Consider the following 72,089-nt stretch of genomic DNA (forward strand, 5'->3'; position numbering starts at 1 on the left):
TTGAGCTCGATTGGAGCATACAAATATTTTAACGCGCGCGTACGCGCGCGTTTTAAGAGAAAATATGAATTTTGAGAATATGAGTAGAATGCGCATAACTTGAAATATATGTGACGTAAATTTCATTGAAAAATTCCATTCCATTGATGAGATATGTTTGAGAATGTGTTTTCATATAATGACGTCATAGTGACGTCACGGTCGACTGATCACTATGATTTTATTAGACCCGTCGTCTTTGGGACATGATACATATATGGTATAAGTTTGAAATTGATAGGAAGAACACTTTCTGAGCTAATCGATACACAAATTTTGTCCAGAAATAAAGAAAGAAGAAGAAGAAGAAGAAGAACACCCAACAAAGAATCCGTACAGATACAGAAGGTGATCCGAGAGGATACTCGGATCACCTAATAATGGCTTACTGGTGCCACTTCCACGGGGTTACTGTAATCGGCAGACAAGAAAAAAAAAAGATATATATATATATATATATATATATATATATATATACATACATATATATGTAAATGAAAGGGGGTGTTACATTTTTGGTTGATACTTATTTAGTGCCATCGCCTGACAAGCAGCAAAACTCACACACACACACACGCACGCACAAAAGAAACAAAAAACACAACTGTCTCAATGCCCTTATCTGCTCCCCCCAAAAGTGGGGAGCCCAAGCATGAACACTCTTCACTATAGCCTATCTTCTGAAAAAAAAAAAAACAACAACAACAACGATGGGGTGTATGGGGGACCCGCCCACACCCCCGCTCCCTTGGTATAAGTCCTCGTTTATAGTTTTTATCAGGCATTTGAGTCTTGCATCCTGTCGGAAGAAAGCAAAGGAGGAGCAATGAAAACCAAAACAAAACAGTCGTTTACAAACAAACCCCTCTTTTTCGCAAATAGTTCTGGGCATCATTGCATAACGGTATGCGTCATGCATGCACTTGTACCTGGACGTAGGGCCTATTGTTTTTTATGTGATACGCTGTGACCTATCTTGTTTGTCAAAATCTTTCTATTAGGCGATGCGCCTGTCGGCGTATCATGCCCCTACCATGTTTGTACGAATTCTTTCTTTCTTTTATTCTTTGTTTTTCTTCTTTCTTTCTGCTTTACTGTGCTATCTCAAAAGTCCTTGTCCTTGTCCTTGGCCAGTCAATGTCCGTGGATATGTGGGTACTGTCGTGACTGTGTAGGCCTATACTAACATTTAGGCCCTATAGGACGTAGGACCTATTGTTGTTGTCGTTATGTACTTAAGTTGCTTTCTGTTTGTTTACTTGTTTGTTTGTTTTTGTCCTTACCACATTTTCCCGATGGTTTAATTAAAACTCTCTCGAGTCTTTCCATGCCGCTTCTAAAGTGAATGCGCTGCTGAGCGTGTTTAGTCCCCCTTGTCCAGTCCCTGCATGAAGTCTATCGAAGAGAAAGGTTTATTTCATAGGGCCTATAGTGTAACCTAATACGGAGTGAAGTAAAGTACCAGGATAATTCAGCACATTCACGTAACTGGGAATTTGTTAAACTGTGGTGCAGCGTAGGAACTTTGTAATCATCGCACCCCACAAAAAACCTACCTGCCCCCCCCCCCCCCAAAAAAAAACAATCCAACAACAACAAGAAGAAGAAACAAACAAAAAAGAACTTCCTCATCATACTTTGAGAGGTGCACAGAATGACGGTATCAATGAAATACGGTTCTATAGACATTGACATGCACACGCGTGAATAAGGCCTACTGGATGAATTAGGCCTAAACCATTAATCCCTCCATGAAATGAGCTAGCAATATGGTTGCTGCAAATTCTTCCAGTCTGGGAGGAAAGCTATACTCAATGCCTGTGAAAATGTGCTTCAATTCTTCTTTTACCTCGTATGGCTTTGTGCCATCAAGGAGCTCCTTGGTGCCATTATACACTTGCGGTAACAGCCAGGGAAGTCAACAAGGCCATCACCGCTCCACAAATCCGTGCACATGATGGATACGTTTAAATAAGTGACAACTCTCAAAAGGACATGGAGGCCATTTGAATAGATCTCAATGCCTAGCTGTGAAGGGAATGTTTTCAAGACCGAAGCATTTGTTGAGATCGTGCTGGAGCCCATCAAGAAGCCAGCCTTTTAAAAGCGAAAATAGATCAACCCTATTTCATAGAGCAAGGACGGGTGATAGTACCCGCAATCAGTCCATGAGAGACAGATGACTACTTATAGGCCAATACTAACGTGTACGGTACAGATCTACTCGTAGACACTAACTAGGGGTCCTTTTCATGAAGGTCCTGTTATTATGAGAAACGTTTTGCTCATTGATTAAAGACACACTTATGAGAGACTTCATGAAATGGATTTCACTTCTCTTTGAAAGTCTCGTGACTAAAGCTATTATGAGCGACTTTGGCCATCCTTGGACTGAAAGGCCCTGAATGTGATGACTTCAAGATGGACCCTTGACTGAAGATGGGGATCCCATCTAGGCTATAACCAGTGTAGTAGCTTTACATAGTACTATTACGTGAAAATTAGATTTTAAATCATTATCATTGTCACCGGCTCATTTATTGTTGCGTATCAAGGGATAACGTGTAAGCCTTGTCTGTCGTATCTGTGAAAGTATACGGATTACGTATAGGGTAAAATGGAGTAAGTGCAACACTGGGGCAAGTGGAACACTTGAAGGATTGTTGCTACGTTCATTGTTTAGGAGAAGGAATTAGTGGAGTAAAAGTTTTATACGAACAAACAATTATGTAGAAACCAAATGGATGCCTTTGCTGTGATGAATTATTAGAATTATCAGAGCTAAAATAGTCAAAAACCCTGATCATCCCACAGCCTCACTCCAAGATTTTGCGTCGTAACTATTTTATGAGCAATCAGTGGATAAGGTTGAAGGTAAACCACTAGCATACACTACAGCTAATGGAGATTGAATGAATTCACTTCCTTTGAAGCTCGTGTTCTCACAATATTTGAACAAACCCACTGCAGACGTAGACCCTGAAGCTTATGAGAGAAAGACAAGTAGGCCGGGTTACCTACATGGATGGCAATGCTAGCACTTCTGAATTATTGGCAATTCAGTTGAATATTGATGATAATTATCAGGACTTATGCCTAGTAAACTCGAACTACCGTACATTTTCCGTCCTAGTGATTCTCTCTTTGCTCATTTTCTATGCCATGCATTTTATAATTTTAAAACATCCTATTGATTGTTACGTGCCATTGATCAGTTTACAAAGGGGAGTGTTATAGGATGCCTACAGAAACGCCATAAAAGAACGCCGCGTGTCTGCCTGGATCAATATTTGAACTGAAATGAACACACTTTTTTTTTTCTAGCAAGTGCTTCCAGATTTATAGCTTTGCTTCATCGGTTTAGAAAAATCTCACCGACCTTAAAGGACAAGTCCACCTTCATATTTGTCATGTGGTTTGAGTGAATGCAACAATATTAGGAGAACACATCAGTGAAAGTTTGGGGGAAATCTGACAATCCTTTCAAAAGTTATGAATTTTTAAAGTATTTGTGCAGTCACTGCTGGATGAGAAGACTACTACAGTGTATGACGTCACATGCGTACAACGATATAAGGAAAAGAAAAAGAAAATTTCACAAAACTTTACTTTTTGAATAAAGTGCACATTTCTTCGACTTGTTACTGACGTATGTTAAAGGGAACGCAAACCCAAAGAGAGCAATGTGGATTGAGTGAAAGCAGCAACTTTAGTAAAAGGCAAAAGTTATGAATTTGTAAAGTTTTGGTGTTGGAACCGCTGGATAAGGAAACTACTAGAGGTTATGACTTATGAGTGGACAACAATACGAAGAAATTATAAAGAAAATTCAACAAAAATTCACTTTTCTGGCATTATCAAAGAGCACTTGACTAACCGCTTTCAGAAAGCAGGGGGAATAATTGCTACCCTTAACATAATTATGTCAGTATCAAGTTAATGGAATTCGTAATTTTCATGAAAAATGAATTTTTGTGGAATTTTCTTTATAGTTTCTTTATATTGCTGTCCACTTATACGTCATAACCTCTAGTAGTCTCCTCATCCAGCGGTTCCAACACCAAAACTTTAAAGATTCATAACTTTTGCGTCGATTGTCCGATTTTCTTCAAACTTTCGCTGATGTGTTCTACTAATGTTGCTGCTTTCACTCAATCCACATTGCTCTTTGGGTTTGCCTTCCCTTTAAGGGTATACTCCCCCTGTCTTCTGAAAGAGAGAAGTCGAGTATTCTTTTGTTATGAGAGAAAAGTGCATATATGTTGAATTTTCTTTATACTTTCTTTATATAGTTGTACTCATATGACATCACAAGCTATAGTAGTCTTCTCATCCAGCCGTGACTGAGCGGAAACTTCAAAAATTCATAACTTTTGAACGGATTGTCCGATTTTGCTGAAACTCTCACTGATGTGTTCTACTATTGCTATATTCTCTCAACCCACATGTCTATAAATGAAGGTGAACTTGTCCTTTAATAGGCCTATAATGTACCAGTTTATATAGAGAAATTGTCGTCAAGGGGCAAGCAAACACACAAAACACAAACTTTAATCAAACAGCATTAATTGTTTTGAAGAATAGATAGTATTCGCATCCTGTCAACTTATTTGTTTTAAATCTAAATGAATATAAATGATGGGGAAGAGATGGAAGAAAGAATTCCAAAAGGCGAACACAATGTATATATGATATTTTGAGTGATATTCCGTTTCGTTTTAAAGCGTTATTGGGAAGGTTCGTTATTCCGAACGTTTAACATTGTTTACCATTGCGAGCAGTGATTTTAAGAATGTTTGAGCTTTCGGATTTGATGAGTATGTGTAGGTCCGTTGCATCACAAAACAACCTACAATATCAAAAATGCAATCAAACTTAACATATAAGGATAAATCACCAGTTATCTCAGAGTTGTAGACGATTTAGTCTAGAAACAGTTTTTATCATAACTATTGTTCACATTTTGTTCAAATAATGTTGGTTCAACTTGTTACATTGGTTGTTTCTATCCTAAACTCATGTCTTAGTGCTTCAAACTAGCTCTAAGACATTAGTTTAGGATAGAAACAACCAATGAAACAATTTGAACAAAAATGATATGAACAAAATGTGAACAATAGTTATGATGAAAAATGTATATAAGCTGTTTTTTTTTTTCATCTGCAAATAGTAACTAATGCCTTTAATACGAATGTGAAAAAGAGAATTACAGATGAATAGATAAAGGAGAGTACAACCGAAACTTCGGAATTATATTTCATTTTTGGATTAACAAACTTACGGAATATCCCCTTCGGGAATCAGAATAACGAACCTTCGGATTAGCATGATTAGCGAACTTTCGGAATAACAAACTAACCGTATAATCCCATATTCCCCATTCTTTTATTCAATTTTTCTGATTTTTTTGTTCCGTTTCCATAACTTCCAGCATACTTGCTGCTTTATGTTTTGGGGTCTCATTAATTTTCATAGACATTTTTTCTTGCTTGAAACCATTCTAGCCATTTTTGGCATACTTCAATAAAATTAGATTTGCCCCAATACCTTTTGATGTAATGATAATATAGGCCTACACACACACACACACACACACAAACACACACACACATATATATATATAATATACATGTATATATATATATATATGTGATAGGGTCTCCTATTTTTGTTTCTGTCTGATTACTGCAATCACTATAGGCCTAGATGGCTGTAAACGTACGTGGGCCAACTATGTAATCCCATATTAGAAGGTATACAAATTGTATATGGCTTGTGCGGTTATATAGTATCTTATGCTTTATTCATTTTATAATATCACCATCGGTCACTGTTTGGTTGTATCTACAGGGCCCCCATGAATAACAGTACATGCTTTCTCTCTGACAGGGATACCCTGGTTAAGAAATACATAAATAGATAAATAAAACATCGACAAGTTCACAGAAAGAAATACATTCATCAAACAAGAATTATTGGTAGCGATTTTTAATCTGTTTGTTTGCTGTGCGTTAATTTCTCTAATTTCTTTGTTATGCTGTTATATAAACACTCTTTCAAGTTTATATTTCTCATCAAATATTTGGCAAAAACTTAATGTATTATATACCTTATCGAAGGTAATTTAATTGGCTATTAACTTGGTAGGTCAATAAAAAAAGGAAACTTTACACATGAGTGAACACCTTTGTTTTTCTCCTCCAAGGCACAAAAGTAAAAATTGTAAAAATGAACAAGTTGTCATTTATGCGTAAGTTCTCATCCATATAACAATAAGAACGTTAGACAAATTTAACACTATTAGATACATTAATTACGTTGCAAAAATAAAACTTTGATCTCCATAATTATCTTTATTTCCCAAAATATCAATAAAGGCCAAAAATAAGAGAAGGAATGAAGAATCTCGGGTCAAATCCAAATTGAAATGAAATAAGAGAAAATCAATATTTATAGAAATAGTAGAATTTCAATGTGTTTTCAAATTAGGAAAATCATAAATGATATTTGGTTCTTAAATCTTTCTCATGAATCGTTAAATTACTAAATTAAAGGAGTGAAATAAAGAAATGCTGTATATCCAGTCATCTTTATGCCATTACTATAAAATTCTTATTTCCCTCTATAGTTTTCCACTTTGTTTTTGTTTGAGGTCATAAAGAGATAAAGAGAACAAAATCTTATTTTTGCTATTGCATTCATGTCTCTCATTGTGTTAACCACTTTTTTTTTGTATGTCATTGTTATCTTGAAGGGGATTGCCAAATGAAATACAACATGTCAAATTTTGCAATTTCTACTTTTGTGTCTTGGAGGGCAAAAATGAATGTGTTCACTCATGCGTAAAGTTTCCCTTTGTATTAACCTACTAGCCAATCAAATCACCTTTAGTATGGTATATAATACGTCGATTTTCATCAAAATCTTCTAAGAAAAATATGAACTAAAAAAGTGTTTACTTTCGTATTTTTTTTGGGGGGGGGGGTGGTTAGTGTATTTCGGTATTACTATACACGTTACTATATCTTTTATAGGGTATCGTTATGATTTCGTTACGTATTTTCTTTTCTTTCCGTTTTAAGTAATGTTACCATTACAATGTTTTTCACAGAATACAGTTTTGCCCCAATAGATATTGATATACATTATAACAATTCTTTTATAAAGGGTCTCCTCATGTTTTCTTTCCGATAACTGTGACCAATATTATAAATGTTTTATTACAAATTGAATTACATAGTTTGTGCAGTCAATGTTCTGCGTTTATGCAGATGTCATTGTCTATATAGTGGATTGTTTGACAGTTTGATTGTGTGTAGGTAACAGGGCCCCGAGGAAGAACAATATACAGTGCTCATATACCGAGCGGTTTTTAGCGAAATTCTCCGTTCCGTGTATACAGCGAAATCGAAATTCCTGCAGTATCTATGATCATTCAGTATTCATAATCTACGTAACTGTCTCTAATTATACACTATACTATTCGGCTATAATACTGATTGATAATGATAATAATGATGATGATAATGATAATAACACAAATAATAATAATAATAATGATAATAATAATAATAATGATAATACCACCAATTCAAAAAGCGCAAAACCAATTAACATACATAATTATTTTTCGCTGTAAAAGCTTCTAATACGCTAGACATCATACGCAGTTAAATGAAAAAATTGTGTCTTTATAGTTTTGATTTAAAGAGAGCTGCTCCATGCAGTTGTGGATTTCATGACTTCTAATGGTACATGTATAGGAAGGCGTTATAGATTTGGAGCAGCACATTCAAAATGCTCGGTCTCCTAATGTTATTTTTATTCTGCATGATGGGATTTGTATTTAAAAATAAGTGCTTGTAGAACTGCGCAGATTGAGAGTGCGTGTGTTTATGAAATTGCACTACCATAGTAGTTCAGTAATGTAACTAGGGACTTGACCAGTGAGTGCCTTGTGCACAATTAGTCACTCTTAACGAAGTTCCGATATAAGGAAGGCAAATCGGGTGCACGTCACGAGACCGACACCCACGAGTCATACAGCCCACAAGTCATACAGTTCACAAGTCATACAGCCCACGAGTCATACAGCTCACAAGTCATACAGCCCATCAGTTCGACACTAAGCCAACAAGGCCCACGAGACCGACACATTACGCGCCGTATTGTATATCTGTCGAACTCGTGGGCTGTTTTAACCTCGTGTTGAACTCATGGGCTTTATTTGCCAAGTGTCGAATTCATGGGCTGTATGACTCGTGAGCTGTATGACTCATGGACCTATTTTCAATGTCGAACTCGTGGGCTGTATGACTCGTGGGTGTCGGTCTAGTGGGATGACCCCAGCAAATCGACGGTCCCAGGGACGTTGTCACTATTATATAACTGGAGTGCTCTGGATATACATGTATGTACTTTCCCAATGATCGGGCTATTGTGATAATATTGTGATACCCTGATGAAATAAGTTGAATGTAGGGCCTTTGTGAATATAAATATAACGTTAGAGAGACACACAAAACAAAAACTTACAAAGCGATGGAGACTTCTATAAAGATATGAAATTTAATCGCTGAAACACCAGTCATAAAAAGTGTTTAGATATCTTAGAATACAGTTAGCATCATCTTATATGCCCAACACGAGCGGAAGATATATTCACACAGTACATCATAAAGCAAAGGAAAATCCACATTCACCTTGATTGTTCGTCAGTCGTGACAGCAGAGTCGGGTGGGAAATATACCCGAGATCTTGGTTCGTAAGATTCATGCTTTACCGTAATAAAAACAGAAAAGGAGTAATACCGAACTGAAGTTATTACATTCTGACAGAATGAAGATGAATGTCAATAAGCATTACTTTTTTTCACACAGATTTGGCAAGGTGAACAGCGTACGAAGACAACTCATCGACCGTGGATTGACTGACAGACGTTTAATACATGAATAATGCTGTATACATGCTATCGTGGGGAATTACTGAAATCAAACATTTCACGTAAGCAAAAGGTCTCCAGTTAGAGTCCACTTTTCGTCCAGGAAAAAAAAAACTGTGTACCTTTAACCCCAAAACCAAAGTAGCGATTAAATGATACTGACTGATATACCATAAGTCACCATAATCTATGCTAAGAAGCTCAATTATATTAAGAAGCTATGTGCAGGATCAAAGCATGGCCTGATCAAGCATGCATGATCTACTGGCCTCAGTCACCTTATAGTTTATGTGACACAAAGGATTTAATCTTTTAGTGTGCTTAGAGTTTCGATAATATGCACTCGTGAAACTCTATAGCATTGTACAGACTGTGCAAAGCCAGGTATACAGTAAAGGTTGTTCACACCAATTCCCATCACGATTTTGAAATACCCCTGTAATCGTGATAATATAGACTTTATCAGCACAGCACTACCAAGTTCCAGTGGACAATCGATTAATGGGGAATAAAACCAAAATATGCACATGGCTTGAGTGAAGGCAACAATCCAACGTATCAGTAGAACGCATCGGTGAAGCCTGAGAAAAATTGGACAATCCGTTAAAGATTTATGAATTCTTAGAATTTCGGTGCCACCGTCGTTGCATGGATGTGAAGCATACAGCAATTCGTGACGTCACTCATAAAAAAGAAAGTGTAAAGAGAATTCCACAAAGTTTCATTTTTTAATGAAAATCACTCATTCCCTCTACTTGTTAATGACATCTTATGTTGAAGGTTATATTATCCCCACTCCCTTCTGAAAAAGGTAAGTCAAGAGCTCTTCCATTATGCAAAAAAAAAAAGTAGAAATATGTTAATTTTTCTTTATGTTTTCTTCATATCACTGTCCATACGTTATGAAGAGCTGTCGTCTTCTTGTCCAGCGATGGCTGTACCGAAGTTTTAAAAATTCATAACTTTTGAACGGATTGTTCGATTTTCCGCAAACTTAGCTAATGTCTGATGCATTTCCTCAATTCATGATACATTACATATTTGGGATTCATTCTTAGATTCTTTGTTTTCCAAATTAGAGCCAGTGTGCGGACCTTTCAAAATTTGTCTGAGGCTATACGCCTGTGCTTCTCCTCATTATGACATCACAAGCGACGAAGATGACGTCACACACGCAAAGGGAATAGTACCCCCGTAGCAAAATTAATTACTAAATGTAATTGTCATAAGAAATTGTTCATACTGCTCGAATCTATGACTTACACAAACATATCTGTGTTTCCATTTTCACTCAAGATCCCTCCTCAAAAAAAAAAAAAAAAATCTCTATCCATCTTTAACATCAGGTTACTGGATATAGGATACAATTATATCCAGTCTGTTCCTTGCTCCGCTTCAATTACCAGAAAATTTCGATTCAAGGGTTTGGTCCCGAAATACACTGATTATAAATAAGATCTCCTCAGGTGAAATTTTGTTCGATGTTGATAAAATATGCAGCAAAGTGTCTTCATATCCAGTCTTGAGTTGCATTGGTCCGTCATCAGTGGACACCGTTATATACAAGATGACGTCAAGTACATTACGATGTGTAGATCAGGAGGGCATTTCATGAAGCGTTTTGTGAGATATTTCGTCTGACAAACTGTAAAAAGCTACTGAAATCCTTGCATCTGATTGGCTGAGAGCAAATTTGGCCGACAAAGTTGTCGGGCAAAATGCTTCATGAAATGCCCCCAGGTATCCATGTAATGGAAGTCACGTTCTTGTCTGATGAAAAGTCGATGAATAACGTCCTTCAAGGCACATTCATGAAATGCTCTATGGTGATTATACTGCCAATCCCTCATACCTCTCCCCGTGGTCTAGTGGTTCACTCTATTAGGTTAATAATTATTTATCATCCGCGTCCACCAAAATCTACAACACGATAATACAAAATAGACAAAAAAATAAAAGACAATATACAAATTAAAGGACACATGTACTCAAGTACTCAAATCTACCCGATTAAACACTGACTATTCCATTCATTTTTACCAAGACGAGAATAAGACAAAAATCCTTGAATAGAAATAAGTTAGCATGCAAACGCACATGCATGATTACAGGACCCGAAATATTACTGTACAGCAAAATGCTGCATAAAGAACATTAAACCAGAACACTGAACCAACCGATACCAAGAAAGGTAAACGCATATACACGAAAATTACGTGCAATGATCTATGGACATATGGACAACTTGCCAAGTCAGTATACGAGGTTTATGTGATGCACAGTCATATATGAAAATGAATGATCAAAATGACTGGAAAATCGATTAAAACAATTGTCATATCAATAATCATGCACTGCTTTCGAAGAATGACAACATGTCAACTAGCTTTGTTTTCACCATTAAGACAGTACACTTCACGGTCAGTCAGTTTCCTGTCCTCAATGAAATGCAGTGATTACACGTTTCGTTTTCATCGGAGTATATACCGTATAACACTTTCAGAAAATAGAAAATCAGGGAGCTCCAGATTTGAGGGATTCAAAACAGCAGTTATACTTATATGTCATGGGCAGCGCAATGTTATACTGATTATTACGCCTTATGAAGATAATCATCATTATGTAACCTATAGGAAAGACGACCAATACCGACAGGGCAATATAAAATACGTGACTATAATTATCATTCAATGTTCCGTTCCCTGTTACATCAAGACTAATCATGGTGATTGACAGTCGTAGCTATATAACTGGAAGACAATAATCTGGAACCAGAACATCGAACTTGTAATGACGAGAACGTTATCTCAGGAGCACAGCAGAAATCAAAAGTTGACCAAATTCTCTAGTAATGCGTAAATGCTCTGGTGTATATGGTAATGATTTCAATCACGAAATATCCGGGATTTCTTTGTGCTATTTTTCTTTCCCATGAGAATAGGCTTATGGAATAATATCTTCTTTGAAAACGATATTTTCTAACGTGTCGATGAAAGAAAATTCTGAAGACGAACAGCCTTTACCACAACTGAATCCACAAACCATGTTATTATCATGATTATAGAGAGCTTGCTCGTGGTTGAAACTGCAGCTGTATGTACAGACCCGTTCGGTTTGGGTGCTGTTTTTTATGTTTAAATATTTTTATGTCAAAAAAGAACCTTCAGAATGAGTAACTATGATAAATAATACATACAGTCAGCCTTCAAACAAGCTAATAAATAAACTAAACGCTCTTTTACGTAGTATTTATGTGTGCCAGTTTGTGGCAACGTAACGGCACTTGAGACTTGAAATTGTAATTTTGTATTTTCACTTCATCGACGCCAGAATGCATTTTTCTTGAATGAAATTCCAACACTTCGACTTGCAAATTTAATATCTCTGCATCAGCAAAACGTATCCGCGTGTGCTATTTTCGTTTCCTTTTACTGGGCACAGTGTATGCAGAATTGAAAAACTTGCAGAGACGATTTTTTTTTAATGAAGGACGACAAGAGTAAAATGATATCTGCTTTCAACGCTCATCTAGCTTTAAGATGTCCCTGTGTGTTAACATTAGGGAGATACTTTTCTTCTTAAAGACGTTCTTTATACGACGCTCACGTCGTAGCCTGAAATTAACATTCGCATTGTCATCGTAAATACGTTTTCAAGAAGCATTGATGCAATCAATCTGGAGACTTCAGGAACACTTTTATCCTTGCTTGTTCTTGTGAATTTCAGTTGGTTACCACCCAGGTGTGAATACGAGCCGATCACTATCGCGTCGTAACTCGTAGTACGAGCGAGTGGGCGACGAGGAGTTAGGACACGCTCGGCGTTTCTCTGCTCTTGAGCCTGAGGTCCTTGGCAATCTCGTGTGCGGCGCGCTTTGCGGATTTCACCGAGCCTTCCATGAAGCCGTACCACGCGGAGGCCATCTCCGTCCCGCAGTAGTGAATTCTGTCCACAGGAAATTCATGCAGAACAACAGTCAAAAGTAACATGATACTCGTGACAGATGCTTTAAAGGCATATTTATTTACCATTTGCAGATGAAACAAAAACCCAGCATTAGTGCTTCAAAATGGTTCTAAAATGTGAGGGATAGAAACAACCAAAGTAAAAATTTGAACCAGTATAATCGATGTTAAGTATGTTCAATATACAAAATGTGAACAATACTTATAATATAAATGTTTCCAGACAAAACTGTCTACAGTAATAGTTTAATGAAAAACATAGATATCTCCTTATATTTTAGGCTTTATTGCATAAAATCTATATGGAAGGATGTTTCTTCATACAACTGACCTACAAATATGCATCAAAATGTGATATCTTGAACATTTTTTATCATTGCTCCCAAAGGTAAATAGGACCTTTAATATGCTCATGACAGTATAAATACACACTCCAAATGCTATTCAGTGCATGTGGAGCACGAGGGATATGGGCAGAAAAAGTGAATGTTAGTCTCCCTTGTAGTTGATTGACTCACCCCAATTTATCATGGGGGTTGCCTCAATAGTCGTGATTTATCACGAGGGTCGCAACGGGGCGCACTTAAACTTCAACCCTAACTAGGCATTTTGACAGACAAGACAATTTCCCATCATAAAGATGTAGGCAGTCAGACAGTGGGAGAAAATGTGGCACCCCTGTACTGCCTCTGATCTGAAGTTCCTTAATGATAATATGTTTAAAGGGGATGGCTAGTAACTGATCAGAGGGAATCAGTGGGAATGCTGGGGGATGATTGTTCCAGTCCTTGTGGGATTCATTTAAGAGTACATTAATATCTATTGTTATGTGAAAATTATTTGCTTCAGAACGGTCTCATATTCAAGTAATGTGCAGTTTAATTCCCCGTCACTGTACAGGCATGCTAACCTGGAATCATTAAACTGCACATTACTTGAATATGAGACCATTCTGAAGCAAACAATTTTTCACACAACAATAGATATGTAGGCCTACTCTTAAATGAATCCCACAAGGATTGGAACAATCATCCCCCAGCATTCCCACTGATTCCCTCAGATCAGTTACTAGCCATCCCCTTTAAGCATATTATCGTTAAGGAACTTCAGATCAGAGGCAGTACAGGGGTGCCACATTTTCACCCAGCGTCTGACTGATCTGTCGGATCTGTCTGACAGATCAGTTACTTGGTTGCATCGTCACCTAATATGCGCTAGCTGCATCCTGCAGTAATTAGGGGAGGGATGGAAGGGGTGTCTTGTGCGATGACGTTTTGAGCAGCCACCAGTTTTTGTTCCACACAGACTAAAGCTCCTTACCTACTTGTGTACATTGGCCAAGAGATTCGCTTTTTGTGACTACTACTTCAGCTATAGTAACAAACTTAAAAACTCTCAGTCTAACATCATGACCCAGATGTCAAACTGTGATCTGCAAGTTTTCAAACAGGAACACACAGTCACATGGTCATTTTTTCTCTTCTTTTTTTTTTTGGGGGGGGGGGTGCCTCATAATAAGACAACTGATAGCTCTATGAGCACCCTTCAACTGTGCAATGTCTATTTTCGATGACAACTATACCTCGTGAGTTTATGTCGAGACATTGATAAAAGATCTATAAAATAGATAGAGAAGGTCAGTTTCTCCGACAGGCGACTACCCAACTGCAATTGTGAACAGGTTCATTCTCTATACAGGAAAATTGTCTAAGAATTGCCTTCGGGTGGTTTCCAAGGGCAATTATTGTAAATCTATATATTCTGTCCTCTAAACGATATTACCTTCCGAATGGTTTCTTCAACGCCTTGCTGTGGTAGATCAGAGCACCCGGCGCCATGACGCTGAACGGGTAACCGCTTGTGTACCTCTCAACTCCCCAGTCCTGTAGAACACACAATGAAACGAAACGGACACGAGCCATAATGGACAATGTGCGACGCACAATGCGGGTATGTAGAGGCCTCATTACAGTGCATGTTGATATTTCAATGATCGACAACCTTGTCATGCTCTAAAGATGTTTTCTGTTATCATTCAGGTGCTCTAAAAATCTCACACATGGAGACTTCTGCCCAACATAGCTCACGACAAGTAGCAACCTTTTTGACATTGAGCTGTCAAAAATGAAATGAAATAAAATATAACAAAGTCCAACATGAATCATCTCCATGGTTTGCGTAAGAATTAAGCATCAGCATCTTTTGACTGTATACGCTGACTTTCATATCTAAACCATCGAAAGTAAATAATATCACTAAGTCAATCGTAATCAAATGAATAAGTTTCATTACCAACATAAAATTATGTGAATTTGATGTGGGTTATTCATTTGGCATACTGTATACGATACGTTCGACTTTGATACTGACCACTTTCTTTGCCCATCAATTCTGGTGTAATTGTTTACATCCCATGCAAATTACCATCAATTTAGTTTGTGCAAGGTACATACTTGACTTATACGACCTCATTGCAAATGAAATTGGGAGAGAAATTACAACTTACTATATACATGTATGTATATATCTTCTTCTTTCTTTTTTTTTTTGATCCGAAATGTTGACATTAGGCAGTGGGAATGGGGATCAAATAAGCTGTGCTCACCATTTCACCGTAGTCGATGTTGCTGAGCGCATCCTTTCCAAACACATCAGCCAACTTCTTTAGAATTCTTCTTTCTCTTTCTGCCGGCTGGAATAGAATTAAGAAAAAATAAATCAAAATTTATAGCAAAATTATGCTATAAATTACGAACAAATCAGAAGCTTGAGTTTAGATGCAAATCACACCAAATAACGCATCATGAGTCACGAATTTACTGAAATATTGTTTTGATAAAGTTAAGTGGTCTCACATCACAAGGAAAATTTGGTCTGGTAACCAGAGTAGAAGAATTTTCATCTGTTTTTTTTTTTTCAATCATTATTATGATATTATAGCCGGCTAAGGGAAAATAGTTTTGACGTTGTTAGAACCACGCTCCTTATTAGTCTTGATTAAGTTTTCCAAAGACATAGGTCTCCCGTTTCTCTATCTCTCCATCTCTCTCTCTCTACGAATATCTGGCACCATATCTCCTTATCCCTCTCATCTTATACTTTCATTATCATCCTCTTTTTCTATTCATTAAAGGGTTCCTGCAGTCCGATGTATGCTGACCTCTATTGATGGTTTTTGGTTTTGTACATAATCAAATCACTGAATACTTCCTGAAAGTATGCATCATTTTTTTTAATATGTTTCTCAATATTTTTTCTGTGCACCCTGTAAAGCCCCATTGCACCCCTGAAAACATTCATCCAGATCATCTTTATTTGTATTCCCGCTGTGATGTCATCCTCCTGTAACACTTGAGCCGAACAACAGGTACAGTTATGTGCCTTACCATTCACTGCTATTACTACCCGCACTTCCTTACTACAATAGCATCACGTGTTCTCTTATATGCAAATGCTCTGACGAATTCCTAACGTAGCAATGACGTAGTCGAGAATGTGACTCTAATTCAATACACGTATACTCATGAAAACTTAATCGAATCAAAGAAAAAAAAAGAGCGAATAGGAATGGTGATACTCTTACCGTTAGGAGTCTGAGTTCCTCCGAGAATATCACACCCATGAGAGCAGGGTTTTCCGCCGCTTTTGCCTGGGGATTCCTGTTCGGTGCGCAGGTATCGAAGACGAACTCGTAGGCGATGAGGTCTTCCTCGTCGTCGTCGAAAGCCTTCTCCTCGTCGACCAGCTTCAGCACTAGACCACTTTTGCCGTTCTTCCGCCAAAATGCCTGCCGGAAAACGAAGAACGATTACAAATACCAATTTTAGCTAGAATCTTTAATTCATATTACTTAGACTGTTTGTACCTGTCTGTCAAAATTGTATAATTTATGTTATATATTATGAATAGTTTCATTTATTTGTACCTGAATGTTTATAAGTGAATAAAATTTCTTTGTGGAAAAAAATACAAAGACTCTCGTGAATTGTATTGAGTTTACAGGCGGCTGACGAATTATGTGTCAGCTTGTTGTTGGTATATCTTTGCACAAAATATAAATCCAAAGATTTATGAGATCAAGCATAATATCCTTTCATAAGAGTATTCGATATCTAATCGATGTAAGCTGTTAGATAAGGTAATCATAGTTGAGCATACGTCTTCGCAAATACTGCCGAACAGAAGTGCAGAGTTTGTATCTCATTTACAAAAGCACGCAAATCTATTAACTGGTTGTATGTATCGAAATTGATGTCGAAATGAATGATTATGCTTTAGACGAAGTATGAAATGAAAATCTATGTTGTTGTTGTTTTTTTAACCCTTACAGCTTTGTTTACTGTTAGCCACAATCAATGAAATTTGTTATGTTTGTTCCTCTCATGCACAGAAAAAAAATATATATATATACTGTCAATGAATGTTGGTCACGTGATCCTGGTACCTCCAATCATGTATCATTTCAGTGGTCCTTTAATTGTGTGAGGTTGTCTGACCGTTTCACCTGAGTGGGTTTGCCTTTCGTATACTCCTCCTGGGTTTTTTTATAAACAAGGGGGGGGGGGTCTTTTCCACCGCCCTGGTTTTAAAACCAATAATCACAGTTTCAAGTGTATTCAATCTAAATGATAATGACCATAATTATGGCTACCAGTCATTTGTCATCATTCGCCAAAACGGGGAGGGGGGGGGGGGCGGGAGGGAGTCGGTAATTCATACCTTCTCGTATGTGACGACATACTTGATGCAGAAGCCAGCCGGCATGAGGCTGGCGAGTGCCTGTCTCTTCAGCGGAGGGTCTGGCTTGTGCATGATGCGGACTGTGAGAATTGCCCAAGATAAAAATGAAAGCAAAATAACCCAGGTTACCGATAATGACAGCGCACAACAACGATCTTGCTATAACTGATGGCAAAAAAAGACATATGACCCTACATCCATCATCATGACAGTGATAATGATATCACTATCATTGTTATTATTATCATGATGATGACAATGATGATTATTACTTTTATGATTATTATCATTGTTATTATTATTATTATTATTATCATTATTATCTTCATCATCATCATCATTTTACCATTATCATTAGTCCAACGGTGAGTTGGTTTGTGGTAGACCACGTAGATTCTTTTCTTGATTCGGTGCAGTCCCGAAAATGGGCCAGATACTTAAGAGACGTTTTGAACAATATTGTATGTTGATTTTCGTTATGCCTACGAAAAAATGATATTACAACTATACGTCGCATCGCAAACCTACGAACGTACATTATATGAAACAGTGTCGCCACTTGAATGCCTATGTTGCAGTAAACCCTGTATGAGAAAGAAAGCGACAAATAGCTATCCCCTACCTGAATGCGCCACGGAAGTCGCCACGAGTACCCGTCTGGCCCGATACTGACATCCGCTGTCGGTGCTGACGACCACGAGTTGCTTGTCGGTCTGGTCGATAAGCAGCACGGGGTCGTCCAGGCGAAGATTTGCCCGGTCGATGCCCGTGGCCAGCCTCTCGCACAACTGCTGTGCTCCACCCTGGATGAGAATTTCATACAGAACTCTAAATCAGCTTGTGAGGAGATATATTCCCACTCTATATCATTTTTTCTTGTCTCTTGCTTGCGGGTTGACTCCGTCTCCGTTGACGGCCTTTTCCTCGTTCGCTTACTACAGCATGAAGCCCTTTATACACTGAATCTATATCTTGACTCACTCTTAACATATCAAGAGTTTTAAGGAAACGATATTAAATAGCTGAATAGAGTGGCCTATTTTTTCTCATTTCTCATTACTCAGTACCTAACAATCAGTGAACAGTAAGGGTGCAAAATCAAACAGCCGAAGTCCTTATCATCAGTTGTTATTTCGTTTCAGTGGTATACAGATCCATGTATGGAAAGACTATTGAAAGATAGCCAGCGGATAAGTATGTTTCTTGGCAATTCCTCAGTTCGGAGTATCTAAAGAATACCTAAAGAAAATACGCGGAATGACCGGAACTATGCTGTCTTTCGTCCAATTTTTCACACATCGACCGTATTTCTTGTTTGTATTCCTTCTCCTCCTCTTCTTCTTCTTCTTCTTCTCCTTCTTCTTCTTCTTCTTCTTTTTTTCAACGGGGTTAGATGGAAAACAGATACATTAATTACTCTCTTGCAGCTCAACTTATGTCTTGGAAATTATTTGGTTGTTTAATTCGTAGGTCACGTTTTACATGAGGTTAAATGACAATAGTCCCAAAAGTGAGATAAAAACACAGCATTAGGGGGATATGAGGGTACTTTATTCTTTTTTTAGTATGTTTGTTTGGTCTTTTATATATCTTATGTTGTTATCACTGCTGCTGATGATGATGACTGATGATATTGATGATGAAATTTCCTTTCATTGCGCTCCAAGAATATCACAAATCCTCAGTGCTATTACTACAGTTAAGGAACCTCGTTGTTTACTTATGTCCCAAGCTTTATCGTAATATAATCTCGTTTTCGGGTCAGACGACTCAAGAACGGTAGCCGTCTTCACTACGGATTGATACCTTGATTTTCAGTTGCCTTGACGACGGGAACTCGTCATCCTCCCCAAACATGACCTTCCATCCTCCGACACTGTTGAGAACGTGACAGAAGAAGAGCAGGGACATCTCACGGGGAGTGACCCCGAAGGTCATGACCACCAGTGCGTCGAACACCTGTCGAGCAGCTTCCGGACAGAGAACCAGAGGGAGAGACAGAGTAAAACATTCACGTTATTCACCCTTGACTATCGCATGGAACTTTGAAAAGTCATCGTCTCTCATAATTTTCTTTTTGTTCCCCATGCGTAGCAATTTTGTGGAAATTTCAAGTCGGATTTCATTTAAGGAATTTTATCAGACAGTTTTGACAGCGCCGGAAACGAAACGCCTAAAGATGTGTTTGGCATTAAAGCGATAAGGTGAATGTATTTTATTAACTTTTATCTTCACTGACGCTCATCTTTACGATATCATCTTTGTGCTGGAGGGATGGCGTGCTGGTGGTTGTACCGTGGAACCAACAGTTCAATCGCCAAATGGTAATTTGGAAAGCAAATGAGGCCAGGCGTCAGCCGACGTCATCTCGGTCGCCGTACGCGCCCAATTCATACGTGAATTTGCTCCAGCATTCTTAACGGTAGTAGACATTACCATGCACATTTTCTCAGCAATCTGCTGGTTGTATACATCAAAATCTATTGAGATCTGCAAAACGCTGTGATGCATTTGCAGATCTGATGAGGACGCGATAAGATTAACATAATCCATCGGAACAATAGATATATTCAGTGCAAAGCTGCACACAGATAGGAAAGACTTCATCTATCAAATGTTGGGTTCCTGTTTTGCTCCTCCTCTTTTTGGTACTTGTTAGAGTGAAAGAAGTCCCTTCTATTATCTTGTTCAATCAAACGCCGGGAGTTTTAGAATGGGAGGATTTAGGAGACAAGGGAATGCGGATTGGGCGCGGCGGGACTTTGATACTGCATGCAGCACAGTATAGTGGAGGTCAACAGAGTATCGTAAAGCCAAAAGGAGGATTGAGCTTCATAAAACCACTGAAAGCATGGTCCACATATCAAGTCACCATGTATACTTCTTATTAAACATGCCTCCCATTTAAATGAGGGAGCAACTGAGCCAAACAGAACTCAGACAAACGCGTTGCGATTATACGGTCCTAGCAAATATTTCTTTCATGTGCAAAGTAGTTGCAGTGGTGCGAAAATAATGATTAAAGAACCTGAGGCGAAAAACAGCGTATGATTTCCAGTCTTCACGTGTGGGAGGAAAACCGCGAATTTAAGGAGAAAACGATTTAGATTCTTCCAAAGGTGAACGACGACTCTGTCCGAATGTTCAGCTTGAATTCATGAACATGAAAGGGCATGTCCGTTCTACCTTGACCCGATATAAGACAAGAGGGAAAATTATTGTTATCTATTATTGTTATCTATGATCTCCACATCGGGTAGTGTCGGGGCACGTGAAATACAGCAGGAAACCGATGTATAATGACAAAAAGTTTGAAACAATTCAACAGGACACATACCCCAACCGGACACTACCCTCTAACTGAATCCACCAGGTTTACACTGTGGCACTATATACACGATTAACATCCTCGAAGGGAGTTTGTTTGTTATGTACTAATTGTTCATGAATGGGATTTTTTTTTCATCAGGAGTGGTATTTGAATTGGTACTTGACTGAAAGGTAAAAGTCCAGGACTTATTGTCCAGAGAGTCCTTGATCCGGAACAAAACATTTTGCCACTCACCATCCGTCCAAATGTGCTCCTGCTTGAACTGTTCCAGTGTGATGGCGTCCCATTTGAGGGACTCACTCAAATCAGTAGGGTCCTTCTTCGACATATCCTCCCGCATGCTTTCGATCTGAGGAGACGATAATAAAGTGTTAGCGGGGCATTCCAGACAATTTATATCACTTCACATACGTAATGTAGTTCACAAATCGATACTGCCATGTAAAGATTAGTGGAATTCATTCCACTAATCTTTTAATTTATTGATGTCCCTGAGCAGATAAATCTATACTCTGAAAAACTCAAAACATAATACACTGAAAAAGCAAGACAATGATGATGACATAGGAGGTTATTCTAATAGCAATGTAATTTCATTTCATAATGTAGGCTAATTACACTGTAAGCATTAACATGCACAAACTGTGTAGAGGTGGACGGAATATAATTTGTTACTAGATACTGGAGGAAAAATATCAAAAAGAGAAGAAAAAAGACGTACACTGGCCTTTAGGCGTATATATTGCCCGCTGTCATTCCAAAGCGACAAACAGGAACAGGACTCCCTTTCATGAAAGCTGTAATACCTCCATTCTACAGAGATTTTCTCTCATCGGTCATTCGTCGGAAACAAAGTTTGTTGCTTCCGGCCACCCACGGAAGTGTATCGGATCAAAATCTGATGAATCCGACTTGGTCGGACAAATATCAGGGGAGTGTCAGACATGTCGCGCGTGATCCTCGTCGGACGAACTTGTCTCATCGGATCACTCCTCGACATGTCTGGCACTGACATAACAGTCGACCAACACAAGTCGGACCCATCGGACTGCGATTCGATACACGTCGGTGGGTGGCCAGAATGAGTGAACGATGAGAGAGAATCTCTGTGGAATAGGGGTATTAGCCCTGACAAGTTGTCAATCTTTGACAATCACCGTAGTAACAGTCAGTGACCAGAGCTTCTCAGCCAAACAAAACCAAGGATTTTACTGAAATTGTCAGACAGACAACTTGTCAGGGCTGACAACTTTGTTGTTTCCTCTTTTTAGCATTTCTTCTAGTGTACACAGTCGGTCTTTGATAATCAATACGACACTTCAAATTTTAGCACAATCAATATGTACTGTGTCTAATGCGTGATATCTGCATACATGCACCTGTTACAAAATTGTGTCATTACATTAACGTCAAATGACAAATGCATTCGTGTTTTGCAAATAGGTCTACTTGTACATATTTGACTCTGGTTATCAGGCCAAGAGATGTCACCTAGCATCAAAACACACAGTGACATACCTAAACCTGGTATCGGGTGACTGCATACTCGTTTCATTTATCTCTCTCTTTCTACTCTCTATATTATACGTTTATTTGTCTCTGTCTCTGTCTGTCTATCTGTCTGTCTGTCTACCATTCACTGTTATTACTACCTGCTCTTATTGACTACAGCATCATACGTTCTGGTTTATGCAAATATTTCTGACAATTTTTTGGACATTATAGCAATGAATGGTAAGGCACATAACTTGTGGCTATTGTTCAGTTCAAGTGTTACGGCAGGATGATGTCACGACTGGAATATAAATAAAGATGATCTGGAGGATTTTTCTTTCGAGGCGGACCCTAGGGTGCTGAAATTATATATACATATATATATATATATATATATATATATATATATATATATATATATATATATATATATATATATATATATATATATAAAGAAAGACTCTCAAGTACCCCATGGATCCAACGATTACAAAATTGTTTATTACAAAATTTTCGGTCTGCCTCAGACCTTCGTCAGTGTAAAGACAATCAAAATGTGCTCCAAATGTGCAAATGTCGTCCAAATGTGCTCCTGCTTGAACTGTTCCAGTGTGATGGCGTCCCATTTGAGGGACGTCTTTACACTGACAAAGGTCTGAGGCAGACCGAAAATTTTGTAATAAAAAATTTTGTAATCGTTGGATCCATGGCGTACTTGAGACTCTTTCTTCTAATAATTACAACATTCGAAGTCCAACACGTGGAAAATTCCAAGATGAACATTTTATATTGGATTTGTATGCATACTTTTATGAAGTACTAAGTGATTGGTTATGTGCATACCTCAATAGAGGTCAACATACATTTGGATTGCAGGGACCTTTTTAGCACCCACTGAGACCCTTTGAAATTCCCTACAGAAAGTAATGATTTATTCAAGCTCTCTTTTAATGTGCTCATGTTGACCTTTAGCGAACAGGAGAGCATTTGAAGACGTGCGGAACCATATACAACTCCATGGGAGAACCGATGAAATAGGACAACTTCATCAAATCATGAAGCTACACATGACCAAATCGATAAAGTAACAAAATCTAATGTGGGCTGGTGCAAAAGGAGTGGAAAAGAGACTGGGACGCGTGGTTTTTAGTTCAGTGAGTACGGACTCGAACCAGACATTTCCATTGAGTCTGCAAGCTTTTGAATGATATTTTTTCAGTGTTTCTCCTAATCCTATGTCTACTAACAGGGGCGTAGGCATGTGAATGCGTGTTAAAATTACTTACACAATATTGGGAACTCGCAGATTCGTCAAGTGGATTGCTAATGGAATCATCAAAATTTCATAATTCAAGGGATAAGTTCTGGCAAAGCAGAAAAAGCCCGGCAAAGAAACAGGGAGCATATCATTTAGTGCTCTTACATGTACATGATGTGTCTATTTTTCATGGACCTTGCAGGTTGAGTCACGTGACATAGGTATTTCTAGTTTCTTGTATATTTAGCGACCTTCTTGAACATTTGTATATAATGGTGGCCAGCTCGTTTATTGTATACACGTTGCCACACTACAACGGCTCTGCATAAAAGTGGTTTTTATCGTATTGTGGGGATTTCACGACATACTTACTCTGTTGCTGTAGACACTCCTTTCGCGCTATTGTGGCAAACTTTTTATGGAAGGAACGCGTTAATGCGGGTGTATACAATAGAGTAAAAACCTGATACCTGGGTCGCTGAGCACAGATATCTATACAGGCGTGTTGGATTTGTCATCTCTGGCTGCTTGTATTTACTCAATGAACAAACACCATGTACAAATGCCAATGCGGTCGCTGCTATTTACAAAAGGGAGGTTGGAAGTTATTACGGTGTACACGCATTAATTTGTCCCAATATTGACAAGAATTCTGGTGCATGCATATGAGAAACAACAGTATCAATGGCAATGGTAGGGTTGGCAAGGGTCTAGCGATAACTCCAAATGTGACACTTCAAAGTAGTGTGAACAATGCTGTCCTCACATTAAACTAACTGAATTGATATACGAGTTCAAGTAGACTGTTTCTACACCTGTATGTCTGTACTTTTTGGAATATAATATGTAGAGAAGGATTACAGGTGCACTACTAGCAATTCCTCTTTTCAATGGCCAGAAGGTAGAAACGGGGGTAGTTTTAGATTATTCAACTCTGAGAACAAGCCACCATGACCTAAGTGTTTCAATCCTCCCCCTCATTTTTTTATCATCTTATCAGCTCGACGTAATATAATATGACATGCACAATATCACATTTTTTTATGATAGAGCAATAATAATGATAACAGTGATAACGGTATTTATTATCACGTTGTTGTTATCATTATTAACAATGATAATGATAATGATGATAATAATAATAATAATAATAATAATGATAACAAAAATAACGATTATCAATACTATCTTTATCATAATTGTTATTATCATTATCATCATAAATGTTGTTGTTCTTATTGTTCTTGTTGTTCTTGTTGTTGTCATCGTCGTCATCATATCCTGTTAAGATCAAAGGCACCGATATATAAGATGGCCTCACCCGTGACTCGAAGGAGCTGATGTCCAGTCGTCGGAATGGGTTGATGGGATAGATGTTTCCGGAGTACTCCTCCCTGCTGCCGTCAGGGTATATCAAGATGTTCTTGCCCTCCTTGTGCTCTGGGTACGTCTCCAGCTCCAGTTCGTCCAGCAGCTCCAGGATTGTCCTCTGTTCTCTAGGAGGATAAGCGTTTTCAATTCTAATTAAAATCTATTTCACAATTTTCATATAACAATATTACATAAAAAATAATAGCACAAGTTTTGAAGGAAAGATAAAACAGGCTCTCCAGACTAGCCATCCATGATTTCCTAACTCTGGTGTGAGAGAATAGCTACGGACTCTGATAAGTGGAAATTTTATACAGTATGTCCCCCCCCCCCCCCCCCCGAAAAAAAAATGAGATTTTCAGTATGATGAAAGTTATGGTTTCATACCCTGAAATTGTATTTGGTTTGATTCACTATTTTTGAAGTTACCATTGCGGAGGGTCCCGTTGTAATTTTTTTTTTTTTTTTTTTGGGGGGGGGGGGGGGGGGAGGGGGTGGACAAACGGTATAAATGCCATCGCGAAAACGAGACAATTCCTAGCCACGTGAAAGAAAAAAAGAGAGAGACATTTTGTTGGCTCTCGTTTTCACCCCTTCTTGATCCTAACAGGAGATGATAAAGAGATTTCAGATCACGACTTCTCGTCTTCTCGTCTTCTCAGACCGAGTCGAAATGACGAGGAATTATCTTGTCTTCTCGATAGTATCCCTTAGGCCTATTTTTGCTTCCATATCCATAGCCAGCCTGAGGTTCGACTATACATCGGCATCCCGTACCCCTTACTATTGTCAATTATGTCTAGAAGATTGAAGCTGTTACCGCTGTCACTTTCCTAATTTGAGAGCAAACGCTACTACAAAGAAGTATGAGATATATCTGATTCCATGACATTCGCTCCCATGAAATATCTGCATGCATAGCCAATCATAACTTCTACCCACAAACATAGTAACCCAGATGCCCTGAACTTCATCCTCATCATCGATATTACGAGTCTGTTCTGATTGGCTATTTGTTCCTTTGTTTGTTGTTCTTTTTGAGTATGCAAAGGAAGTAAAATATAAAAAAGACGTCTCATTATGCTCCCAAAAAAAATGGGTACATAGATTTTTTTTTCTATTTCACGTTCGAGTCAACACCATGCAAGGATGATTTTGTGCTCTTTGCTTATTCACAGCGTAGCTGATCTTTTAAAAGAGATCCGCTATAATTATGTCAACTATACTTTATATCTTATTCAGAACAGGTAACGACTAGATTGATTTGCCCTCCAGCAACATGACATTTTGACACAGAAACTTTTACGCCCTGCATTGCGCTGACATTGAATGGAAATGAAATGCCTGCAGCAAGTTTATTTAGTTATATCTCTGCCAATTTTGGCATACTTTCCCAGTTAAACGGAGTTACAGTACGTACAAGTACCAGGTATTCTCTTTCTCACTGGTATGAAGACACCCCCCCCCCCCCCCCACCACCACCACCACCGCCACCACCGCCACCACCACCACCACCCCCGTCTGTAAGTGTGGGGTTTTTTGGTACGGCTATGCCTACGTAGTTGCCACAGTTGTGAAAGGGTATGACGATTGGACGTGTGTTTCCAATTCAATTCCTCACGTGAACAAATTGAGTCGACTTAATTACTTTTGGGGAAAAATTGCAACGAAATTTCAACGAACGTCTTGACTGGATCATACTGCTAACCAAGATTATAGCGAAGCATTGATAGGCTATAGGATACATGACTGTCACATTTTAATATGTGCCCCCACGTTGAAACTATAGGCAGGATAGGAGCCTGCCATTCACCTAACATGCCCTACTTTGTGCTTGGATGAGTCTCATTAAGCCCTCTATAATCACCCATGATCGATGTCGATTCCTGTTTGTATAAGGCTCATTTTAACGATTCGGATTTCATTTAAAGAATGGTGAAGTCTGCATACATATGTCATTAGGCTATACAAATCGGTGAGCTGTGAGGCAGTACAAAGACAGTTTAACGAAGTTCCAGTCAGTCAGAGGTTCGTTCATCCCTCTAGAAACATGGCCTTATCATTTTGCTCCACGATCGGTTTGTATTTACAGAATGTGTGTTTGTTAGACAAATTTGTCGAAGTCTTTTCGCTCACTTACGTGCTGACCCACTGATCACCGAGGTCAAACCGCCGAGTTCCAGTAGCTGTGTTCATCATGGGAGACAGCGTGCGTCCGCCAACGTGGGCTATATCAAACATAGTAGTGATAAAACACGAAAAAGCAAATACGTCAATTAAGGGTTCTATAAACCGTCGTCTCGGTATGTTTCAATGACTCACAAAGGATGTTAATTTGTGTGTATGTATGTTAACAATGGTCAAATGGACGGATGAATTTTAGCTGTGTATGACAGGGTGATCGAAAGAGAGAAGCGTCTGCATGCTTCATCCAATGAGCGAAATTCGAACAAGACCTAACATCAACAGCCTTTTCAGATTTGAATTCACCTCTTACTGGTGAAACTTGGCCAAACGGTCGTCGTGAGAATGGTATTGAGTATTGAATCTATCGGAGCTAATAAGCATCAGTGAAGTACCTTCTGATGGTTCTGGATGGTATATACTCGCAAATTAATTTTATGGTCTTCAGGGAGGAGAGAATGGCGGTCATGGTAATAATTGTAGGACTACTCATTATGGGGAGATGTTCGTCATTCCGAAGGTTCTTTAATCCAAATATTAAATAAGGCAAGCTATTCCGAAGGTTTGTTATTCCGCAAGATAAAACAATCCCCATACCGAGGTGCTCCCTAAATCTAATGAAATAGGGTTCGTTAATCAGATAATTTGTGGCGTTATTCCGAAAAATAAAAAGAAGGTGCAAACTTTAATGTACCTTCTGAATTACGAACTTTTACCCCATTTCCTGATTATTAAACGAAAATTGTGGAGAACGAACCTTATTTCATTTTCGGAATAACAAACTTTTCATCATATTCGGATCATAAACAACCCTTGGGAATAACGAACAGTAAAAATGGTAACCTAGTCATCATATTAGGAGACAGATACGACGGGAGAACGTACAGTTTGCCTCGAGCACCACCAGCTTTAGATTTGGGTGCTTCTTCTTCAGCGTGTATGCCGCCGTCAGACCCGATAAGCCCGCCCCTACGACCACCACATCGAGCGGTGGTTCGGGCTCTGGGTAGCCGTTGCCGAGGTGATCGGACAGCGAGGTCGGTGGAGCGGACATCTGTGCCCCGGCGTCGACCGGGGAGATAAAGTCCTCATCGTGCATTCCGTTGGCGATGGGCCGGTCAAAGTACTGGTCAAATGAGTCTGTGCTGCCTCGAGACTTTGCTTCGTCATCGTCGCCCGTGATCACCTCCTGTTTGCATTGTGAAATGAACCATCCAGAAATTAGCATGGGAAATACAGTATGTAAAAAAAAATACAATCGGATTTTTGCATCAATAACTTCCAATACGATTAAACTGTCTGAAAGTTATTTCAGAGTCTTAAAATATGATATCTTAACTTTATTTTGCAGAAAACCCCATTCAATTCCGTTAAGTGGTCACAGAGAAATGTGGATCGTTGTAAAGCAGGTAATGGGTCTGATTCTTTCAACTTCCACTTGGATGCTCTTAGACCTGCATATTAATGTGTGAACACAACGGACAGATGCATGGATTCAATGCAATAATCGCATATTTCATTCAAATCATTAATCAGTGACTTCATTAATCAATTTGTTAGTTTATTGATTTATTTATATTATCATATCTCCATTATATCTATTTATTCATTCATTCACTTATTGATTCAATAGCGAATTATTACAAAAGTCATACTTTGATTTACATGGAGGGATTCTTCCAGTAAAGAAGCAATCAATATCATTTTTAAACCGCTCGAGTGTGGTGCTGTGTTACCCTTGAAAGACTATCGGTAATTAATATCTGCAGAAGCCTTCGAAGAGAATAATACTGTCTAGCTTTACAGGTAGACATTTCAAAAGAAAAACGAAACGCTAACGAACCTAACTTTTTACTACTTCCCGAGAGCCATTTTCCTCGAGTTGTCGATGAATGCACAATTGTGATGTTTTAGATGATAAAGTATAAACAATGAATGTTTACGTACAATTACTACTTTCATAGAGTTTCGACGCTTGTTGTGTAATGTATACTTTGAATGTTGTTTTTTTTAGACGTTCTTGTTTTTGTATCTATCATAAAAAAAAACTGCAATGTGTAACTGAATTCTTTGAAAATCAGGATTCTGAGGTTGTGTTTGCACACATGCAATCAAACACACAATCATCAGTGTTTGCACTGTATTTCCTTATATTTGCCTATATACCAAAGCACAGTGTTTCTTCCCTTTTGAGCTATCTACAAGGAAGTAATAAGTGTCGTTTTATTTGGAACATTGCACTTTGATATTAAAGTGACGTGCGTTAGCCACGTAACCCGAATACAGTTTCATTCTATCGCGCCATTCACATCAAATCATTACGGTTCCTCATATTACGAATGGCAACACCATTACATACATCTACCGTATCATAATAGACCACGGACAGTTTCACGAGTACTTTGGGACTATTGTTGACAGCAATTACAATACATGAATTGACAACAGTACTATTGTCGTTTCGCGATGAAGAATAATGAGTTACTAATAGCATGATTCCTTCCTATGAAAAATCAAGTCACCTTCACGGATTGTTCGAAGGGTAATCAACAAATTGAGCCAACATCATTGAAAATCAAGATCCTGGATGTCTTTCATCGTACATCCTGTCAAAAAACCACTTTAAAATTTTGCAGGTTACCTTTTGTTGACCCGCCATTGTTTAGTCCATGACAAACGCGTACCATCAATTCAAGAGAAGTACAAGTGAATATCATTAAATAATCTATTCAACTTTCGTTTGTAATTGACTCGGGGGAAATGAAATGCCTAGGAGCTTGAAGTTCATGAAGCGGGGTTCCCACTATCGTGCGATCCATTGCGAACGCCACGATTGGACATTCGTAACTGATCGTGGAAAATTTGTTGAACTCGTCTGAAATTTCACGTTTGGATACGAGGTTATGCGAGTCAATACGTGTTGGTACGCTTGGATGCGATATGGTCACGATTGGTCTATTTCAAGCGATACGATCTGTCACGATCTGGTCTGCCGTTCAAATACGATCCGACAGGATTGTCCTGATTGAGTTCATGATTGGTACCGATCTAACATGACCATTACGATCAGGATCCCCGATCTGGTACGTGCAGCAACGTACTGATACGTTCCAATACGAATACCGCGAACCAATACGGGCTGCTGAGATAAGATACGATATCTTTTACGATCGGGATTAGAAGCGACCCCCATTTAAAGCGGGGTTCCCACTATCACGATTGGCGCCACGATTGAAATCGTGGTCTTAATCGTGCAGCAAGCGTGATGGTCTTATCAGATTGTATCAGATCTTAAGGTCAATCGTGGCAATCGCGTTAATCGTAGGAAAATTTTGGACGGTTCAAAAATTTTCTACGATTATCACGATTAGTTTTTGATCGTGATCATCTCATCAGATCGTCTAGGATCGTATCCAAACGCAGTAAATCTCTTCTAATCGTGCTTCTTAATCGTGTTGATCGGGAACGACTTTTTCACTTTACTTCCGCTTATCATTTTTATTATTTTTTGCCCATTTGCCCTTATGTTACTCATAAATTGATTTATTTTGTATTCTGATAGGTGGTCGCCTGCATCTTTAGATTATTTTTTCCAAACGGTAAATTCTATGACGGTGTGGGGTTTAATTGTCGTAATTTTTAAGGTACATTATCAAAATAATTTTTCAAATGATTTCATAAAATGAAAGTTGTATTACAGATTTTTAGATGTTTTCATACATTATGTTAATGATGTTTTCATTAATGAGTTGCTATTACCATTATACAGACACACAAAACAGGATATGGGATAACTTTTGTAACCAAAACAAAAAATGAGCAAAAATAAAATGGCAATTGTATGTCTGCACGTATTGACTAAAGTCAGTACAAAGATGAGAATAGTTTAATGAATCGTGCTTGAATGGGTACATATCAAAGGCAAATGGTTTATTTTTAAAAGTATATTACAGAGTTGTTTTTTTTTTTGGGGGTGCAGTATCCTGCTGTTTGTGTATTGTGCATAGTAATTAAGAGTTCTTGTTTCATCAGCCATCGTTTGACCCCTTTACATCTATTTTGACACTTTTCAATGTCTTTTTTGTATGTTTGGTAGCACATAATTTTAGAGGGAAATGGTTATATTTAACTCTCATTATTACTGCAAATGTAAAAGTGACCATTGTCGTGGATGCGAGATCACTCGTATGATTATGACAATGAAGATCACTCTTATTATTTTTCACAGTTAGTTATTCAATAAGTGTAGCAATATACCCCTGCGAAATAATCTTGCGTAAAACCTCCTTTTTTGTTAAAAAGTGACATCATTTTGATTAGGGAATCACTTTTCTGTTATGTGTGTGTATCAGTTATGTTAAACATTGTTAAGTAAAACACTAAATCAAGCCGAATAAACCAAACTTTTAATAACCCATGAGATAACGACATTTTGAAATAAAAAGGCATATGATACATATACTTTGCGAATATGAAATTGAACACATAAGCAATACTATCCATTCGGCCAACTTTCTTATATCGAGCGTATATAACACACAATACTATGTTACATAACATTCAAAATGATCCCATCTTTCTTAGCTTCCATTTCATCATGTAATTATTTTCTTCATGTATTGGAGAAAGGTCATTTTGTCTTGCTGTTTGTTTTTTTTTTTCTGGGGAAGAGGGGCAATCATCTGATTTTATGTATTTGGGTTCGTTATTTCATTCTTTTTTTTTTGTGAGGGGGGAGGGTGAGCATGTCGATTTAATAATCTATTAATTTCTTTACGCTTAATGTTAGACGAGGGAATATCTGAGGTTATGGCTGGCCTGGGTGCTGTTTCTTTCTGATAACATAATCGTTATTAGCAATACTGCAAAGGTCACGTTGTCATCATCGTCAACCTGTCAAGCCTTGCCATCATCAATGGTTGTGGATAAAGTTAATAGGCCTAATCACTCTGCATAATTTAAGGGAAACAATAAATCTATCGTCAGCTGGACTATAATATTCCCATTCGGGTCCAATCGCGCCTTAAATGGGGGTCGCTTCTGATCCCGATCGTAAAAGATATCGTATCTTATCTCAGCAGCCCGTATTGGTTCGCGGTATTCGTATGGGAACGTATCAGTACGTTGCTGCACGTACCAGATCGAGGATCCTGATCGTAATGGTCATGTTAGATCGGTACCAATCGTGAACTCAATCAGGACAATCCTGTCGGATCGTATTTGAACGGCAGACCAGATCGTGACAGATCGTATCGCTTGAAATAGACCAATCGTGACCATATCGCATCCAAGCGTACCAACACGTATTGACTCGCATAACCTCGTATCCAAACGTGATATTTCATACGAGTTCAACAAATTTTCCACGATCAGTTACGAATGTCCAATCGTGGCGTTCGCAATGGATCGCACGATAGTGGGAACCCCGCTTAAGAAGCGATTGGACCCGAATGGGAATATTATAGTCCGGCTGACGATAGATTTAATTGTTTCCCTTAAATTATGCAGAGTGATTAGGCCTATTAATCTTATCCACAACCATTGGTGATGGCAAGGCTTGACAGGTTGACGATGATGACAACGTAACCTTAGCAGTATTGCTAATGACGACTATGTTATCAGAGAGAAAGCAGCACCCAGGCCAGCTATAACCTCAGATATTCCGTCGTCTAATATTAAACGTAAAGAAATTAATAGATTATTAAATCGACATGCTCACGCTCCCCCTCAGAAAAAAAAAATGAAACAAGGAAAAGTAGAAATTACGCGGTGCGTAATATATGTCCCCGCCGGAAGTAGCATTTAGTAGCAAAATGTACAATATAGGTAAAAAATCAAGGTCAAAGGTCAAAGAAGTCAAAGGTTAAAATTCTGTGTAGAAGTTTTGAAGCCCTCACCTAGTGCCATCACATAAAGGAAACAGAATCGAAATCGGGTTAGAAATGGCGAAGGAGTAGCATTTTGTAGCCAATGTACAATATAGGTCAAAAATCAAGGTCAGAGGTCAAAGGTCAAAATTCTGTGTAGAAGTTTTGAAGCCCTCACCTAGTGCCATCACATAAAGCAAACGGAAGTGAAATCGGGTTAGAAATGGCGAAGGAGTAGCATTTTGTAGCAAAATGAACAAAACAGGTCAAAAATCAAGGTCAAAGGTCAAAGAAGTCAAAGGTCAAAATTCTGTGTAGAAGTTTTGAAGCCCTCACCTAGTGCCATCACATAAAGCAAACGGAATCGAAATCGGGTTAGAAATGGCGAAGAAGTAGCATTTTGTAGCAAAATGTACAATACCTGCAGGTCAAAAATCAAGGTCAAAGGTCAAAGAAGTCAAAGGTCAAAATTCTGTGTAGAAGTTTTGAAGCCCTCACCTAGTGCCATCACATAAAGCAAACGGAATCAAAATCGGGTTAGAAATGGCGAAGGAGTAGCATTTTGTAGCAAAATGTACAAAGGTCAAGGTCAAAGGTCACGACTGAAATTCTGTGTAGAAGTTTCAAAGCTCCCATGTAGTGCTATCACATAAAGCAAACAGAATCAAAATTGGCTCATAAATGACAGAGAAGTAGCAAATTGAAGATTTTGATCACACACGGACGCACACACGGACGGACACACGGACGGACGGACGGACGGACGGACGGACACACGGACACACGGACACACGGACACACGGACACACGGACACGCACACGTACGGAGCCCGTTTCATAGTCCCCTGCTCGAACTCGTTCGGCGGGGACAATAACGAACCCAACTACATAAGATCAGATGATTGCCCCTCTTCCCCAGAAAAAAAAATCAAGACAAAAATGACCTTTCTCTCCAATACATGAAGAAAATAATTATATGATGAAATGGAAGCTAAGAAAGAGGATGGGATCATTTTGAATGTTATGTAACATAGTATTATGTGTTATATACGCTCGATATAAGAAAGTTGGCCGAATGAATAGTATTGCTTATGTGTTCGATTTCATATTCGCAAAGTGTACGTATCATATGCCTTTTTATTTCAAAATGTCGTTATCTCATGGGTTATTAAAAGTTTGGTTTATTCGGCTTGATTTAGTGTTTTACTTAACAATGTTTAACATAACTGATACACACACATGACAAAAAAGTGACTCCCTAATCAAAATGATGTCACTTTTTAACAAAAAGGAGGTTTTACGCAAAATTATTTCGCAGGGGTATATTGCTACACTTATTGAATAACTAACTGTGAAAAATAAAAACAGTGATCTTCATTGTCATAATCATACGAGTGATTTCACATCCACGACAATGGCATGGGTGTATGCAAGGGGGGGGGGGGGGTCGGGAGGGTCGCACGACCCCCCCCCCCCCTCCAAAAAAAAATCAAAAGGTCCACTTTTTTAAAAAGACATTATTTTGTTTTTGGAGGGCTTTTTACCCTATATACAACAGGAAAGAAAGTGACCAAGTGGTGTTCCAGAAAATTGTCAAAAACCTCGTAAATTTCGTAACTTAATCTTAATGCCATACCTAATTATTTCTAAGCCGCACTGCCATGCCGAAAAAGTAACTGTTGTATGCACCAAATGGCCCCATTTTAAGATATATAATTAAAAAACTCCCTACCATGGGAGGGGGGAGGCACACCCCCCTCCCACACCCTCCCCCGTTCGGTCGCTCCGCTCCCTCGCAAAAAAAGGTCCAAAAATTGTGATTACGACCCCCCCCCCCAGAAAAAATCCTGGATACACCCCTGAATTGTCACTTTTACATTTGCAGTTATAATGAAAGTTGAAAATATTCATTTTCCTCTAAAATTATGCTCTACCAAACATACAAAAAAAGACATTGAAAAGTGTCAAAATAGATGTAAAGGGGTCAAACGATGGCTGATGAAACAACAACTCTTTATTACTATATACAATACACAAACAGCAGGATACTGCACCCCCCCCCCCCCAAAAAAAAAAAAACTCTGTAATATACTTTTAAAAATTAACCATTTGCCTTTGATAAGTACCCATTCAAGCACGATTCATCAAATTATTCTCATAAGTACTGACGTTAGTCAATACGTGCAGACATACAATTGCCATTTCATTTTTGCTCATTTTTTGTTTTCGTTACAAAAGTTATCCCATATCCTGTTTTGTGTGTCTGTGTAATGGTAATAGCAACACATTAATGAAAACATCATTAACATAATGTATGAAAACATCTAAAAATCTGTAATACAACTTTCATTTTATGAAATCATTAAAAAAATGATTTTGATTATGTACCTTAAAAGTTACGACAATTAAACCCCACACCGTCATACAATTTACCGTTTGGAAATAATAATCTAAAGATGAATACAAAATAAATCAATTTATGAGTAAAATAAGGGCAAATGGGCAAATATTAATAATAATAATAAGCGGAAGTGAAGTGAAAAAGTCGATCCCGATCAACACGATTAAGAAGCACGATTAGAAGAGATTTGCTGCGTTTGGATACGATCCTAGACGATCTCATGCGATCATCACGATCAAAAACTAATCGTGTTAATCGTAGAAAATTGTCCAAAATTTTCCTACGATTAACACGATTGCCACGATTGACCTTAAGATCTGATACAATCTGATAAGACCATCACGCTTGCTGCACGATTAAGACCACGATTTCAATCGTGGCGCCAATCGTGATAGTGGGAACCCCGCTTCAACGTGCCTTGCTGAGGAGAAGGAAAAAAAGATTGCCACAATTTTAAGTGAAAATGGCAAGGTTACAAGCCTGAAGCATTTGGAGAAGTCATTATTCCCATGGGTTGATGAATATCTGTAATAACTCGGCGACTAGATTGGTTAGGTGGGGTGGGGTATAGAAGACAGGGTCTGATTATTAAGATGTCGAATCTTTCTATCAGTCACGTGATGCATGCGTTACATGATTGCTCCTGGTCATATTATGGGGAGGGAAACGAATGATTTCTTTGACACACTACTGTATTGATACTGACTATAGGAGAAATGCATGCTATTCCATTTCCACAGTTTGATATGATTGGCTGGTGGCTTCATTATGAGATATTGTCGAATTTTGATGGTTGAATTGTATAATTATGTTTAATGGCAAAACGCTCTAGTAGACGATAGTTTGGAGAATTATACCGCCGATGTTACGATATCTTTGACGAAGAATAACCATGCCAACAGAACATTTACCATAAAACGATTCATTTCTATTGTACTGTAACTACTAATTTTTTTTTTTTGTCAATAAGTTGCAATACTGTAACCTTCTTTGGAAAATTTTGAGTAAATTCGATCACTCGCATAATTTCATTTTGAATCAATTGACTTTTATTTTTAGCCTTAATAGTCATTTCATATTTTTACATTTATATTGCATTGCATAGCGTTAAGAGATGTAGTACCGTAGAGCTCAGGGTTATTTTTCCGAAATGGAAACATGTTCGACAGTAATTGCAGAAGTTGTTCATTAATTTTGTGTCATTTAGTAGATATAATTTCTTGTAAATGATCGCGTTTGGATGCTATAGATACATTTAATATATTTTGATGATAATGATATGCTTATACAGTGCAAAAGATTACCTGGGACAAAAAAAAAATGAAAGAAATTGGGATTTGTATTATCACTGTGAGGCTCCTGGGTTTGCGTACTGGAGTACAGGGCGATTAGCACAGATTTTGATAGTAATCTACCGATATATTATGTTAATGGCAATAATCTATCTACGGCGTATTCATTGGATAAGATATATGGCTTAATAACGAATGCAAACATAAGTATTGTTCACTAAAAGATGAGCTATTTAGATACCATATGGAGAAATTCAAGATATACGTTCGGTTGTGGAACCCAAATGTATAAATGTGTTTTAACTCTTGTGAAAAGTACGCACATTACCTTTAATGGCGCCACGAGCACACACTACAACGGCGCACAACTGTTATTATTTCACGTGCAAATGACTTTGATGCATTGCCTTTTGTATCATGCTGAATACCTTCCATTGTAATCACTGTTTACATAGAATGCATTGAACTGTTTGCACTTCTGGTTTTCGAGTTGATATTTACACACGGGCATGTTTCACTTTGCTAAGTAAAAAAAAACTCGTGCTATACTCCTTGAAATCCCCACACTGCCATGTTTTATATACATTAAGTATCACATATTATCACATGATATAAAAAATCTAAACTCTAACAATTGCCAGGTGCGATGAGATATAGCAGTCCGTCTGTCGTTGCAGAACGTGATGCTACACTATAAATCGACAGGTACCATTGCCAAGGAACTTGATTTGATATCAATGTTTAGCTAACCGCTTGCGCATATTTCGTTGGAACTTGTAAATCCCTTCAGCAAGTGCAAATTATCACTTAAAACAGCCGTTATACACATTTCCTGCGGATCCGAGTGTCGATACAGAGCTGAGAACTAGTTGTCACCTGAATATTTCGCGGCAACGAGGAAAACTGAAATATAATCCAATGGAGTAGATCATTCTACTTTGTACAGGCCCTATTTGAACAGTAAGTGAAGTATTGAAGCAATTTGTATATATTAAAGGGGCATTCCAGACGATTTTCATAATTTCACATCCTGTAGTACATAAATCGACAGCTCCAAGTATAGATTTGTGGAATTTATTGTGGTCCTTGAGCAGAGAAATCAATACTCTGAAAACCAAAAACAAATTACACCGAACAGAAATGATGACATAGAGCCTCACATATTTCAGAAATGTAGCAATGTAATTCCATTGCAATACCACATGTTTAACGAATTCACCTGTGTAGAATTTATGCATACCTTCTTGTTCTGCTTCCTTGAGCCCCAACCCATGCATTCTTGTTGTGAGGCTGCCATGTCATCATCCTTGTTCATTGTGATTTGTCATAAATTTTGAAAGCACTCCTTTTCATTATCCCAATCACTACAAATTCTGAAACTCTGCACCCACTGTAACCTATTCATAGTTGTTCATAATCTCTGTAAAAGTCTGAAAATCAACCGGACGTCTCCTTTAATGCTAAGTATCATGGGTTACAAAACAGTCGAGATTTCTTTTCATCTTCGGCAACCGTTCGGTATGGAAATGTATCTATATCATATGTAATTACAAAGTGTATTGATATTTTTTTGAGTAAAGATAGTGGTCAGTTTCGCAAAGTCATACACGGAACACATCCATTGTTTCGCTTAATTTCTTACTTCCGCGAGGGACGGTATATTTTTGCCAGAGTTTGTTCATTTTGTAACTTGCTAGCGATATTTTTGGGCCTGACTTTTGATGACTTTTTAGGACAGTAAAAGCAAATAGTGTCACTCATTTTAATGAAGTTCTGAGGCGTTTTAGTGACCATGTATATTAAATGGCGTTTGCAGGGGATTTGCGCTCTGCGAGTGGCCTGTTCAGGTTATATTATGGCCTAGCTGGTCCATCCATCCGCCATATTTGTCCGACTGTGACAATGAAAAAAGAAAGGCAATGCATCACAGTGCATCAAATATTTTCTGGAGTACAAAACCAACACTGCAGCGAAGCATATCGCATATCTCAGCATTATATACAACAGCAGCGGGTCGTGTCCTTTTGAATATCTATGCAGCAACCTGTGAACATCACACTATTTTCTTTGGCTTCGGCGCACACCACTGCATTTTACTCCGACTTTGCACACACTCTACTCACAATGAAAGGCCACTGGCAGATAAAAGTCAGCAACAATGCAGTACTCGTAAACGGAAGAATTTATAACCTCTCCGCTGAAACAGTTGAAATACTAAGGGCTCAAGATTTAAAAAAAAAAAGAAAAATGATAAAACAGAGAGCAACATGTGCCTGAGTTTAGATTACCCAAACGAAGTAAAAATGCATTGAGAAAAGACACCTCTGTAACTTTTATATACCTCTTACTGAAAATGTGTGACAATCTTCAAAACACATACAAATTTTGGGACTCTAATCCATTAAGATAACATTAGGGCCTACACTCTACAGCCAGGTATGAAATGTAATGTCGTCATCAGAAATATTATCACGTGATTTGTTCAATTCCTGCGTTCAGTCTTCCTAATATCTTCAACTTTGGAAATTTGGCAGCGGAAATCAGAGTGCTTCAAAATTTGTTTGTTCGTTTGTTTGTTCGTTTGTTTGTTCGTATGTTTGTTTGTTTGTTTGTTTGTTTTTATGGGGGGTTAATCATGATAGGAGATTCATGAGGAATCCTTTAATAGTTTTGCAGAACCACTTTCTGCTCGGTTTGAAATATACCATCCTCGTCTGACATGAAACGCCATTGTAAAACCTGAACTTCAATCATAAAACGTTGCAGTAAAGCCCGCATATCTACTTCCTTTCTATTTAGTATACAGGCCTTATAAGGCAGATTGTCTTGACTCATCTATTCAAGAACCACCCGCACCTTTCCCTGTCTCTGTTGTACGCCGATCGTCAAGGTTACTGCCAAAATTACAAGCAGAACTCTGCAGCAATCGTCATTACTTGAGTAACATTAATCTAACAAAATATAATCGATGTACAGCAACACAGTACCTGGTACCTTTCTCAGTTGCGTACAAAAACATTCATACACACACTCAAACACGTATACATAATGCATACACACATACATTCATGCATACATACATACACACGACACTCACAAAAATACATGTAAACATATGAATGGGTGTGTGTTGGTGTCTGTCTGTCTGTCTGTCTGTCTGTCTGAATATATGTGTGCAACAATCTTCACTCCCTTCACGCCATCAACTACTGTATGTGTAGAGTCACTCACTTTCATTGTTTGGGAATCGTACACTTTTTCACGATGACGCAGCCGAGCAGAGATTCGAGTATGAACCTGTAACTGCAAGATATGACAGTTTTAAGGACTAAGTTCACCTTCATAGACATCCAAGGATTGAGAGAATGCAGCAGTATCCATAGAATACAGCAATGAAAGTTTGAGGAAAATCCGTTCAAAAGTTATGAATTTTTGGAGTTTCAGTGCCGCCATCGCTGGATGAGAAGACTACTGTAGCTTGTGATGTCACATAAGTTAACGATATAATTCTTTTTCGCATAACAAAAGAATAATCGACTTGCCTCTTTCAGATGGTAGGGGAATATGATATTACACTCAATATATGTCAGTTACGAGTCGAGGGAATGTGTACAAGCGGTAATTCTTTCAAAATATGAAATTTTGTTGAATTCCCTTCATATTTTCTTTATTATCATTCTACGCATGTGACATCATACACTGTTGTAGTCTTCTTATCCAGCAGCAACTGCACAGAAACTTCGAAAAATCATAACTTTTGAACAGATTGTCTGATATTCCTCTAACTTTCACTGTGTGTTCTACTAAAATTGTTGCATTCCCTCAGTTCTTATGTAGGCCCTACATGAAGGTGAAATTGTCCTTTAATTTCTCACGACGAATGGAGTAGCACACTACGTCCCTTTGTAACGAGCAGGCGCTTGCATCTTGGATGGGACTCACGCATACACGCAAAGTAAGTTTCTAGAATGCTGCATAATTATCATGGCGCCACCTAAACTACATGAGCACATAATTATTACATACACATACAACACAATAAGCACTCATACACGCACCCCCACTGGTTCTGCAATGCACATTATTGGTAACCAACTCGGCCTACCACACCGTGAATGTAACCTTCAAATAACTCAGTTCTTACGGAACCCGGACATGGAAATTGCAACAATGTACCCCCACATGGGGTATTCAAGTCGAGGTAAGGGCAAACGAAGAACAATGCACCGCAGCTAAAAATGTGAAGAAGACCTAGGTACTTTGTAATTTGACTACATAATTATACTGTTTACTGACTACAACGGACAGATGTACGACGTGATCAAGATATGATTCATTTTACGAACAAATAAAAAAGATGTTGTTTAACAAGCTCCATTCCAGCAGAACAGTTGATTGCTATGAATTTATGAGATGAGCCCGCATAATAACCCATAACGACAAACGTATGTGACAAGAAGTTTTGATAGATTGTATAATTGATTGAGACCAAACTTCAGATTTCTAGCTTTTTTTGTGGTGAGATGGAGAAACCTTATATGAAAATGAGAAAGACGATTTAATTCAAGAGGAATTCAATGTTAATTTGATGAAAATTTGTTTTGAAATAACTGAGATATCCAAAATATAGCAATTCTAATAAAAGGCAGTACCCACCTTTTATTACGATCGCTTTGTTTGACTTAGTTTTTGGATGTCTCCGCCTTTCCAAACCGATTTTCATGAAATAAACTTAGAATGGTAAATGCTCTGAACTATTTCATACGTGGTTTCTTGGTATCTCAAAAAAAAGAAGAAATTAAAGCCCAATCCTCACTTCCACCAATGTTACATACCCATCACTTCGAAACTCTTTTAGAAATAGGAATCTACAAAATTAGAATTCTATACACTTTGATCCGCGTCCTGCCAGTTCAGATTTAACCCTTCCTGGACCACTATGATAGAATACCACTGCCATAGATTCAGCTGAAGTACTATATCTCCTTTAGTGGTAATGATGGTGTTAACTATCACTTTCATGCTTTAAGATTTGCGTGGGCCGTCGGAAAGAGACTGGGAAATATATAATTCTGTCGACACTGCCTGGTCACTGCCTGGTCACTGCCTGGTCACTGCCTGGACCCTGCCTGGTCACGTGATGTCGGGACAAACATCGAGATAAAAAGGAATGTTAGAAAAGTAAAAGGATTCAACATCAGGCATCCAGGGCATGATGTTATGAGAGCCCTCGTTATTTCCTTTTATTCTTTTTTTTTACCATAAACTCAGTTATGACCTGTATGATAATGTCACTTGATAACGAAATGAAAGCGGATCGCGGCGCGACGTAAACATTGGTAAAGGTGCCCCATGCAAAGAAAAGGAAAAGGGCCACAAACAGATTCAATGCAGGGGAGAATGGGAAAAGTTTAATGCGCATGCAATGCACGCATTAACAATTTCCTTGGCTACAATTGTTCATTTCCCATTCTCGATATATTTATTTCTCATGCTGATGCATCGCTTCTTCTTTCTTTCTTTTCATTCCACAAGGTCATATTATTCTTCAACTGTTATTTGAAGAATGCATGGACACAGGAGAAAATCTCTTCGTCCAACAAGGTCTTCATGTGTACAAAATCTGTCCACTTTGAGGCACTTAAATACTTACAGCAATATAAGCAAGCTTCTGGTGGCCCTGCGGCTTTATGTCCATTCCGCCGAGGGATTGGCTAATAATAATGTGGCTTGCCAAGGAATATGACCGCAACTACTACAGGACTCGAACCAAAGACCTCACGATCTTGAGTCCCGCGCGGCCCTATGCCACAGAACCACAACTATTGCAACTACCAACACCTTCTCTAACCATTTATTGTAAGGAGACATTCTGGAGAAAAATATGGAGAAAATCATTCCATGAAGGAATAACTTGATTTTGTTTTATCCATCCGAACGCAAAAAAAAAACAACAACAGTATGATATCCACCAAATTACGACTGTCTATGGGTCTCGACGAAACATCAATCGGGCGCACAAGATGGTTGTCATCTAATAACCATGTGCACACCTTGTGATTCAAGTCTCTGTGATGACGTATTGGTAACAGAAATGCGAAACTTCGTTATTCAAGGTAATTACGATTACATTCCTTGGCGACTTAGCGAATTCCATTGAAAAAAGGAGATTATGTTTTGGCACATTTTTTAACCTGGAGACAGTGTTACCTAAATTGCGGAATGTGATATCAATACGCTGTAGAAGAAGTGAACTTTCATGGTATGGGACATGGGCTACAATGCTAGCTTTTTATCTCTTTTTTTTAAACTTTTTATCTCCTCCAAAGTGGTTATATTTTGACGAAAGTTCTGATTGTTTGTTTCTTTGTCTGTTTGCTTGACTCTCTGTGAGCAATGTCACTCTAAAAGTTAGGAAGTTATAAGGTTTTACTTAAAGGGACTGTAGAGTACCGGTTGAGGTGGGGATTCGGGTTTATAACATTGCTAAGTGAGATAATGAGAAACCTCTAATGAAATGTGAAAGAGCATGTGATTTTAGGAATGATTCAAGAGTGTGTTTATTTAATGAAAATTGGTTCTCAAATGGCTGAGATATCCAAAAAAGTGACAATATGAAAAGGCTACAGGCCACGCCTTTCATTAGGATCTCTTTGTTTCACCTTGTTTTTGGATATAGGATGGATATCTCAGCCATTTCAAAACTGATTTTCAACAATTAATCTTTTGATACCCCTTAGAATTGCATGCTCTTTGACATCTCATAGAGTGATTTCTGAATATCTCGCAAAACGGTAAAAGCTAAATCCTCACCTCAACCAGAACTGTACAGTATGTCAAAATAGATCAGTTGCGGCAACAGGATCACAAGATACAATGAGAGGGGGAGGGGGAGGGGGATGCGGTGATCCGAATCCAGGACTTTCTTTTACAGGACGCTTAGCACAATTTTATGACGTCGGTGGTCTAGTGGTCGTGAAGAAGATTTACCCTCTGTGCCTGTTCTCAGTATATTATCACGATTTGGATCTAGATTTTTTTTTTTTTGTCCTGTCGTTACCTCGGATTCTACGCCGACACTGAATCAGGCATAGGCCTATATACTTCCATCGCGTGTATTCTTTGAATAATGAGACCGTGAACCTCAGTTGTATTGATGGATCACTTACTTGTTGATTCGAGCGAGTCTAATGCAGCCAAAGCCGCTGTATTTTCTATTTGCAATTGTCGACTATTCTGGCGTTTATTGTCGGAAACTCTTCAACAGAATAAGCCGAGGGTGAAGTCGATAGACCAAATATGGGTGCGTTAGCAAATCTCGTCCATATAATACCTGAAGACCTGCTGTGTTATAGTTTATCAATAAAGGCACTTCAAGAGTTTACCCGCCCTTGTATACAGGGTGTGGCAACAGAAAAATCTTCAAGAACTTAAGCTGTTCGTCCACCTAAAGAGCAAAGGTAAAATATTCCAAAATGGGAGGAAAGGTTTCATGTACTTTGGAGATAAAGAAGAAAGAAACTTCCAAATATGTTTCAAAGGAATTGACGCTATACCGACTTATCTGCCAAATGAATGCAATGAAAGACATATTTCAAAGAATTGGACAGAAACTTGGAGACAACGGTTCGATGACGATTTGCTCCTGTGACAATAACCGCTCGCAAGAAATATTTACACCCTAAAGCCAAACATAAAGTCTGCCCACAAACATAACTCTATACCCTGAACCCTAATCCTCACATCAAAACCAAATCTAAAACCCCAATCCTATAAATTCTTGGGGAAACTAACAATGGAGCAATTGTCGTAGGAGCTAATGTCGTGTTTGAGTTTGAGTTTGAGTTTGAGTTTCTTTATAACAACAACGTATGTACAGGAAAGTTTGAATACATGTTAATACATCAATATTAATACATAGCACATGTAACTCTCTAAACGATGTAAAAAAAAACATATTGAATATAATCTATGATATATAACGGATAAATGATCATGTATTCTAAAACTACTTATCAAAAAAAGAGCTACAATATGGCAATGTTGTACACAATGAGGTTGCTAAAAGAACCAAGAGGTAGCACAGGTGCTAGTAGGTGTTGGTCCTTTTAAACACGTATTACATAATGAACTAATAAAATACAATTAAAAATACTGCTATGACGTTATTGATTTGTCACCCTCCACAGACAGGGAAAGTGTTCTTGTTGGGGGGGGGGGGGTTGTACCTGGTTACAATTCTCGTTTTGACTTAGGGTGACTAATATTTCCAATGGTGTTCTCGAAGAAATCAGTATTAACAAAGATGAAAGAACATATAATACCGGGTTTATCTACTCCTATGATAATAATGTGGGACAGTATGCCCTTCGTATTTCGCGTGGTCAACTTTGATTGCGCGCGAATTTCCCTTGCTACAAGTTTATGTAATAGGAATAGTCTCACTAGTCATGTACCTTCTATAGACATTCATCTGTAAGGTACAAGTGTTGCGTAATAATCAAGTGTCCCTCCCGTGTATTCTTAAATGATCAAAGTATTGACACGGGCGGAAAAAACCATTGAGCCTTGAACCTTGAAGCATTAATCTCTTTCAACAGCTCCTTGGAACTATTCCGGGATGGTAGGAGTGTCGAGCGTCAGTGAGAGGTAATCTAATATGGTGAACAGGATGATTTTAAATGTCACTAATGTACAATAAAAAGGGCTTTTTACACTTGTGTTTCTTAACCCCGGACTTTCTCTGACCCAGGACTATCGTTAGTCCCGTACCAATTTTTTCAGCTTTTTACACTCGCCAATTAGTCCCGTACTATCTCTTGTCCGGGGCTAAGGAGAAAACTGACCTTTTTACACTCGTATTTCTTAGCCCCGGACTTTCCAAACCACATGAATATTCATAATTACGCTGTGTACTGTACACGTACACGCACGCACCGGCAGCACTTGATTACCTCGTTTCTGATTGGTCAGTGAGGGTCGCACTTCGTCTCCGTCGCTTAGCCCCGGATTATTTTTTCGTTCTGTTTACACTCACTTGCTTGGCACCGCAATTGCGGTGCTAGCACCGCAATTGCGGTGCTAACCCCTGCTATTTTGCAGGGCCAGATAGTACCGTACTATCGGTGGGGCTAGCCCACTTTGGCAAAAACGAGTGTAAACAGAAAGTGGGCTAAGGATAGTCCCGTACCAACGGTGGGGCTAAGGCCCCCCCCCCCTTAGCCCCACCGTTGGTCAGGGGCTAAGCAAAATTTTACAAGTGTAAAAAGCCCTTAAGTGTACTTGTATAGTACTGCTATATTATATTCCGTTTCATCGCATCACGTATTGCCTCTAGACATGGTCTCGTGACCTCAGGAGGTATATAATACGGTCCTCTATACCGATCACTTGAGTGAGACCATGCATTGGAGTATAGAAGGATTAATCGCACCACCGTTGTGTTTGATTAGTGAAGGAAAGCATGTAGGATTGTACCACCTTGAGGTATGGCTTTTGTTTGTATAAAGACATAACAAACAAACAAACGAACGAACTTCCGAGTACACGGTTTCCGCAGACACAGCGCGTGCGGGAAACGATCGTGCACGAGCTAAGTGATTTTTCATTAGATCGTTCATTTTGTCAAGCATCTGTTTGCGCTACCCGTAAGGAAATGAATATAATAACTGGAAAACACATGAAACGTTTTAATAATGAGCTTGTAACATATCCTAAGAGATGAAGGTAATTGCTTGAAGCGTAGACTGCTGAAAAGCGGAAAAGAAGCAAAGTCTCCTGACACGGCATCATCAATGTATAGGCATACATGTCTGAGAGAATCATATCATATATTTCATACAACATTAAAAAAATAGAAATTGTACATTTCATGCGTTCGGTAACATGTAGGTATTAAAGTTTCTTTTCCAGAGCTGAGTAGGCCTATATCGCGACATATAGGAACTACAAATTTACAAGTTTACATTTGTATATCATTCCAGTGTAGCTGTGGGGATTCGATAGACTGTCTACCATGATAACTAGCAGCAGAAATGCTGCGAAGAAACGATTGAGACGAATCCGGCCGCGCATTTCTGTAATTGTGCGACTTTCCTTTTTTACTATTGCATAACTGATGGCGTCAAAATCGCCATTGTCAGTTTGTCATATCACACCCATCAGGCTGAAGAAAAGTGCGGCAAGAGTTCTTTATGTGCCCCCCCCCCCCCCCCCCCACTATTACAATTATACCTACACCCCAAAGCCAACTAAAGTTTATATACATAATGCATAGCGGGGGGAAAGGAACTCTTTCCAAAAGTGATGTGATAGCTAAAAGGTGATACTCACGATTTTGTAAGGCTTGGCAGAGTTAGGACGTTTCATCTTGGTATAAGACACGGTGACATAGCGATTGATGTTATAAGTATCAATCGGTGTTGTGTAAGTTCCGCACACCGAGCCATTAGCCATGGTCATTGTGTCCACCTTCGTTGACATAATTACAATTAGTATGATATCATCAAGACAGGCGAGAAACAATAAATGTGTAAAGCGCAAGACCCATCAGAAGAACATTTGGTCAAACTCGCTGCACGCCACCAAAAAGGCCACGCTCCTAGGGTAACCTTCGATATCTGTGCACTGGGCGTACGAAAGAGAGACGGCAAGAAGCACGCCAATGAATGGAGATCTACGAGTACTTCCCAAATTTGATCGTCCGAGCCTCAATAAGCAGCAACGTACGTAGACCCGCAGATCCCAGACTGTGCCTGCGGTATACACGGCGGGGTCTGACAACCAAGTCGTGACCTCCCCTTCTGTTCACCGTTCTCTCACTCCAGTCTACCGTAAAAGCCCGGGCGCACTGATTTTTGTTTACCTGGGATAGCTTTTCTTCTTCTCTGTTTAGTTCAACATTGTCTGAATAATCAGCACATTTTTGTGGGGTTTCGACGCGTATTGTTGCCCGAAGCTTGCGGGTTTCTTTTCTTTTCTTTTCTTTTTTTCTCAGAATCTTTTTATGTTCCAACCCAGGACGTTGTACAACGATTTGAGATTAATCTAAAGAAATTCAAGATTGCAAGCCATTTACATCCTCAAACCACTCAGCGTTTTCCTTGGGACCTTTATCCCGCGTTCGGGCTGAGTGAACAGTTTTCTGTCTAGGCCATATACATCGTTTTGAACATAAGCGTTGTACCGAAGGTGTAGAAGCAACGGGAGCGAGAAAAAAAAACAACAACAAGACCGAGGCTAAGAGCAGATTAAAGGTTTATTGAGAAAGCGATGACATGCACAATGCTCTCGGTCTCCAAACATGACGAAAGCCTCCTACAGTCGAGCTCTAGTATCTTGCCGAAAATATGTCAGCAAAGAAGTATTTTCGATACCTTAAAGGGATCGTATAGTTTTAGTTGAGACCTAATTTCAGGTTTCTAACATTTTTTTGGTGAGATAATGAGAAACCTCTTATGAAATATGAAAGAGCATGTAATTCCATGAGGAATTCAACATTTACTCGATGGAAATTGGTTTTGAAAAGGCTGAGATATCCAAAACAGAGCGATTCTAATAAGTGTGGGACCCACTCTTTACTACAATCTCTTTGTTTTATTCTGTTTTGTTTTTTATATTCCAGTCATTCCAAACCCGATTTTCATCAAACAAACTTTGAATTCCTCTTAAAATGGTATGCTCTGTACTATTTCATAAAAGTTTTCTTGGTATCTCGCAAAAAGTTAAAAGCCCACTTCTCATCTCCACCAATACTGTACCATCCCTTTAAAATAAAGATGTCACGTATTCACTGAACTTAGTTTTAAAAATAAAGCGTAGCAGAGAAGTCATTCAGCTAAAAAATAAAAAAAAATGACAGCACTCGTTGGACAATATCATATTTCACCTTACCCGCTCTTTTGCCAACACGTTTAATGTGTCATTTTTCTCGCCTCCTGATATTTTTACCTGCAACATACGGAAAAGGTCTTCAAAATTGTTTCGAACCATGAAAGAGTTCATAATTATTATAGTGAATCCTCTAAATTCGCTTCCATCGCATCCGTCCTTTAAGATCGTTTTGAAATGTCAAATGAGGGCGCTGTGGTCATATCTCTTTCTAATTTCATCTGTGAGAGAGTTGATGTATGACTAGCTGTGAAATGCCGACAGGTTGCTCATCATAGTGGGCAATAATAATCGCGATTAGGATAATTTAAGATGGATCGATGAAGTTGGTTGCACGGCAAGGAATGGCTTTTCGCCATGAAAAAAACAAGCCAGTTTGTCATCTTTTTCTGCAGTTTTCGATTGTTGTCTCTATATGATTATTTCAGTGAATGGGACAAACGTTACCAATACATTATTCGACATTTTGAACGCAGACCAGTCAACAGAAAACACGCATAAATGCTTTGTGATTTTGTAGTATTGTTTTCATTATCGATGGTATCTAAATAGGTTTAACACCTCCAGCTCCGATCCAGGAAAGATTCCGTGCAATGTACATCAGGGGACACGACCTTGATGTGAACTCGTGTTAGCTCATCCGATAACGGCAGTTGCCAATGTGATTGACAAGCCGAACTGGGAATGAAAATGATTGAAATTAATCATGCGAATTTTGTTTTGTTTATCAAGTGCGCGCTGTCCTTTCAAGAGGAGCTGTTGCAATTGCCTGACATACAATTGGAGAGCGGTTCAATCAGTACACTTGTGCTTTGCTGATGTGCAGACCTGATTGAAGGCAGCAACAGTGAGCTGCATAATGTATGATCTCACAAATAGACTAACGAACGTAGCAGAGGAGCAGGGAAGTTTGGATTATTTGGAGAGCATTCCCACTCAAAAGAAAAATCCATAAATCTTGCAAGAACCGATGAAGTCTAATCGATTCTTTTGTTTGTTTTACCAGAAATGATAGCAATTCGCTGAATGAGCAAGCAGTCGCCTCAATATATAATAAGGTTATACACATATTTGAGTAGGGGGAAAAAGGTGATATTCCGATACTTCGAAACTGAAACCAATGGTGCAGTCATGTTGGTTGATCAAAACCAATTTCAATCATCACATGAATCAGACAGAAAACAATGAATTAGGGAAAAATCAGCACGAGGAAGGTGTGCCGCATTTTCAGGTAAAATTTGCTATGGAAGACAAACACGTGTTATTTCGTTTATTCGCAACCTAAAAACTTATCCTTTGAGTAACAATCTTTCGATTCTCTTCCAGCAAATTCATCACGCTCCTTCTATAATGTGTATTGTGATATTTCAGGACCCCGGGAACAACGGTCCCACGGTCAATCTCCAATTTCAATTAGCGCCATTTTTCTCGAGACGATCAAGGTGACAATTCGCATCATGAAGATCTTCATCACGCAGCAGGGGAAAACATGATATGTATCGTCTGCCGACTAATGAACGCTTTGTCGGCCAACCGTGATTTTCTGGGATGCTGATGCCACCAGATATATTACTGGACCAACTAATCTAGGGTAGAGACACAGGCGATTTTCGCGATTCCGGCGATTTCAGACTGAACTATATGTCTTATCAATTCAATTCAAGTCAAGTGATTTTATTTGCACATACATGACATAAACTAATACAAGGCAATATACATGACGCTACATGAGTACATAATTATATCTTAAGGAACTTTGAATCACATAAGTTTCAACAAAACATCGATACACAATATTAACTTTGTTTTTAGATAAAAAGACAAGTAAACAATACGATTTTATTTTGTAACTCGATATAATATGGAAAAGAGGAATTCACACACGAGAAGCATAACTTGTACATTTTGTGAATTACTCTAGAAGATGAGGGCATCTCAAGATCCGTCAAGGACTCCATGTATAAAAATTTTGATATCACGACGTCAGGCGAAAAAGATTGTGTAGTATCTCTTTGGTCTTAACGAAAGGCGGTACTGATGTCCGTACACAATACAAAGTTCTTGAACTGGATGTCCATGCGATTGGATTTGGGGTTTTAATCGGAACCTAAATTGAATGAAAAAAAAAAACAAGGCAAGATCTGCAGTAGAAGTGCTGTGTCATCGTGGATTAAACTTTTGACTTTCAGTTGGGGGTCCCGAGTTCGAATCTCGCCTAGTAACTACGTCATTATACAAAATGTTTTTACCCACCATGTCTCTCTCAACCCAGGTGTATAAATGGGTACCTGGCAACACTAGGTTAATTATAACGGCAGATCCCTCTGTGGCAACACTGAAGAGGCTACCCTGGATAAAGAATACTATGATATTATCATCGTCTCAAGAAAAAAATGTCTTGAAGACAGATTGGAATTGCTTTCGTTAACTGATAGTGAGAGCCAGATGTAGCGTATCAGGATGATCGAGTTACAATCCACTGTTCCAGACTGAAATGTATTGCAGTGGATAAGTCATAGAGGGTGAAGGCTTTTTATATGATCACGAGAATCATTCACGTGCATATTGAAGTCGTCCGCAATAAGACGATAACTTGTTCTTTTTTTTGGGGGGGGGGGGGGGATGGTCTGCTGCAATCACACAGTTGATCATGATATGTGCTTCGACACAGTTGATCATGATATTCTACTCCACAAGTTATCACATTACGGAATACGTGGGAAGGCCTTGGAGTGGTTCAGGAGTTATTTAGGAAATAGAAGACAATTTGTTACAATTAAAGACAATTTTCAGTAATAAGAGAAGTGAATTTTGGCGTTCCACAAGGAAGTTTATTAGGGCCACTATTATTTATTATTTATATCAATGATTTTTGCCAGGCATCCGATGTACTATCCTTTATCCATTTTGCTGACGATACCAGTGTATTTTTTGCCCACAATGATGTCAATTTTCTTGTTCAAAAAGTCAATACTGAATTACAAAAAGTGAATAATTGGGTAAGAGCCAATAAATTATCATTGAATACCCAAAAAACGAAATATATGATTTTTAGTAATACTGTTGACATTTTGAGTACAGCTATAGTTTTGAATGATTTTCATTTAGAACAAGTTTCACATTTTAAATTCCTTGGAATTATTGTTGACGACAAACTTTCCTGGAAGTTACATATTGATTATATATCCAACATAATCTCACGTAATATAGGTGTTATAAATAGAATGAAATTGTATATCCCACAAAAATCATTACTTATGTTATATTCGTCACTGATATTGCCATATCTTAATTATGGTGTTTTAGTTTGGGGCAACACTCACCAGAACCTACTGGATAGAGTGTTCCTTCTACAAAAGAAAGCTCTCCGTGTCATCAGTTATCCTTTCATACCCTCCCACTCAAATATATTATTTGCCGCAAATAAGCTGCTAAAAATTAAAGATTTGTATTTATTTAATTTGGGGCAATTTATGTATACGTACAGAAACAACTCACTCCCCTCCATTTTCGATTCTATGTTTCAAAGAAATCAATCATTCCATGACTATCCCACTCGACGTTCCAATGAATTTCACTTACCTCTCTTACGAACGATTCTTGCTAAGAACACACTTATTTATACTGGCCCAACATATTGGAATTTTCTGAATAATGACATAAGAAATTCACCTTCTATATTTTCATTTAAAAGGAGATTAAAGTTGTTTCTATTGCAATGTTATGTTCCTACAGAAGTGAATCAGCCTGTTGGCTCATTTTAATTTTTTCCGAAGAATTATAATTACCAATAATATACTCTCACATATTCTCTCGTCCCTGTTGTCCTGAGACTCTTACTGAGTAGATTCAATTCTACTTGTAGTACCTCCGCATCTATTTCTCTCTATTTTTCCATATTTATGTATCCCTTCCTCGCATCCCAATATTTTTTCGACATAGTTCTGTCGAGGATCGCTGGATCTGTTTTTCCTTTCTGTCCGCTGTATTGTCTTCCTATATGTCAACCTTGTCTCGTTCTGTCTTGCATTGAAGTCCCCTTTCATAAGTTTTGTCGTCTCAGTCTCGTTTAATGTTCATTCGCCTGTGTATGTGTGTCTGTCCGTTACTCTGTCTTCTTATTGGGCTTCCAGACCTTTTTTTTAATCTGACTTTATTCCCGATCTTTTTTCCCCTTTTTGCATCTGTTCGTTTTCTACTGACATTCTGTACCTGAGGGGCCCACATTCTACAAGCATTGCCTTTTTAGTGGGTCCCTCCATTTTTCGATATTTTGTGTAATGTTATATCGTCTATATCACTTCAGTCAATTTTCATTACAACATTATTTGTTACTTCAAGGTTCCACAATTATGTTCTCTTTTCAATTTTACTTTGTTTTGATTATGTAACCTTATTCTATGTTACCAATGAAAGTGAAATGTTTATGTTTTTTTCGAAAAATGAAATAAAATTTGAATTGAATTGAATTGAATCATTAAAAGTGTATGTTTCGTAGTTAAAGATGGGAACAGTTGTGAAACTTGTCAGAGTATTGCTGTGGCCTGTAAACATACATTAGTTGGTTGTCAATCCAATTAGTTGATTTAGTGATCAATTTCTATTTCAAGTGCCCCATTTTCTCCACCCCCACCCCCTTTAAAGAAAGACTCACTCACCGTCCCTGCTCTTTGGACATTAATGTCGGAAAACCTAATCTTAAACCAATACTGAAATCAATCTCGGTTAACACCTTAAAAAATCAAATCCTGCTGGCGCCACTCGTTCGTATCAGTTACGGAAGGCAAGGCACGGTGAGTTTGAGTACGTGCGTATGTGTGGAGTGCCTGTGTGTATGAGTGTGTTGTGTGTGCCTGCGAATGTGCGTGTATGATCAAACAAATTTAGAAAAAAATGTTTCAAGATTGTAAACCATCGCATATAAGTTAGTTGCTAGCTTGATGTATTATTTTCAATGTCTCACCTCTCAGTTCTGCATCTTGTTGTTGCTTTTCTTTATTAGATACATTGCACTACATTGGTGTAGAGACACCACGGTAGTGATATGCGCTATATAAGCACTGTGTTATATATATATATATATATATATATATATATATATATATATATATATATATATATATATATATATTAGGTGGTATTTCAACACCTGTGGGATTTCAGTTTCATTCTTTGATTTTAATGGTTGTAAGGAAATTAAAGTGTACCGATTCCATGATTATAATGTTTGCTATATTTGTAGAATATACTTGAGAATGCCCTCTGCAAAATATAAGAACTCTTTGTCAATCCGAATTTTCATTTATTGGGCCTTAAATGAAAATTTTAAATAGCATACAAAGCTAATACCGATCGACATGGAATTTCGATAGGACGCGCACACGTCAGTACCGTCGATTGAAGATCAAAAGAATTTGAATTGTTATACAGTGTAGAAATATGATCTGATTTATCGAAATATGTATACTTTCAGGGGCTATCACGCAGGTGAATTATGGCTGGGTTTTTTTCTGTGTGTATTCTAGCTGTAAGCCCTACACAAATTTGATTTCCAAGACATCGGTACACTTCTTGGCAACTCCAGTTTGATGGTCCGCTGTAATCAGGAAAAGGTTTCCTTTTCCATTGGTAAGAGGTTACACGTATTCCTATAAAAGGAAAAAACAAAACAAAACAACGAAAAAAAAAAACCCGATGCTTTTGTTGACGGTATTGGGGAAAGTTGATGATACACTGATGAGAATAATATCTGATGTATAACTTAAAAGAAACCAAACATCATCAGTTACTGCTGAACCTTCACTCTGGAATAACTCTACCAAACATTCTCGGCCAGAAAAAAACGTCTCAAGCCCGCTTAAAATAACCACAGTTACACCATACGATTCCACATCAGAGTGTTGGCATAGCTTTGAAAGATGGTGTAAAATAAAAGAAAACAAAACTAGGGTTTCATTACAATTCGACCTAAGATAAGGAAGTTATGACATGCTGTAATAATGTTGAATTGATCTTAACACAAAGTTAATCTTCACAAACTTTGCCCTTTTATGATGTCATATCACAAAATAAAATGCCTCCTTTGCACTAATCATAGTGCTGATATCTCCGGGACAAATATGCTTTTATTGATTATGATATTATCTGTTCAAAGAGAGACAAATTTTGATTGTTGACATCATAATCCTGGCGCAGGCATAAACTTTAACATTAAAGGTATTGTTTACCATGGGAAGCAGTGATTTAAAAATGTTCGAGTTATCATACAATGCATTGGATGCATGTAGGTCAGTTGTGACACAAAACATCCTACCATAATATCATTATCATAATTATCGTACTAAGTCTGGACTAAACAACCGGTGAGACTTTCGCTCAACACTTTTCGCATCACGCCGAATGATTATAACAACACTCTCGGCGCTTCCATTTCAGTTACCTTGGGCGCTGACAAAATCAACACCAAAGAGACATACCATATGGTATGTATGGTATTCAGGTGAAATAGTTTCTTAACGTCTGTTGGCGTTATAAATCTGCATTTGGGATATATGATCCAGCATATAATCCGTGACCGATGACATGAAAATATGCACATCTATACTTGATATCAATGATTGTAACATGTTCATGCTAGCCATTTGAACTATAGTATGATAAAGACTACAAAATATGAGGGAGAAAACAATTGCTTTCATCATTATGCTCTTACCAATAATCGAAGTACCTCATAGTGACTTACTGAGGAATATCTTTTATTTTGTCTAACCTGTAAATCTGTTTTTTAGAGCCGACACATTATGGACGGCATTATTTTTTTTCCCTCTGTGTTACATTACATTTACTTTGTAAGCCACACTGCCCAATTCAGAGTCGACAGAAATTTCCATGAGCATGTCACATTTTAGTGAATCACTTCAAACCAGATTATTGAAACAACGTCAGGTGGAAATTACGAAGCGCCGTGCTATGAGGGTCACAATGTTATTTTTACAATCATTATCATCATTATTACCATTCATCATTGGCCATAAAAGACAGATAAACATCATACAAAATATATAGAAATCTGACAAAACACAGTTGTAGAGTTACGGGGAAATGATCGTGTGAGTTTGCAGTCTGGGGTCCCCATTATTATGATATCCGTCTATATGTACATCATTATATATGCGTTTCAAAGTACAGTACATGAAGATGAATATCACAACATATCTTAGTTTTGATGACATTATTATAAAAACAGACAATATACATAGTATATAAATTTCTATATACAAGGGAAAAGAAATTGTGTATTGTCCTCTGATTAAAGCACAACCGCAAATTTCCAGAGGGCATAACATTAGTTTGCACTATTAATTTTTGCAATGCCCATATGTTTTCCTAGAAGGATAATAAATCATGTTTGAAGTCGTAAGTTTATAACCGTTATTGATACCACATTGTGTAAACATCCGGTTCATTTCTTGCTGACATGAAAATCAACAGCTAACGGTTTTACGCAGGTACACTGATATGAACCATTCGTTCCCTCCTATCGTAACTGGTCATGTCGGGATGATTCCAGTGTTTAAAAGATATTGACAACAGATCTAATACCCTATAGTTTGGTGCTATACATGCAGAATATGCTTCATGCTTTAACATAATGATTCATTGTGCAGTCCTTTTTCCCGAATGATGACATAATTGATGCCAGGTAACGGCACAAAATGAATTTCCATCCAGATATTCATGGAGAAGGCAGACCGAGCAAAGACATGAAATTCGTATTGACTCTCTGCTGTTTGCTTTATTAATTAATGTTATAGAATCATAAACAGTATAAAAAGTGACTGTACGATAAGGCAACACATACTGTTAATTAGTATGACAGCAATGCCTGTAGGATCAATAGATAAGCTGCTTCGTTTTAATGATTTATTATTAGGCAGGCAGTAGCACAAATTTTAATCAACCAGTGTTTCTGCAGAAGAAAGTAGTATATCATGAGGAATATTTTAGTCGCATTCTTCAATCTATTTGAATGGCGTTAAATTACAGATTGCCAAAGTGCCTCTCCTGCGAAAACACAAGCACTCACATTCACACACTGCACAAAACACAAGCACACACACCTACACACACACACACACACACACACACACACACACACACACACACACACAAGTCAAAGTGAAATTATATGATTTATATAGTCGAAACGCTGACATTTGCGACGTGTTATATACTACAATGGTATATATAATAGTTGTTATTTTCTCTTTGTAACTGCGACCAGATCTGCGTCCATCCTGAAAAGGCTTTGTAGACATAGCCTCACGAACAACACCCCTGGGTGTCAGATACGGTTCGTGTAAAGACACTATGAGATTCTACTGTACCTCCCTTATTGTCTACGATTAGCTTCACTGGTCTACCGAAACGATTATAGAAATCATAAAAGTTGTGTTGGTTAACGACAATGATAATTATATAGCCCTCCTAGGCAGGGAAGAAAATGGTATACCAGACAAACTACCTAATTCATTGCAACATGGCACTGTCTATAGAAAACTAAGAGTTGTTAGGTTGCAAGTGCACCATGTCTTCTGCTTGTTAACAGGTGGATGAAACATGACAGTTACACACACACGCACATGCTATAATGTATTGTACATCAAAAATTCATTGATACATATATATTTAAATGAAAGTTAGGACCTTGTATTCAGTATCATAGTAAAAATTTGGTATGAAAATTATGATGTCTGATATCACTGTCTTTGTGTCTCTTGCAGGGACGATTATCTCATCTCTCACTTATAGAGTTGGTTCTTTCAGTATTAGTAAAGGTTTTGCTTTAATACCTTCTTGACGATTAATCTTATAGTCATCAAAGAGTCACACTCGCTGTAATACACGTCAGATAAAAGTGTACGTTTTTACACGTTTTTGGTAAAAACAAAAAACACAGGAATGTTACAAATAGTTTCCATGGTGCCAAGCTGCATGCTGCGTAGCACAGATCGTCCGCCATATCAAGGTTATTTACGCGCCACTTACCTTGATGTTGTCGAAAAATCTGCCAGCGTCGTCTGCTAGGCCCCTGAAAAATTCGGCCATCTTCTCGGCTGTCTACGGGTGCAGTCCACCTAACAATTAAAGTGTCCACCTATCCAACATAAGGTGTGTTGTTAAAATCTGAAGGTTGTTGCTGGCAGCTGGTCCCAGGGTGTCTAGAGGCGTGCTCTTCAATGTTCAAGAGGCGGGTGTGTGAAAACGGTGTGTCTATTATTGTATTGCCCTGCTTTTTCGTCACAGAAAGATTGCACGAATATCCGTCACCGTGAATTGCAGCCTTCACTGCATGCGCTATCGACAGATTACAACTATCACACACATAATTCATGAATGCAGGGTGCTCGCAGTCCGTATTGATTCAACGTAATTAAATCGCAACATAATCGTTCCACAGTGTAATTATACAAGGATGATTTATTTCTGTTGATCAATCAGAATGTTCACGCGTCACACCGTGATCATAAATTGCCGCTCCTGCCCTGCCTATTGTGCTGTCATGGCTGTAGCACGTCGTAACGTGCACGACTACAACAGTAGCAAGGGCACAGTCAGTCTCGGGTATTGATTACTAGTACGTCCATAATTTCTGATTCGCTCTGTATCAATGGCTATGTCAGTTTCAAATTTCCCACGGGCAAGGATTTTTCTTTTTAGATTGACAAGATTTACGACGAAGGGTTCGTATTATGTCATGATTATCAAGATAGCAAAGGCCCACTGCGATTGCATCACCTCCGTTGTCCTACCCTTTGTTTTAATGATCCTATATTCTCACACCATAGCCTCCATCATAATAAATTCTGAAGGAAAGAAATTTTGTGCTGAGATGTTTCAATGATTTATCATTCAACCTCAATAGTCATGCTTCAAGTTTGCCTTGTCTCCATTACTATGCGATCATAAGATATGCGGAGTATATGATGAATCGTTCCGGTGTGTTGTCATCATTACAGTCATCTTGGTCATAATAAACAAAGAAAAAACGTACGCCCGCACGCACACACACGCACACACACTTCTTTTTTTTTTGTTTTATGATATTCTTTATTTGAGTTTCATTCAATATCAAGTCCATATTGACAATGAAAGTAGTATTACCTACACACACAAAAAGCAGCTATATTCTTCTTTTTTGTGCCGCTGAATCATTTTCCAACATACATTACAATATATTTAGGGTTTTTTTCCAAATCATGCCATGTTTATATAAGAGAAATGACATGAAATTCTGCATAACTCTCAGAAAAAGCTATCTTTATCAACCCATCTAAATGTGCCTTATTACACACACATTGACATAAAAGAAATTGTGCTACTAAATCACTTTTTTTATATAACTTCCTTCTTCTTTTTTTGCAGAGCACACGCTATATATAAAGATATATCAAATTAAGCATAACTCTTAAAAGGGAATATAATATCTTGATTAACTTGATCAGATTAATCAATATCCGTTTCATTACATAAATTCTCTTACACTCCCTTGAGAATACAGCATTTCCCAAAACGTGTCATAAACTGAAAAAAGCCTGCTTAAATTAACCAAACAAAACTCATCATTTTTATGTAACCTATCGACCTACCCCCCCCCCACACACACACACACACATCGTCAATTTCCCAAAATACTAGTTCACCAGTGTTCACACCTTCACTTTCCGCATGTGAGCAGAAAATGGTAATTTGAACAATCAGGCATGTTGGTTTTCTAAGTCACTGAGATGACGTGTGTTAAATATCATATCATAATATTGGCTACTGAAATTAATCAATTCTACACAGGTCGTGATGTTGTTATCGACGAGAAGAAGATGTGGAATTGATAAGGGAATGAAAACAGTGGAGTGTGAAGACGTATCAATTAAAGAAGAATGACATCCACGACCTCGAAAAACACATCGGTAATCTCGAGCACAAGCTGTCCAAAGTTGCCGATGAGATGAAAGATTGTGAACTCTACAGTCGTCGGAACTGTTTGAGGATCTACGGACTTGCCGAATCCGCAAACGAGGACACCGATGCAGTTGTCATGGATCTCGTCAAAGAAAAGCTGGGGATCGAACTCACCCCAGAAGACATCGATCGTTCACATCGTCTCCAGGTCAAGCACACAGAGGGATCTCGTGGCCCCAACCCCCTGCTAGTCAAGTTTACGAGATACAACATGAGGGACAAGATCTACCGTGCTCTGAGCAAGCTGCGAGGGACCAGTATCTTCGTCAACGAACACCTCACGAGAGACCGTCAAGCCCTGTTCGGCAAAGTTCGGAGCAGCCGAAGCGTCAGAAAAGCATGGACAAGCGACTTCAAAATCACCGCCCTCACAACAGACAACAGGAAGGTGAAAATCAACAGTGAGCGTGACCTTGAAAAGCTCTAGCTCGGTTTTGTCAACATTGAATATCGCAGACAGCGTGATCATCCGTTATGTTACACAAGTTCCCATGTATTCAATGTTCAAAGCCCGTCAAATCTAATCACAACGCTATATTATGTGTTTCATGCCACAACTGGATTCATCTCTCATGCTCAAATGTGGACGACGATTTCTTTCATTCAACAGCTGACTGGTTTTGTAGTAAGTGCATCTTCACCGAATTGCCTTTCAATAGCTTGCCTGAGCCAAATGAACCCACGCAGACAGCATTGTCCTTATCGACTAACGCATTTCAATATGATGACTGCGAGACAATATTTCGCAATCTCAAATCACACCGTGGTTTAAAACTTTGTCATTTAAATGTGTGTTCTCTTATGAAGAACTTAGAAGAAGTAGAAAATTTACTGACCAATAATCATTTTGATATATTTACCTTGTGTGAGACCAGACTTGATGGGTCTATATCTGACACTGAGATAGAGATAGCCGGTTATAATGTAATACGTCGTGATAGGAATAGACAAGGAGGGGGTATACTTATATACGTACGAGATTCAATAGCATATACGATTTATACAGAAATCGTTTGTGATATCGAGCTTCTATGTATATGTTACTCTTAGGCAGAAGTCACTGCGTATTGTGGTGTGGTATAGGCCCCCAGATGCTCCAGTGAAATGTTTTGAAGAATTTGAAAATATTCTTCAGTGTTTAGATGCTAAATCTGTTGATTTTATAGTGATCGGTGATTTGAATTGTGATGTAACGAAGCCTGTGTTATCTAATCATACTAGGAAGCTGTTAAACATTGCCTCAGATTATGGTCTGAAACAATTTGTGACAAAGCCCACTAGAATTACACCACTCTCTGCTACAACCATTGACTTACTCTTCTCATCTAACCATGAACATACGCAGTATTGTGACGTAGCACCAATCACACTCAGTGATCATTATATGGTGGTATCAGCCATTGGTAGAGTGAAAGCAGCCACATCAAATCATAAATATGTTAACTCTCGCAATTTAGCAAATCTGGATTTTCACACATTTTATAATGAGCTACGCAGTGAATGTTGGGATGAAGTGTTTTGTGAAGTAGACACCAATACCGCCTACGAGATGATGGTTTCTAAATATGTGACTGTTGCTCCAATGAAACGCAGAAGGGTTAAGCAGAAATCAGCCCCATGGATGAATGATGACATTAAGTCGCTTATGTTTGAAAGAGATAAAGGTAAAAAGATAGCATTGAAGACCAAACAGATATCTGATTGGAATAGATATAAGCAATTGAGAAATCGTGTAACTTCTTTGAGTCGTAAAGGTAAAAGAAAATATATAAATGAAAGTATTTTGAAAAATAAGGGTGACTCGTCCGTTCTCTGGAAGCTTCTTCATACACTGTTACCTAGGAGAAAGGGACATGTATTGCACCATGTCAAATCCGAAGGAAAGGATGTTCATAACAACAAAGATATTGCCAATGTTATGAATAATTTGTTTGTGGATGCGCCAAAACGTCTTAAGTCTAGTTTGCCGAAAGAAGATTATCGCAGTTCCGCTCAGTACATCAAACAAGTAACCTGCGAATTTTCATTTGATCCTGTCACCGAATGTGAAATCATGAAATCTTTTGATACGATTCCGAGAAATAAGGCAGCCGGTTTAGATAATTTACCAACAAGTGTGTTGAAAGATACTCTGCCTGTGATCGTGAAACCATTATGTCATGTATTAAACTTGTCTCTGGCTCAGGGTAGAAGCCTGGAAACTAGCTCGAGTTTCGCCAATTTTCAAAGGAGGCGACATGACCGACCCACAAAGTTATCGACCCATCTCGGTCCTTCCAGTCCTTTCGAAAGTCCTCGAGAAGGTTGTTTTTAAGCAATTATACAAGTATTTTCATGAAAATAATCTTTTAACAAATAATCAATTTGGATTTCGCCCTAAGTATTCAACTTTGCTTGCTCTTGTAACAATTACAGAAAATATCCGGAAGGCTTTAGATGAAGGGCGTGCAGTTGCACTCATTACACTTGACTTGAAAAAAGCCTTCGATTTGATACCTCATGATGTGATAATTGAGAAGCTGCGAAAATACGGTGTAGAATCTTACAGTTTAGCCTGGTTCAAAGATTATCTGGCGTTTAGGAAGCAAGTCACAGTTGTTAACGGAAATATGTCTGAACAACGTCTCGTTACGTGTGGCGTTCCCCAGGGGAGTATCCTCGGACCGCTTCTGTTCGTGATAACTATCAATGACATTGTTGAAGTTGTACAACATTGTACTGTCTCTTTGTACGCTGATGACACTTGCCTTTACTACGCATCAAACAATCCCCATGACTTAGAAAAATCTGTAAATCATGACTTAAGGGCGATAACGAACTGGCTGAGGTACAATGGACTGCTGCTAAACGAGAAAAAGTGTGAATAAATGATTGTCACACCTATGCGGAAAAAACACCTCTTTGATAACGTTAAGGTTACGGTTAATGATCTTTGCGTACAACAAAAAAGCTCCTGTAAGTATTTAGGTGTGACCTTAAACGACACCCTGACGTGGAACAATCACATTGCCAATGTAAAGGCCAAACTCTCTTCTGCGTTGTACTGCTTCAAGAGAATAAGGCCATATATTCCGCAAGACACCACCCTTATTGTATACAAAGGGTTAATTCAGCCCCATTTGGATTATTGTTCAATTGTGTGGAGGAACGCCAGTAAAAGTCTAGTAAATCAAATAAGTGTTTTGCAGAAGAGGGCTCTCCGCACCATTCTATTAGTAGATAATCGTTTCAGCAGCCGAGCCTTATATGAATTATCTGGCGTAGAAGCAATTATGAATCGCTGGGAAAAACACGCGGCAATATTTATCTTTAAACTATTACACAAGTTATTGCCATTATTTATCTGTAAAAAAGTAGTAATCAAAATAGATAAATATAATTTACATAATTCACGTAATATCATCATACTTCCAAAACCCAGAACAAATTTCATGAAATTAGGATGCATTTATTCCAGTGTTAAAATATTCAATAGTCTCCCCGAAAATGTAAAAATACTAGGTAATTTGAAGGCTTTTGAAGGACTGTTAGAGTTTGTGTTATAGTGTGGATTTCATAACTATGTTTGAGCTAATTTGTCTGAATTTACGTGAACTTGTTTGTGTCACCCTCTTTTGTAGCGTTTGTGTTAAGTGGGTATACCTTTATATTCCTCTTCTTCTTTTTTTTTTTTGTTCTTGGTATCTAGTTTCCGCTATATTGTAATGTATTTCATTATGTTATACTTGTTGTTTTCTGTGTGTTTTTGTGTAATTGTTAATTAACTTTGATTGATTTGTTAACTGTTGTGCTGTTTTTGTTGTTGCTGTAACACTGTACTCACGGCCTCTCTGAAAAACAGCCTCATCTGGCTGATCGAGGGAATTTTATCCCGTGATTAAATAAAATAAAACAAACAAACAAACAAACAAACAAACAAACAAACATTTTGATTTCATTGGAATTGCTTTGATTTGATTGGTTCCTTCGTTATCAAAGTATATAGACCTATACATGCACATCTGATACAAATGTTATTGATAGCATACATAATCAAATCATGTATGCTATCAATATACATGTATTATGTTGAAAAGTTGCTTACAAAGTCATTTTGTCTCCCTTGGATTTACAATGCCGGTAACAAAAGTATACAAGTGATATATTGAATAATAATTCATTTTTATAATTGACTATTCATTAGGCGTATAACTTGATTTGTTTGCAGCCCTTATACATATTACATAATACCTATAGAAAAGAATAAAAGGGAGGGGTGACTTATAGAGATAGGATTGAAGAAAGGGAGAGGAAAACTGCTTTCGTCAAAGGTTGACACATGTTACGTCACTTCTGGATTACTGATCAGGAAAGCGTGACATTCTTTTTTTTCTTTTTTTTTCTTTTTTTTTCTTTGGGGGGGGGGGGGTCACCCATGCAGATGTACATGGATGATTTCGGATGCCAGCTCACAGTAGGTCGTATGGTTACGTAAGAGATTAAATGAGGCAGTATTCACATGAAGGAATTTCATGTACAGTACACATGCATTCTCACGTCATAGGATCATCGATATCCCGAGAGCCACATTGTTTTTTACAGCTTTCTCAAAAGGATTGACGTTCTACTTCGAATATCACGAGAAAGAGAGTTCCAAAATATTGGTTCCCGTGCGTCCGATAGATTTGAGAGTCATGTCACTGTTTTACGATTATGTTAATGGCATCTGTCAGATTGTCTTGAAAGATAAGAGTGTAGTATGTCCTTGTTCAACTGAGAAAAAAGAAGAGTAAAAAGATAGATGACAACTGATCGTTGCTACGTAAACGAAACAGAAAGCGAGTCAAAATGAAGGAGAAGAAGAATCAGAGAAAGAAGAAAGAAAAGAAATAGAAGAAGAAGAAGAAGAAGAAGAAGAAGAAGAAGAAGAAAAAGGAAAAAAAAGAATGAGGAGAATGAAGACAATGGAAAAGTCTCATCTGTGATATTTCTCTATTATCAACCTCACTCTAAGTCTTCGGGAATATGAGTCTCTTCTCGTAACACTTATGCATAGAATAATGCTATAACCAAAATTCTGTGCCTAAACTACCACCGACGGTAGGAGGCGCTCTTACATGAAAAGTGCTCGAAAGCTGTGACTGAATGACGTGTGACGTTTGTTGTCCGTCCAGAATGCTGCACAAATGAGTGTAAAATTCAACACTCTCTCTGTTACATAGTCCCGTCATGCCACGTCTCACTGTATGATTTTAAATAGAAAATCAAATCGAAATGAAACAAAATCTTGGAAGAGATAGGTGTGTGTGTGTGTGTGTGTGTGTGTGTGTGTGTGTGTGTGTGTGTGTATGTATGTGTGTGGTATATTTGTGCAGTTTGCGATGTTTTCCAGGCGTCTTTGTCCAATGATCTAAAATGGCTAATCTTACCCCCACAATGCTAATACACCGTTAGAACCTGGTTGATTCAACTCACGGCACCACATGATTTTCGTTTTAAACAGTTGACCACAAGCGAACTATAGTGTCCGTGAATAGTCTTTATGGGGAGGAAAGTGGCACAGCTAAAGGACTCCAGTTCCGAGGTTACTTTCATGACCACATAGATTCGTCATGCTCGCATTGTGTTCTAGTCATGCTAGTCAGCTTTGGTAAGCTCGCAACAGCAATGCCTCCTTTAACTTTCAGCGTTACAATGTTTGTTTACGCGTGGATTGAAATCATACTGACTTCACGTGATTTTCTATTTCAAACCATTCACCATGAGTGCACGGTGAAAGGTTACGTAGTGAGTGAGTGATTTTTACGAGTCGAAGGAAATGATACGGCTACTCGGATTTCCTTTACACCGGAGCGTACTGTTTTTATGCAATGAGTCTCATTCACACTGTATAATGATATGTGATCGTTTGCAAAAACAAAACAAAACAAAACAAAAACCATATACACTCAGCAAAAAAAGAAAGTAAACACGTTTTCCAGTTAATATTTTTCATAGAAGATTTTGATAAAATTCAATGTGTCATATACCATATCAAAGATTATTTAATTGGCTATCAACCTGGTAGGTTTATACAAAGGGAAATTTTACACATGAGTGAACACAGTCGTTTTTGTCCTCCAAGGCAGAAAAGTAAAAATTGCAGAATTGGACATATTGAAATTCATTTGCAAATGCCCTTCAAGATAGCAAATGACAACAAAAGACCAATTTAACGCAATGAGAGACATGAATGAAACAGCAGAAATAAGTTTCCGTTCCCTTGTTTCCCTTTATATTCGAGACAAAAACATAGTGGGGAAACTGGAATTGGAACATAAGCATTTTCCATCAATTCAAACTTTAAATGACATAGGGATTAAGCCGTAAAGGTGATAATGTCGACATAATTTCTTTATTTTACCTTGTAATTAAGGAATTTAAGAATGCAAGAGACACATTCAAGAACAAAACGTTATTTCAAATTTTCTTAATTTGGAATAACGTTTCAAATTTATCTTTGTTTGTTACCATAATTTTTCTCCTATGTCTTCTGACCGCGGACCTGACAGAAGATTCTTCATTTTCCTACATTATTTTTTGCCTTTCTTTATCTTTTGAAGTTTACAGAGACATTATTGAGATCATAGATTGATTTTTGCAAATTAATTTGCATTTCTATTGTGTTGAATTTGTCTTTTGTTCTCATTATTACATGGAAGAGCAAATACGCTTGAATAACAACTTGTCCATTTTGCAATTTTTACTTTTGTGCCTTTTAAGAGAAAAACAAATGTGTTCACTCATGCGTAAAGTTAACATTTCATTGACCCACTAGGTTGATAGCTAATTAAATTACCTTTATTATGGTTTATAAAACACCATTTTTAGCCTTATAGTCTATGAGAAAGATAAACTTGAAAAAGTGTTTACCTCCTTTTTTTTTTGCTGAGTGTATATACATATACATATATATATATATATATATATATATATGTATATATATATATATATATATATATAAAGCGTTTTAGTGCCATCTTAGGTTTTAATCTCATATATATATATATATATATATATATATTAGCAAGTCAGCAATATTAAAATCAATTTACTCTAGAATCAACATTGCAATAGAGAAATAATCTGGGTCATGAGAACGCAGAGAATGATGAATGATGACCCTAGCCCTAATCAGTGAAGCCATTCTGCAGAAAAGAACTGTAAATGGACATACATCAAAATCTCACTTCAATGAGATAGAATGTTCGATCGTATTTTCAGAAAAACGTATGCATCACAAAGACAAAATATTTCATTGACCGAGTTCAAAATCATGTGACGTAAAGATGTTCAATAATGTTGCATTCTCGTATAACAATATAACACTATCCGAAAGGTCCCCAAAGATTCTAAAAGTTAGGTTAACAACCTAGAGTATAATACTATGACGAGTTTTATACTCCAGTGTTCACGATGAAAAGGGGCTACCCTGACAAGATGTTAGCGTCCTCTACAGTCCAGATATGGACTGCCTCCTGGACAACTTCTGATGACCACCTCTTCAATACCACCATTCATACACTTTCTTTCATCTGTACGTGTATGTGGTTTTTTTTTTAAATCAATTTACTTATTCATTTGTGTGTTCATACATTAATGTTTATTCTATGATTTCAAAAACAGCTACCATGGCACCAAGCAGGCCATATATAATCTTACAAGTTTTTTTTTTTTTGCTGTTGTTGTTCTTGTTTTTTTTTTCTGTTTACAGAATAGGTGACATGTTTTCAATTCGATTCCGTTCAATTATACTTTATTTCCATTAAACAAACATTTAAAAAAAAACAGAGTATATACTCGTTAACTCGCCAGCTCATATTCTTGACCAATTTGGAGAAAAAATTACCCGACGAGTCGTGAAATATAATACAAAATATATGTACGAGTAGTTATATAACTAGAAAGCAATGCTCACTTCGCAGTAGTAACAAAGAATATATAAAGCGATGGAAAAGAGTGATCTACTTAGAAGCGAAGCTTGTAAACCGTAGATCACTCAAAAAACAACATACCAATAGCATAAAAATATGCAAAGCTAAGGTATATACGTACCGTTAAAGCATGTGAAATTTATATAGAATGTATAATATTGCTAAATGATAATTTTCTTTACAACCTTGTCGTATACTGTCGTCAGCGTATTGATATATTTTGTTGTGTATCCCACGCCTGATTGTAGTACACTCCCAGCTAGTCGATCATCATTACAATAATAATAATACCAATAATAACACCGATAATAAGAATGATAATAAGAATAATAATTTGGCTTTTTTGCAAGTCAAGCGATTTGCTTATTGATAACAGTCTCCCAGACCCGTACATTTAAAGATTTGCCATGAAATGTATGTATTGTCTTAAATGATTATATATTTGTAATATGAACTATTGTTTATATTTTCATGACTTGTGATCAATATGCTTTATATTGTCATACATATTTTTCTTTTGTATACAAGTGGAGAAATAAAACATATACTGAAACTGAAAAGTGAACCAGTAATAATAACAACAACAATAATAATAATAATAATAATAATAATGATAATAATAATAATAGCAATAATAATCATCATCATAATAATAATAATAATAATAATAATAATAATAATAATAACAATGATAATATAGCCCAATTATCCAGGATAGCCTCATCTGTAGTGTTGTCATACCGCTGTACCAAAGGGCCCTGCCATTATAATTGTCCGTGCTTTATTATTAATTCATTACTTCATCTTTGGAGCCATCAACCAATTCGTCAGAGCAAATTAACTCGTTATGCAACCTACTTGCATATACTTATCTATATGAATATTTGAAATGTACGTCGACATATAATACATGAGTACATTCTATGAAACACATAATCCACGAAAGAAATTGAATGGTTCAAACACGAAAATAACAACCTTCTATACATAGCCTAAATCAAATTAATTGGTCAAGCAATCCATTTGTATCTATGTCAACATTTAGAATGCATATATTATTTAATGGATTAAGATTGATCTCTGAAATACGTTACCCATAAGAGAGATTGAATTATGCGAATACTGCATACGGAGACAAAAATCTTCTGCGTGAGCTTACATTCTTAATGAACTTTTTAACATTTCAAAGGTACGTATATTTACAAACTAATTATACCATGATAAGACAGCGATATGGTAAACAGAAATGGTATAACATCTGTTCAAGTGTTACAGCTATACTTCACTGCTATATGTACGTAGTTGCACGCTACACATGATTTAATGAGCTGGCATAAACCTCTAAGTTTAATCGTTTCCATGTTTTGTTTTATATCTTCTTTATAATAGATCGTTGTTCTGCAGTTATGTCAGAAGCTGTTGTAGCCTTATCATCCAGCGGTTGCGGTTCTAAAACATTAGAAATTCATAAATTTTGAAAGGAATATCTGATTTTCCTTAAACTTTCACTGATTTTTTTCTTCTATTATTGCTGCATTACTCAAATTCTATATTTTATATTCTATATCAAATTATATCATTTTTTTTCTGTCAACTGAGATTTACATGGGTTCTTTTCTTCTTCTTTTTTGTCTTGATCTATATTCAATGCAAACCCTCATCTTACATAAACAACCCTAAGTGTATAAGAAATAGATTATATCATATAGTGGTGAAGGTCATTCTTAAGTTTGCTAATCTTCTGTGCTATCACTTGAAAAAAAATAAAAATCTTTTCTCAGAAAGCTCAGTTTCCAATATATAGGGCCTTTCGAAGGTAAAGCATCTTTAAAGTATATAAATAATTGATATCACTGAGTGATTGGAATGGATAGATGGATAAATTTTGGATTATCCAGTGCCCAAAAAAAAAAATGCACAAACCAGAATAAGGCCTAACCTTGAAAACACTCTGGGATTAATTTGATACATCAAAGATTCACTAAAAGGTGCAAAATGTGGTCCGTTTATCCTTAAACCAGACACTTCCAAGCAATATTATCTTCATTTGGAGCATGAGAGTTTTATAAAGTCAGTGAAAGCCATTGCATTTTTTTTTTTTGCATTTGCATACAGAATCGATAGCGACATAGTTTAACGTCTGTGTACCCCATCGTTGGCAGCTTTTCTCTTTATTGACACAAAAATGTGTCTCTTGAAGAAAAACAGTATCGCTTTACAGAAAAAAAAACAGAAAAATCCATCTTTCCAATGTACCCAGTCATGAATTCCGCTTCATTAAAATAACTTTTTATGAGGTGAAATGTGTTTCATGTGTGGACTAGAGGAATATCGCTTTGACTTCAGTTTTAGCCACCAGATACTTTGAGACATTAACTTACAACAAATTTCACAACATAAATAATTATGTTTAATGTGGAGAACAAAAAACATTGAAAACCTTCATCTTCTAGAATACGGAGTGTTGTTATGTAACAAAAATACAATAATCATGATGAACCTCATGATATTATCAATTTTTCTTACACTTCTTGAGAAATAATATGAGCATCTATCTTTTCTCATTCCAGATTCGGATAAGGTACAACATGCACACTATTACACTACACAATTAAAATTACACAGACGCATCATAAGGGCTAGAAGTCTATTAATTTACTATATAATTGCATTTTCACAGTTTACATCATTACCATACGATGTACAGATATGCTTCAATACGTATGTACACAAGTTTTCATATAAACAGGCTATCACTGTGGATATTTTATAGACACAAATGCCTTGTTACACCAATATCTCGAGAACATGTCTTTATTCAAGCATTTTCATTTGCCGTGCTTGAACGACTTTGGAATGTATGTACTTTGCGTAAAAGATGAAAGCAACAAAAACAACGTATTTGTGAAAATAACAACAGGTACATAGCACTAGTCTTTCGAAAATATTCAACTCTTGTGAAAACTCAAGTTATCAGCCGCTACTGTCATCCAATAACGAGTTAAAGAAAAAGGGTCATAATATTTAAATACGTGCCATCGCAGATCAGAAGTTCACGATCTCCTTGAAAACGACAAAATCTGTTTTCTCGAAATGAAACAATTTATACAGAATGATAGAAGTTTCACCACATCAAAGTTATAAAGTGTGAATCACGAAGAAATGCAATTCTGGCATTAAAGATTCTGCATGTTCTCGTTTAATTAGTGATGAAGCCCTCGTTTTCGCACAAATTTGAGCTGAATCTTCCTTTTTTATGTATGCGAAAAGAGAGAAATGTCAGTCCTCTGCATGAACTTAAGTCTCAATATCTTAACATTGATGACTTCGAGCGTTAAAAGGTTATAACAGATTTCAGACATATTTAAGAAAATGAGTGAAAAATCACATGCTTATCACTCTGTGTTTCATGTTGTTGAAAGCTTTGCCATTTTTCATTCATTGTATTGATTTAAATCTAGTCAGCAAGGTAAATTTGAAGATGGAATAGAATTCTTCACTTTTATGGCAGGCGAAATCGGAGAAAGCTTCAACAGAGAACAGTTAGGCTTGAAATGTATACTGTCCAGTTGCTGAGAAACAAGCTAAACAAAAACGAAAGCAAAAAGTGTCCCCAAATGCCAAATACCTGCGTTTAAAGCCCGCCGCGTAACACTACAGTCCAGATAGTCGACACACGACTACACGACTGACAGACTTTGGATCCGAAAGAAATCACAATAGCCTCAGAAAAAACAAGCTTGTGTATTTCAGATCCAAAGTCTGTCAGTCGTATAGTCGTGAGTTGTATAATGTATAGTGTGCGGCGGGCTTGATTGATATTTACAGAATCGTCTCATCTTGATCATCATTAATTTGCTGTCATTAGTTCAGCAAAAGGAATGGAATTTCCAATATCCCTCTGAGCCATAACCAGTCCACACACCAACATAGTTAATATCCATGTGCGTTGCCAATTTGGAAATCAAGAAGGCGCTTGCATTGTTAAAGCGACCCACCTTCAGGCGACCATCGGCGAAAGATATCCAGAAGCGATCGTAACGTGGTATCCCCGAGAGAATGTACGGCGTGTCAACTTTTACTCTATCAGAACTACAAGATCCCCCCTTCGGGCACGGGCGAACAGAGCTACCTCTGTTATCCCAACCTCCGATAGCTGGTCAGACAAAGAGTTAAAAAAAATGTTTGTCGTGTTATTAGTTGCGTTGTTCCTGACAATATTCTTGATGATTTCCTGACGTAATAAAAACTACCGTCCAACTCCAAGTGCTAGAATGCATTGATTATGTTCAGTGGGAGGATGGAATAACCAAATCTACATAATTCAATTCAATTCAATTCGATTT

General features: G+C 37.7%; 1 protein-coding gene across 1 annotated transcript; it reads right to left on the reverse strand.

The window, feature by feature from the left end:
* Nucleotides 1-9,091: 9,091 nt before the first annotated feature.
* Nucleotides 9,092-47,670, reverse strand: LOC139733296 (probable flavin-containing monoamine oxidase A). Its single transcript, XM_071644136.1, has 12 exons — nt 47,216-47,670; nt 28,209-28,512; nt 27,280-27,367; nt 25,090-25,264; nt 21,251-21,365; nt 19,492-19,655; nt 18,308-18,488; nt 17,665-17,765; nt 16,529-16,732; nt 15,551-15,637; nt 14,728-14,828; nt 9,092-12,925 (listed from the first exon to the last, which is right to left on the reverse strand). Exons 1-12 carry the CDS (start codon nt 47,363-47,365, stop codon nt 12,787-12,789), a joined length of 1,809 nt encoding a protein of 602 aa, XP_071500237.1. The 5' UTR covers nt 47,366-47,670; the 3' UTR covers nt 9,092-12,786.
* Nucleotides 47,671-72,089: the final 24,419 nt, after the last annotated feature.

This window comes from Diadema antillarum, unplaced genomic scaffold, assembly GCF_040938485.1.
Source record: "Diadema antillarum isolate AM-2024a unplaced genomic scaffold, OU_Dant_1.0 scf00000024, whole genome shotgun sequence".
NCBI lineage: Eukaryota > Metazoa > Echinodermata > Echinoidea > Diadematoida > Diadematidae > Diadema > Diadema antillarum.

Coding starts and splice junctions, on each gene's coding strand:
- LOC139733296 (XM_071644136.1), bottom strand. CDS start 47,365: ATGTCAACGAAGGTGGACACAATGACCATGGCTAATGGCTCGGTGTGC. Junction 21,366..25,089: donor TCAGCTCCTTCGAGTCACGG/GTGAGGCCATCT, acceptor TCGTCTCCTCAG/ATCGAAAGCATGCGGGAGGA. Junction 16,733..17,664: donor ATGTCGTCACATACGAGAAG/GTATGAATTACC, acceptor GTTTTCCGGCAG/GCATTTTGGCGGAAGAACGG.